The sequence below is a fragment of the Macrosteles quadrilineatus genome, unplaced genomic scaffold (assembly GCF_028750875.1).
Source record: "Macrosteles quadrilineatus isolate MER2022 unplaced genomic scaffold, UCM_ALF_1.0 Scaffold_3__2_contigs__length_128488019, whole genome shotgun sequence".
In the NCBI taxonomy this organism is placed as follows: domain Eukaryota; kingdom Metazoa; phylum Arthropoda; class Insecta; order Hemiptera; family Cicadellidae; genus Macrosteles; species Macrosteles quadrilineatus.
The window spans coordinates 26,841,217-26,902,164 of record NW_026542596.1 but is presented as its reverse complement, the minus strand read 5'-3'; the positions used below and the strand labels follow the sequence as shown (position 1 = coordinate 26,902,164).

General features: G+C 35.2%; 1 protein-coding gene across 1 annotated transcript; it reads left to right on the top strand.

The window, feature by feature from the left end:
* Positions 1–14,484: 14,484 nt before the first annotated feature.
* LOC128989680 (protein bowel-like) lies at positions 14,485–34,081 on the top strand. Its single transcript, XM_054411668.1, has 2 exons — positions 14,485–15,336; positions 32,010–34,081. Exons 1-2 carry the CDS (start codon positions 14,633–14,635, stop codon positions 32,383–32,385), a joined length of 1,080 nt encoding a protein of 359 aa, XP_054267643.1. The 5' UTR covers positions 14,485–14,632; the 3' UTR covers positions 32,386–34,081.
* Positions 34,082–60,948: the final 26,867 nt, after the last annotated feature.

The following is a 60,948-nucleotide window of genomic DNA, read 5'->3' as shown; positions in this document are numbered from 1 at the left end:
ATGTTAGAAACTAAGATTCTCCAGATTTTCTGGAACTTAACTTGCAAAACAGTAGAAAATTCCAAAATTTAAAAAATATAAAGACAGATTACCCAACTAGAGTGACTCACGACAGCCACATTCGGGGACATTAGACTGGACTGGGTGGAGGTGGCGAGGTGGCGTACCTCCACGGCGCGACGGGAGGCGACAAGCATTGGAATTGACAAGTGGACGTCGTCAGGACTTCGGTGACGACAACTCCATCCCCGCGTCGTGGCGGGTTTGCTCTCGCTCGTGTGGGCGTCTGCGAGTGTGTGTAAGACTCGTGGGCGGCTGTCGCCGGGACTCTGGAGGTTTATGAGAGCCTGAAGCAGTAAAACAACAATCACAGTCCTACAACTCTGATTACACACACAGTGATTCGAGCCTCCTTCCCGCTAGCTGGTCCATAGACTATGCAAGTGTGAATATGATCCTTGTATCTAATCGCGTATTATTTGGCCATTAAAAGCTTCATAGTTTCAGCATAGAGAAAAGTTTCAGTTTTTAACAAAACTTGTGAAACATATTCTTTTCTTCCCCCCTCGATGGTGCTTGGACTCCTGGTTTGTTGAATATCTGTAAAAAAGTTGCATTATAAACTTATTCCTCAAATAATCTGCACATAAGTGCACATATCATTCTACGAGAAGTATAAAAATGGTTCAGAAATGCTCTTTGGACCCCTGGTTTTTAATTGTGCTGTTGATAGATGGCCGTAGACACGACGTTGTAGCCTAATTAGCTTTTTGTTTGTTTCTGTAATTACAGTAATACGATTTTTTATCAGTGTAGAAAATTCAGTTCTGTATCCTACAAAACTAGAAAAACGCACTTTTTCATCCTTCAAGAGGCTCTTGGTCTCCTATACTATAGGACAAACAATGAACATATATTTCGATTTTTTTAAAGTTCCTCTCGGAAGAATAGATTTTACAATACTCAGATAAACTAAATATTCTACAAAACTAGTATGAAAGGAACGTCCAAACCTCACTTCTTGGAAGAGTCTGAAGACCGTCCACAACAATTTCTCTCTATACATAATTTTTTTTCTCTCTATACAATTTCGCAAAACCTAAAAAAATGATGATTTTATTCCACCATATCTCCTAAGGTACGACGTTTTCTACCATACTTTCATTCTTTCTACCTTTATGGCTACTTCCGCATTCTTTTACCTTTTGTAAGACTATAATGAATTTAATTCGCTTGTACTCTAATTCCATATAACTCATGTTAATCTAACAAAAGCATACTTGTTTATTGTTAAAAACTATCAAAATGCTGGTCAACTAATCTAGAGCAAATGATAGGTGGTAATCTCACATTCAAGTAGTAAACCACAGTGAAGAACATAGCCAGGTGTGCAGCATTGACACACCTGCACAGCTCGGCCCGCAGACAGAAGTATACATGATGAACACGTGTTCCTTGATGAATTCCTCTCATTAGAGATCGCGTGCGGAGGCGAGGTGCATGTTGTAATTAGACCTCAGTAGGGGCTCTAGCCGCTACATATCGCGAGTGTATGGACAAAGGAATACCGGACTATGAAACATTAGGGATCAGAAGTTCTGCAGTTGCATGTTACTGGCTGTGTACAACATTGCATTATAAACTAAAAACCGAAGGAACGATGGACTATGGGCATCATGATGAACTACAGGTACAGCTATGTTAAGAGACTGTATAATGACACTACCAGACTACAAGAGTAATTGAGGTACCCTTCCACGGAACCTGACATGCTACTAACATACTACAGCATACTAATGCAGACAAATGTACCTGGAATAGAGTAAATAGAGGTAAGAAGATTATAATATGCTGAATGAGTCCTTACATTGCTTTTTCTAATAGAACAAATAAAGAAGAAAAATGCCTGGCTATATCAAACCATCGTTTTCCAGCACTTAACTGCGGACTGAGGCTGTTTTAGGGCTTTGTCCTCTTCAGCCAAACCTAGGTATAAACTTAACAAGGTATAAACTCTATAGCAACCGCAAGTTCACTTTGGTATTAGAAGAAACCCAGGCAATTAACTTTCTGGATATTTCAATTAAGAAATCAAAATCAAACAACAACTTTGAGTTTGAAACTTACCGAAAGCCAACTGCAACGGACCACACAACTCATAAAACATCAAACCACCCTTGGTGCTTAAAACTCCGTGGTTCACAGACTATAATCGTACCATTTGAGCCAAGAAGCTTATAATAACGAATACTTAACAATCAAAAATATCACCAGAGTAAACGGTTACAAACCTCAAATGATTGATTCTACAATACAAAAGAAAAAACGGAATACGAACATTAACAAAGAAAAGTAAGAGAAGAAATACATGAAAATACAGTACTATTGAAAAATAAACAACTACATTACCAAAATATTTAATAGAAGCAATACGACGGTCACACATTCTGTAAACAACACACTTCAAAAAATGTTTCACACCTAACCCGTCGCCACAAACAAATATGAAAAATCAGGTATCTATAGAATTAACTGCGACGACTGTCCAAAGTACTACATCGGCCAAACTAGAAGATCTCTCAAACAAAGAACATATACCTAAAAGATCACAACATCAGAAATCCAGTTATGTCGAACTTTTAATATCGGAATCGCACAACTACACATCTATTGATAAGAACATGGAAATAGTTGAAGTATTACCAACAAGATTTTTCACTATCTACACAGCAAAAAAAAAACTCAACCTATGAAATGTTTTGAATGATCAGACCTCTTTTCAGTCAAATATTATATTTGACACATATAATGACAAAAGAAGTATAAAATAAGAAGAACAAAACAAACTGAAATACATGAGGCAATGGAGAGAAGAAGAAACATCATGATTCAGTCAGTTTTCTTTAGCCAGTGGCAGTGATAAGACAGTGCTGGCCAGCCTATCAGTTTTAATCAATTTATCATTTTTATTCCATTTTAATTATTTTTCAACATGACAAGTTTTAATTATTGTGACTGTGACTGTCTTTTAAATAATCTATTGACATACCGCAATGTATTGATACATTGATGATTTTGTTGCATACTAATGACCTGATTATGTTCTAAAGAACGAAACTAGTCGTCATATGAACAACTGTGGTTGGATAAGGTAATAATTTTATGATATCAATAATATATTCCAAGGGTGACAATAAATAATATATAAACTTAAGTCTAACAATTGTATTTGTCTTGCAATTTTTGTTTTTGTCTTCTCCAAAGTTATGTTTCCATAAATCGGGAGACATTAGGTGAATACCAATTACAGGATTAGTGTCTGCATGCAGCACAGTTGCAGGTTCTGGCAGCAAACTTGTGAATGCCGATGGACTGCAATGCTTATTCATTCTATGTTTATAGTGCCTCAAATCTAGCTCACAGACCAGTTTTAACTATGTATATTTATTAGTCCTTTTATGAAGCTGGTAGTGCTAATTAATAATGGCATCATACAAAGCGAACCAATCTATATAGTTTAAATCCCGTGGTGAAGATGGGTAGCCGTATGATGACTGTTTATTATTGGCCAAATTTAAAATGTCCCTCGAGTCAAGGAAAGTATGAATTGAAAGAGGAGATAAAGTATGAAAACAGGATCTTTTAAAATTTCAATATGGTAGTCTTACTTCAGAAATTCAAATCTTTAATAACTAAACTGAAACAGTGATAGACAGTCGCATGGATTCGATAGTTAACACATATATCCACAATCCAGAAGCTGAGCACCGCTTCTTCCCACGATGGTCGACAACAACATCTATATCTCGGTGGTTTATAGCCTTGCGGAGCAAAGTGTATACATTAAAGTAAATGTTGTATAAATATTAAGGTGGCACCATATCGGAAGTCTGAACCAATCTTGTTATTCATATTGGTCAGATAAATCTCCCAGCGGTAGGGGGCAGTCGCACGGCTAGCTGCAATCTTATTGGTAATTTTATTGGTAGAATTATTTTATTTGACCACGCGAGCGAGATGGAAGTAGCATTCAGCTCACGCGGCTAGCAGGACGACACGTTGTTTATTGCTAATAATTATAACAAATGCAGCACGCCTGCAGTAAATACTGGCTAGAGCACTGAACAGACGAAGGGAGATGAAGACAAAAGGCAATCCAAGGCGGGATAGGATGAAAGGAAAAGTAAATATGTTGGCTTTGGTATCCCAAATATGAGAAAGTAGTGCAACAGTTTGCGACATAGTAAGTTTGAATTTACATAATATTGGGAGTTTCGAAATCTATGATAAATTTACACGTTTAGTTTCAAGTTTTTGCGTTAAACGTTAGCGGATTTTTTATAAAAGTGTATGCGGAACATTTTAAATATAAATTTCATACTAACAATGATAGTAACACTGTTGGTACAAAATATTACATGTTCTACATTTTGCTACTATTAACACTTATTAAAAATGAAATTAAATGAAAAATTATTTATTTTCAAAGGTTATTGTTCAAGAGCCACGCTCTTCCAACATTTACTTAAATACGATACAAACATTTTAACAATTAAATCCATTTACAATAAAACAAAACAGAAATGATAGGTAGAAAACATATATTTTCCTTTTAACAAAAAATACACACATTTTAAATTTTACAAATAATACTCATTGCAGTGACATATAACGTGGTAGTGCAAACGTCAATTGATGTTAAAATAAACCATCAATATTTTTTCTTATTTCTTTCAAATCAAACTACTTCCGGCTGAATTTTTAGGCGACAAATGTTTAGAATCAAGATTACAAAATAATTAACTTTTGACACCAAATTGAAAAAAGTAGGACCTCCAGCCTGGATTTTAACATTACTGGTACAAACCAATACAGCCCCCTACTTTTGTACCCCTATAGCCATTAATACTCAAGGAGGTATTCTCCCATTCTGAATTTTATCCTTGTTTTTTTATAATAGAACTTAAAACATGCATTCATCATTACTATTAAAAGAAAAGAATAATAATATTGTCTTACAGAGTCATTTGATGAATAGATCCGAAACAAAATAATTTAATTACGGATTTTGATCTTTACCACTTTTAAGTCCAGTTTTAAAACCCACCTACTCTATCCAACGATTTGCATAAACTGAACTAGGTTGGTCAAAGCTCTTGTATCAAAATGAATGAACATCCTTTCAAGGAACTACAAGTCGTGTCTCCAATTCGGTAGACGGGGGCAAGGCAGTATTTCCAAGTTTGTGTCAAACTCAACGCGAGCCACCCAATAAATTGCGATCTTTACTCTCGCCCGATGAGTGACCCCGGCTGTCCTGTTGAGGTAATGGAATTTAATAGGCTGTAAAGTTTTACGGCAGGATAGATCTTCTATATTTACAGCCTCCTCTGCGTAGTGCGAGGTCAGATGTGTCACTGAAGACTACTGGCCTAACGGGAGATCTGCGGAGATTTGTTGTATAATTGTGGCCGATCGGAGAGAACGATAGTTGATTTTACAAACCAGTCGTTACAATCCCTTACAAGATAATAGCTCTGTAGTTAAGCTTTTGCCTTGTTTTTGTCTAAGGGTTTGCGATTTTACTAAGGGGTCAGAGGTATATTGAATTGAAAAATACAGTTCAAGGTGGAGCCCGATAAGTCGTTTTTGTTTAGGATTCTCGCTGTAGTGTTTTAAAAAGAAGGGAGTGTCTCCAAGGTTTATGTTTGTAGTAAGTGACAGGAAGTTTGCATTATATTAATCAGCGATGATTAGGTAAACATAAGAGGACGTTTAATTGTATAACGAAGAGTGTTTGTATGCTTCCAAGTCAAGATCTGTAGATTTCTTTCAATTCGCGCTGTTCCATGTCGACACGTGTCTTGATGGCAATAAATTTTAAATCGGGAAATTTAACCCAAACAATATAGTATATTTCGTACCTAGAGCCGAAAATGAGGTTTTGCCGGCTCGAGATAGTTTTTACGTCGAGAACTTAAATCGATTGAGAGCTGCAAAACCATTTCGGTCCGTTCCGTGGTTTGAACGCTATTTTTCACCACACTATACCATACAACTATTCACCACAATAATAATGCACACTGGTAATCAACGCAACTACAACTTCAAGGTTATATGAAGAAATAATTTGAGGAATCATCAAAGATAATGATAAATTGTTGCTAGGCAGCGGTGACGGTAAAACAATTCTATTCCAATGTTATGGATACTGATTGTGTTTATGCATTCATGTTTTAAGAAAGTAAGCGGGCAGCTGATTTTGCGGCCCTAGGGATGTAAAACCATGCTCGGTCCCCAAATGACGATGACAGCTGGCATGGACTGCAAAACATAACTTACAGCCACCAATTAACGTATGTAAAACAGCTAAAAAAAATCATAGTGGGGTGAAAAAGAATATTATTTTGTATGTAGGTTTATGACCTAAGAAGTGTTGAAACACCACCTTATTTTGAACAGTTGGAACATTGATAGGCTACCACATTACTTTCAAACGCTCTGTTAATTACTTTCTGATAACAAGCACACTTGAACTTTGCCCGTCTATTCTCTATGCCAAGCTACTTATAATGAAGTTAATTTTCACCCTTGTACAATTAGCGTGAACCACTGTAGTAACCAATTACCAGAACGAATCAGCCAATCGCCTGTTGTGAAGAGAACAGTTAAAAAATGTCCAATGAATTACTGCCTGGGAATATGTATACGAGGAAAACTGCAAATTACAATCAAAAAGCATACTCCCAAGGATTAAGCTAAAAAATATATCTTATCAAAAACCGGCTCCTTATGTGACAACTTCGTGATGACAGCTAAACAGAAGATGGATACAAATCTCCCCAAGTTCACTATAAGCCACACCTAAGCTTAATTTTAAAAATGTGGGAATCCCTAATGAATTTCGGGTACTTACGAATTAAACGGAAGCCACATTTTGTCAGCGCGCTGCGGCGGTTATGTTAGGTTGGGTTATCGTAAATATTATGTGTGTAGGACTTTCCTCGCTTCGTTATGAATCGATACCAGACGAGTTATACTTTCTATTATGATAACCCAACCTAACATAACCGCCGCAGCGCGCTGACAAAATGTGGCCTCCGTTTAATACGTAAGTACCGAATTTCGTATCCAACTTCACCACAGTCAATAGACCATTTAATAACTGGTTCCTAAGTCTATGCTTAGACCAAAGAGAGCAACAGGGATCAACGTGCGGTTGCAGAGAAAGCAAGACTTTCATTGAATGCTATTTTCAGGAAAAACCCGGAAGAGATTTCATTAATTTTCATAGCCAATATCTTAAATTAATATATGAGTAAATTTTATCAAATAATTTTTATCCTCCCATAAGGAAGAAAATGTTTACCGTATGGCATGATTATCTACTTGTTGAATATAAAATTATTATTTTTTTTTAGATCAACCTGTTTACTGATAAGCTTTTAAAACATGAGAATCAACTAAGACTATTTACAGAAACATAGATGCTCTGATGCCGTTAAAAAGGCCAAATTTACCCTTCTAATCCAAGACAGTGCTATGCTATGCTTCTTCACCTGGATTTTGGAGATGAGGTAATTTAAACCTGCCATTTCTAGTAAGGACCAAAAAGAACAATCATTTGGCACTACTATATGGCTCATCTCATTATTTTATTATTTCTAAATTATTTCTTATTTTCTTAGTTTAAGCCTTATATTTAGATGGTTAATACGGGATCCATCCCGATCTACCTGTATAGATCTGAAACCCATTCCTCAAGGAAGTACTGCGTACCACCTGCTGCCTTTGTTGGATTGGAGGTTAAGAAACCGATTCCATTGATGACCCTATCCCATTTAATTGGTTTCGCTGGTCATATTGGGGGGGGGGGGTGATTTTTCCTCTTAAATTTTATGTGTAGGTGTATGCCAGAAAATAAAATGTCATAATAATTATTGCGAAATGGTTAGGTCTGGGATGTTCAAGATTTTCCTACTTGTTCTAAAAAGTCCTCAGAGATTCTTTTAGAATAAATCACGATTATACTCAAGTTCATGTTTACTGCTGCGGCTACCAAATATAGATTAACGTGACGATACTGCAAACTACATCTAGCTCCACTTTCAAACTGTAATTTTTCAAGGGACAGGATTGCTTTAACGCCCCCTAACACTGAGTCACTGTATCACCCCCAAAACTAGATGTTGTTAGTAACTACCCCTGGTGCTAATTGTCTTGTGAGCTAAACCGCGTCGCTGTATCACCCCCAAAACTAGATGTTGTTAGTAACTACCCCTGGTGCTAATTGTCTTGTGAGCTAAACCGCGTCGCTGTATCACCCCCAAAACCACACGTTGTTAGTAACTACCCCTGGTGCTAATTGTCTTGTGAGCTAAACCGCGTCGCTGTATCACCCCAATCACACGTTGTTAGTAACTACTCCTGGTGCTAATTGTCTTGTGAGCTAAACCGCGTCGCTGTATCACCCCAATCACACGTTGTTAGTAACTACCCCTGGTGCTAATTGTCTTGTGAGCTAAACCGCGTCGCTGTATCACCCCAATACCACACGTTGTTAGTAACTACCCCTGGTGCTAATTGTCTTGTGAGCTAAACCGCGTCGCTGTATCACCCCCAAAACCACACGTTGTTAGTAACTACCCCTGGTGCTAATTGCCTTGTGAGCTAAACCGCGTCGCTGTATCACCCCAATCACACGTTGTTAGTAACTACCCCTGGTGCTAATTGTCTTGTGAGCTAAACCGCGTCGCTGTATCACCCCAATACCACACGTTGTTAGTAACTACCCCTGGTGCTAATTGTCTTGTGAGCTAAACCGCGTCGCTGTATCACCTCAAAACCACACGTTGTTAGTAACTACCCCTGGTGCTAATTGTCTTGTGAGCTAAACCTCGTCGCTGTATCACCCCAAAACCACACGTTGTTAGTAACTACCCCTGGTGCTAATTGTCTTGTGAGCTAAACCGCGTCGCTGTATCACCTCAAAACCACACGTTGTTAGTAACTACCCAAAAATCAGGGGTCATTTTGAACTAACTACAAAATCAGGGGTTAGTAACTACCCCTGGTGCTAATTGTCTTGTGAGCTAAACCTCGTCGCTGTATCACCCCAAAACCACACGTTGTTAGTAACTACCCCTGGTGCTAATTGTCTTGTGAGCTAAACCGCGTCGCTGTATCACCCCCAAAACTAGATGTTGTTAGTAACTACCCCTAGTGCTAATTGTCTTGTGAGCTAACCGCGTCGCTGTTGACATTTAGCACCGCACTTTCACCTCTGTTATATTTCCCTGGTCCCACGGACCAACTCGCCCTCGTCTAACCTCTCACATCTGACCTCATTACTCGCCATTGTGCTGCAGCTGCTTTGTTTCCGATCTTAATGGACAACTTTTTCGGCGGCGTTATTGTAGATAAATCTCTGTGACAGTGGTTAATCCAGCGCCTGACTCTCCCATTACCTCCCCTCTCCTTCTCTAGGCCCTCGGGATGGGGGAGGGGCGGTTCTGATTAGTCATTCCGAAACAAGAAGACATCAACGCATCAAATGAATGCTGCTGCCAAAACGCGTTTAATACCCTGTAATTAATTTCTTTTTTGAACGTGCCCGCAGATGAGGCTCGTTGTTAAGGTTCAAAGACTTGTTTGGTGGTGATATCATCCCTGGATTGTTATTTATAGATCATATTGTTCATGGTTTACAGTTGATCATAAAAACTACTTTTTGTACTTTGTAAATGGGTATTTATAAGTAATATTCACCTGAATGTCTAAATATCAATTTTCAGATCATATCGATCATTCTTGTTACTTCCTAACGGTCTTCACCACTACCGACAACGCGTCCTCCTCATTCACACCACTCCCTACAAGCTCATACCGATTACTTTTAGTTTTCTCTAAACACTTGCTGATCACATCCTAGTTCTTTAAACCAATCATGCCATATAGTACTCACCTCTACTCAGTTATCCATACTCAGCCTTAACACCTAATAACAGCATAAACCTTGCCAGTTTTCTCTTAGCACCTGCATATCCCGCCTCCGTATTTTCTGCTTACTCTCCTTTGATAATTCATAGCACCTACCGATTCCTCCTCAATACCCTTTGATCAACCTCTGCACCGTGCGACAGCCAGCGGGGGCGATCCAGCTGCATTCCTACGGTCAGCAATCGTTTAATTTTCAGTTAATTTATTTTTTACCGGTGATGAATGTGTCAGCCAACACAAATTGTTCCGGACGCCCCTGTTTGGCATCGCTCTCGTCATCGATCACGGAGCACAATTAACCCCGGGCCGAGGTTCTCACAAGACGCTGTGTTTGAGTTGGCGGGGTCACCGCAGCCGCAGCGTCGCCGCAAGCCTTGTCTACTTGTGGGACTGTTATACCTAAGGTAAGGATGTGATGAACTGGGCTAGTTTTTAATAATGGAAGAAGCCAAAACAATAAAAACAGATCCATTGTGGATTAGGTTTTGTTTGGTGTAGACTTGAGGTAAAAAAGTATTTCAAGTCGTGCAGCATTTTAGAGTTCAGGTAATACTATTTTCACACGTCTAGCGGAAAGGTATCTCAAAATGAATTAATCAAAGGTAAAGTGTAGTAATCGTTACGTGAGGGGCATACATGAGGACAAATTTATATGTTTTTGAAAATAAATATGTACATATATCTTCAAAATTTCTTTGAATGCTGTTGAGTATTCAGTAATTTTTTACCAACAATGAGTCAGCCAACAAAAATTGTCCCGGATGCCCCTGGTTGGCCATTGGTGAATACTCAACAGCATGGACGTTGAAAAAGATACTTTAAGTCACAAGCACCCAGCTACAACATCAGTAATTTATCCGTTCGCCTCTCAGCAATCCACCTTCGCCAGGTTCTAAATAATTTCATACCATAAACAAATCACCAGATATCCTGTGGACGGATTAAAGGACTTTCGCAAGACAAACAGGCAAGCATCAATCTGCCGCCCGGTGGTTACCCAAACTACGTGAAAGGCTTGCACCAATTCACCGGGGATATATATGTTTAAGTTGAGCGTTGCAGACAATGGTGTGGGAGCGTTAGTTGATTTAAACGGCGATCTTTGCACGGCTGGACACGCCGCCCGGCGGCCATCACGTGAGAAAGCTGCAACACTAGGAAGTGTACCAACTCATTATATTAGCCACTCTGGACTAACCACCTGATTTATACCTCGGCACTCCTGTGTCCACTTTCGTAATTCGTCTCCGATTTGCTCTTGAAGATGAAGTGCTATAGCATTACTTCTTGGACGAGAACGTCTGCTCCAATTTGAATTCTCCTACACAGATCCAGAAAAAGAAGAGAATGATCCAGTGTTTCAGCATTTATTTGGCATAAAAACGTCTACTCCAATGCCAGTTCTTCCACAGATGAGATGAGCTTTTTAACCTAATTTATTTTTCACGTGATGCCTTCAAATTCTTTCGCGTACGTTCACTCACAGCTTCCGTCGAATTTTCCTTGGATAATAATCTTGTTTTGCTTAGCTTTCTAAATGAGGATTCATATTAATACAGTGGGACCTCGATAAGAAGACCCTCAACAACAAGTCACCCTTGATAACAAGTGTCATTTTCAAATCCTCTTGAACTTATTTTACCCCAAATCACATGTTATTGCAAACCTCAATAAGGAGTCACCCTTGATAACAAGTCTTATTTAATAATCCCCTCGAGAGTCTTGTTATCAAGGTTCTACTGTATATAAATTTCTTACAGCCGAGTGTGAGATTTTACAAGGCATTTCCGGTTTTTTGGACGGATCGTCTACTCTAATTTAAGTTATATACAGATGAACGTGTACCCCTTATGAGGAGTAATAGTTTTATCGTGGCGGACAGGCTTTCATAAACGTTATGCCTTGACAATAATGTGCCTACATTTGATACGTCCGTAAATTATTCCTTGGATGGTCAAGCTTGTAGCTTTGTTTCCATTACGAAGACGCCTACTTTTTCATATGCTATTTTGCAGACGAGCACTTGAGCACCCTTCGGTACGGATTAACAAATATCATCCTTTGATGAGTTTGCCTTCAATGCAGTTGAACTCTCTCGATTTCAACCTCATATTATATAAGTATGTTCGGAACAGCTTTATCTGTGAAAGTGCGCGTAAACCGTTGGTTTTTGTCAAAGAGCTTGCAGCGTGTAGTAGGCCTATAAACAAATGAGGAAAAAATCTTTCCATTGGCATTATTTTTAAACAATTTTGTCTGCTATGCTAGGAAAGTAATCTTCTAGAATCATCTTATACTGTATATTAAAAACTTTTGCAAAACTTATGACAGCTAGCCTGACCATACTACTGGACCGAATCAAACGCGGGTTGTACAAAAAGAAAGGTTATCATTCCTATATGTGCAGGTTTTATTTGTATTTTCAGAATATTTATGTTAGTTGGGTAAAAAAATTGAAATTCAACTTTTCTTATGAAGATTTAATATGGGGCTAATTTTATATATTAATAGACAAGCATGTTTATTGAAAATCTTTTTTTCTCAACTCCTATGCATCGCAGGGAAAGCTACGCATACCGTTAGAAGGATATTTTCCTATAGATCTGCAGAATCCCTTTATAAATTAAAATAGGCTCAAAAATAAGCACAAAAAAACTATTAAAAAAATTAACATGGGCCTTATAGGTTTTCATGTTAGTGACAAAATAACAACAAAATATAAACACAAAATCCAAACAAATGGAAGAAATTCCAATCACATGTTTACATTTACAGCGTGGGGTGAAAATAGAGAAGTTTGCACAATACATACTTTTCGTCGAGTTTTCGACCACGGGGCGAGCTCTAGTTCTTGCTAATATGATTATATTTTCTAAATGGTTATTTTCAAACCAGCGAATTATGTTTAATTGTTTTACTTCTATAAATTATGTTGACAGTTGCCTCTGGTGCAATTCTTTATGTATTGCAGTCTTTTTTCTCCTGCTCTAAGGCAATGTCATTGATTATACATTTCCCCCTAGCGAAGATGAATTATCAATGGTAAAACCAGGTTTACCCATCGGAGATATAATACTACTGTTATGAAAGTACTGCAGTCCTTTAGTCTAAATGGAACTCTAACGGTTCGGTTGAAGGAAACCTTCTTGAATCCTCCTTGTTGCTTAGCTCCTTTTAAGCTATTCTTGGAGTATGGCTTCATCTTTAAAAAAAAAAAAAAAACAGTCTTCAGATATATACTGAGACGAGACATACAATAGCACTTGGTTCCGCTACTTTGATCGTCTAGTAACTACTATGTTTTCAATATGGTTTTAGGATACCAAATCCCATTTCTGTCTTTGTTCATTAATTCTAGAATCTCCTCACTTAAAGTGAAAATATCAAAGATTTTTGGGACGAACATGGCCTGATTGTCAGAACAGCACTAAACCCTTGCAGTTATTTAAAACTAATGATGGAGATTGCTTTATTCACACACGTTTTAATGCCTGGCGGAATTTCAATTGAGGATTCAATATTTCTTATTATGCAAATCGATAATTCGTTTTTAAAGTCCCAAGACCGTTTTACAAATTATTGGGAAAGGGGTGCTCTCCTTTTTTCAAACATGATATTTAAATATTAAAACAGCTGTCAATGAAAAGTGACAGTATCTAATTATTGATAATTTATTCCCAAAAATAAATAACCATTTCGGTAGATTCTCCAGTCGTCTAAATGTTCTATATTTAACTACTTTTTGTAAATTGCAATATTAATAATATTATCCTATATATTAATAGGCAAGCAAGTTTATTAAAAACCATGTTTCTCAGCTCGTGTGTATCGCAACGAAATCTACGCATACGTATAGGACGCAAAGAGTCTAGGAAATGTGCAGAATCCCTTTATAAATTAAAATAGGCTCAACATTTAAAAGCCAACATATGAATTTAAAATTAATAAAAAAATAACATGGGCCTTATGAGTATTCATCCTGAATACAAACAGAAAATCAAAACAAAAATTGAAGAAATTTCAATCACATGTTCTATTTACAGCGTCGGGTGAAAATAGAGGAGTCTGTACATTACATATTTATGGCCAAGTTTTCGACTACTGGACGATATCTTTAGTTATTATTCAAATGCATATACAATAGAGAAAACCATTTAAGATGATTCTCTTGTATTCGCCCGATCATATAGTTTTCCATCTTTTATCTACATATATGCCATAATTTTTAATGGAGGTTTACAGTAATCGCTTTGTATACTTGTACACTCCACGTTTCTATCGCCTCCACCAAACCCCTCATCTACCGCAACGCGATCCTGTGTGCCACGACCGTTCAGCCGGCATGGCTGCAAATTCCTTCACGCGTTCTTATGAAGTGTGACCGATTATGTTAGGGTTAAATTAGTGCTGTCATCGCAGCGGCGTCGACGGCTGGTTCTGGCTCGGACTGTACCTCGGCGATGGTGGGGAGCTGCGGCGCGCGGCCAGTACAGCTCTCACAGCGTCCCGGGACACAAGCCCCCCACCCTAGTCATAATAGTGCGCTTGTTTACTTTTGTCGTTTTTCGCGGTCGCGTAGGCGTACATAGTGATTCGACACACTAGTGTGCGATCGGTATGAACAAAGTGTGAAATGGTGTTGGACTCTGGCGTCGGGGATGTGCTCGAGATGCAGCAGGAGAAGACCAAAACGGAGGAAGAGCGGACAGAGGAAGCGGCCACGGAGGTCGGGGTGAGTGAGGAATTGCTGCAGAGATCGCTGCAGAGTATGGCGCTGACGCTGCAGACCGCCATGATGTCGTCGCTGCAGCAAGCTGCACTGTTGCCCCCCAACTCACCCGCGGCTGCAGCGCTGAACCTACAAGCCTTCGAGTCCTACCTGACGCTACATCGCCTCAGCACGACCGTCCAGAGGCCGTCCAGTCCCGCGGCTTCGCTACCGGACGATCTACCCTCTGAGGAGCTCGAGGACGACCCTAGCCTCCTAGAGGACGAGGGTGATGACGACCCCCCTCCCCCCACCGCCACCTCCCCCAACCCCCAGTTCCCGGCGTTCCCCGGGGAGTCTTTCTACCCTTCGCTGCTTCTTTTTCAGCCCGAGGGTTCTAATACGTCAAAAACGGCGACAAAACAAAAAGCGTCTGCACCATCCTCCTCCTCCTCGACATCCACGACTTCGCGACCAAAGAAGCAGTTCATCTGCAAGTTCTGCAATAGACAGTTCACCAAGTCGTACAACCTGCTGATCCACGAGCGCACTCACACGGACGAGCGACCTTACTCGTGTGACATCTGCGGCAAGGCGTTCCGTCGTCAGGACCATCTCAGAGACCACAGGTGAGAACTCTACACCTTATGGGTTTTATAATTCATGCTGCATGATGAACTGTAAATTACCATATCACTTATAAACTAAAAGATAACTCCAGTAGTCTGTATTTGTATAACCTATAGAGATTCTCAGGTTTAACAAAAGACAAATATTGCATAATGGTAGAAAGGAAACATGTACCTACACACACACCCGATAAATCCCTTCACTATCTTCTAGCCATAACCATAAAATCTTTTACTTTGCACGCAGTTACTATAGTTAATGCTCAGAAAAGGTTTTCTAAAACTTAGACAAGATTACGCTTTCTGACAACGTAATTGCCTCAGATAATGAGTGGATGTTATCAAATATGAAAGCCATTTCTGAGCGAGTTCAAACTGCCAACACCACACCAGTTAATACCATCAATGATGCTTTTTGATATAAAGGCTGCTTTTTTATATTAGTTGGCATTTTATTACGGAATTATAAATGTACTAAAGTCATAAAGTAGTATTCATGCTAAATGATAACTTCTACATCTTAACTTCAATTGCACTTTTATAATATTGCATCAGATTTTATACCAAAATAGATAGATTTAGAAACCTAAATAAATCAATTTGATTTCATACCATACGTTTCTAAGAACGTTTTGATGTACGTTAGCTAAATATAGGACATAATTTCGCAATAAGTACTTATTACATTGTTTACAACACACACAGATCATTAACCTTAAAAGTTGTCCTACGGCTACGGTATGTACTAAAACGCTTATGTACATTGATTTGATAATTTACAGTAAAACAAAACTAACACACACACACCAACACATACACATACACAAAATAAAGCACAGTGCAATTATTGTCCCTACATGTCTAGCTATTAAAGTGACTGTAAAATGGCGGTCTCAATAGTAAAGAGGTTACAGCTTCATTCCTCTCGGCCGTTCAAGTCTCTTTCAGCCAACTCCGACGCAAATAACAATGCACTCTTCTAATTTGTCGTGTTACTTCGTATTTCCCGCGAGTTCAAAGTATTCTGAAAGGTACATTCTATGTCATTTTGTTGTTTTTAAGCAAACGCAGTAGGTAGTTTGTGGTTGAGGGCCGATTACACTAAACCTTCCGAAATCGAGGTGAGAGTTGATAGTGGATACAACATGCTTCTTCAATCTCTAGCTAAAACAGCTGATCTTCGATCTTGACAAATTTTATTGTCTTTACTTTATCTTTGCATACATTCGAACTTTAAACATTTGGCGATCAAATTTTCCTTTGTGTTGCTACTTAAGGTTTTTTGTTGTTTTTATCTGTTACCTTTTCATGCAGCATCACAAGATTGCATATAACATTTTGTATCCATGTAACTTATTGTTTTAACTAATTTACATTTCAATCGGTATTTAGCTTAAAACATAGTGCAGAAAATATTGTTTTGTAAGTTTAGTTTTGTTTACGTCAGAACAACTAACACGCAATAAATGCTTCATTTGTGTATGCCACAAGCTTCCCTTGCAGCATAAGCTTTGTGCGTTAATACCTTGTATTTGTAATACGTCTTTACACTTTTCTATATAATACGCATATTTAATATTGACTTACGGTTTTTGTTCATTTAATTTAAATCGGTAAATTAGCCAACAGTTAACAATATTAGGTTTAACCACGACAGTTTTTTTAAGTAGCCGTTTCTGTTCAGTTCTTACAATTGAAAAGTTTCACATAACAGCATTGTTTACTTTCATAACATCATAGCTTTACTTAACAACACGGGTAACAGACCAATGAGGTTTTAGGATTGAGAGAGAAGAAGTAAAATTTTAATGCTTCGAACTTCAACTTATCAGCTGTTTACCAATTTAATTGTTAACGATTGGTGCAATTAGTAATTGGTACAATGAGGTTATAAACGAAAAGATAACCTCTCTAAGAAGTTTTGAGTAGTGATTATTAGTAATTAAAAACCGGTCGTAGGTAAAGTAGTGGACGCAACTCGAGTAAATAGTGTAAGCAACTAACCACTGACATTTGATTTGAGTGGTACACGTATCCTGATGTAAAATCAGAAGCTTATTTTTATGTCCCTTTTATGTTGGTGACGCTTGAGTGCGCTGGTATCCAATACATGCTTTCTCATTATTTACTGTATATTTCACGATTATGTCTTTACCCTTTCGTTATAATACCAGAGCACAAGCGGTAGTTTTTAAGTGGACCATCTTATTTTCTTTGAGCAGTAATAGGTTGGTAAAATAATAATTATAAAAGAAAAGAAGAGAACCAAGAAGAAAAAGAAGAAGAAGAAGAGAAGAGGCTGCCAACCTCTTAAAAAAATAAAAATGATAAAGAAAAGGACTAACCTAAAGACATAAGCACAAACCACATACATAAAAACCCCTATTTTACTTTTTATAAATCGTTAAACTTAATTAAGAAAATTATGGGTGTGTACAAAGTGAAACATACAGCATAAAGGTTAGGTGAAATTCTATCAAAAGATATACGACATTTCTATTAGAAAACAAACAGAATTAATGTGACTATAATTAACGTGGACGTGGGGTAATGCAAGGGTCCTATCTTGGTCCTATCACTGTATAAAACCAACACTTGGCCCTATCTGATCCAGCTGGTGATGGTTGGTCCTAACAGTAGATCACCTTCACAACATTCCAACGGAGCCGGTCCGATGTTTTAGGCTTACGGATTTACAATTTAATTCCGACTTTGTTTTAGAATTGTTACTGTATAACAAATGTATAGGTGTTTTTTTAAGAATACGTTTTTGATATTGCAATGTGCATTAATAAAATCTTTAGAGCGTTTTTGTTTTTCGAGTATGTTTACACGAATCCGTTTTCTTTTTATGAACGGAACAGTTAACTGGTATTTTTACTTGTTTACTTTGACCTGTTGTTAGGCTGCATAATTAATTGATAGCGGTTAATTATCCAGGTCAACAATCAACCCCACTTGGAATCCAATATGTTTTAAGGACTTAACGTTAATTGGCCATTGACTATCAGAATTTTGGTAAATTTAAGAAAGTTGTGTTTTGAGTGATTTTAGAATACGTTAAACAAATATGGTATATTTTTCTGTTCGTATAGTAACATTGCTGTAAACAGTAACCAACTTTTAATTTGATTCCAATTCTAAAGTTAAATCGCTCAAATTTGTATACCACTGGGATAAAACAATCGTTCAATACCTAAAAATGTAAAATTATGTGAAAATGCTTTTTCAATACACTATTATGTTTTTAGCCGTTTTACATACGTCAATAATTGGTGGCTCCAAGTTACGTTTTGCTGACCATGCCAGCTATCATCGTTATTTGGGGGACGAGCAGGTTTTTAAATCCCTAGAGCCGCAAAATCAGCTGAACACTTACTTTCTTAAAACATGAATGCATATTAAATACACAATCATTGTCCATAGAATTGTAATACAATTGTTTTACTGTCACCGCTGCCTAGCAACTGTTTATTATTATTTTTGCTGGTTCCTCAAATTATTTCTTCACATAACCTTAAAGTTGTAGTTGGCTTGACTATCAGTGTGTACTATTATTGTGGTGAAATGTGGTAATAGGGTATAGTTTGTTGAAAAATAGCGTTCCTACCACGGACCGAAATGGCTTTGCAGCTCTCGATCGTTTCAAATTCTCGACTTCATCTCGAACTGAAAAACTATCTCGAGCCCGCAAAACCTTATTTTCGGCCCTAGGTACGAAATATTCTATTGTCAAATGGGTAAATCCTATAAATGTGTGAAGACAAACTTTGTTAGATTTGTTGTTGATTGAATCTCAGAGAGCATTTTTCTGGACGGTCCATTCTGGAATTAGTGTTGCACGTGTCCTAAGTGAGTTTTAATGTATTTTTCCAAAGTATATGTGTAAAATGTATTCCGTTTTGTTTCACGACCCAGTGTAACTACTGCGCCGCCGTTGTATCGCACGCTGCGCAGACCTGAGTCAACTACGCCCAGTCAATACCGGCGCATTAGCACCTAACCTATTATTTGGCCGTGGCAGGAAGCCATTTTTTGCCGCCTTGTTTCCGGGTTCTTAGAACCCAGAACACCAGATTGATTTTTAATAGCTAACTTTGTTGAGTTTTCCAATATGATATAGGCCTACTTGCAGTTGTATTTTAACTGCCTGTCTTTCACAATAGAATTGGGAATACGGTTCAGGATACAAGAAATCAACAGATCTTTGAACAACTTACAATTTGTATCAGCTCCGTTCTACACTTATCCTCACTTATATTTGTATAGTTTAAAGTGCACTGTATGACCGTTTTATTACAAGAACCAAACTATCGTATTATTGTTTTATTTTTATTTTTAATATTTTAAATATTATTATACTCTTGTATCATATTTATTTACCTAAAACGCAAAGCTAACAGCTGTATCGATGGTAATTTCTATTTTGCAACAACCTGGTTTGTAGGTGAGGTCCATTAATTAATACAGTTGAATAATTAGGGTATCCAGGACAGAGAATGTAGCCCTTGTTTCCACAAGACCATTTCACACTTTAAAAAATAAAATAAAAATATACAAAACATCGTACTAAAGTTTTCTATTTACAATGCTTCGCCACGTTTATTATTAACGTGCGGTGTTTTCGATGTTCAATAATAATCTGTAAATTATAAATAAAAAGTAAAAAATACCCCCAGTTTAAACACTATTAATAAGTGTACAGTCACTTAGTTGAACTTAAACTACTCTAAAAATAACAACGTTGGATTCATCTGTTAAAACGAATTAATAATTTCGATTTAAGGACAAGTTCAAATGAAAATTTGCAGTGGAAGTTTGCACATATCCGTACTTGATTTGGCATGTTATAGTATAAATATATGGCCCTACGTATAATACACAAATATGGACTCTAATAGGGCAAATGGTCAATTGTCATGTTATAAAGCAAACCTTACATAGAATAGATTGGGCAGGTTTTCAGCTAGAATTGCTGCAACAACGGTACCTGCTTTGTCTTTACAAAATCTATATGAATAATTTTCAAACACTTAATGGGGAACATTAAACTTAATAACAGCAAAGTGTTTAAGTTTAGAAAAAGGCTATTCAGCACAGAAGAGAGAGTATTTGGTGTGCTTATAGTATAACTTTTAGAAATTTGTATTTAATTCGATCAATGAAACATTCATTGTAGCATAAATCATTTTAGGCTAACATTATTTTGCCATTACTTAAACTAGATTTCTTGAAGAAACCTCTCATTTACACATCGCTGTGTATACAAATTAAGGGGGTTTTTGTTCATTACAAAACTTGAGTTTTTGGAACCTGATATAGGAGGTTTGTTCTGAGGAATGATATTTGCTAACACACTAAATTGCATATACAGTAAGAGTGTTGTGAATTGTAAATAAAAACATGTTTGTTTTAAGTTTTACAGAGACGGTACTTTAAAAAAATCAATAATTAAGTAGTTTTATTTTGTTTAAATAATGATTTTCATTTGTCTTATATAAGCGAATGAAGATATTTTGTAACACCTAAAATCACACTGGTGTCATTGCACTATCGAGCACTTTACTAAACAATTAATTTGTTTCTTAAGGGAATTGAACATTTAAAGTAGTTAAAAGTCTAAATAATTTGTGGGCACTTTCATGTAGGAATGCTGTTGTAAAAGTCCCAAAGTATCGGTATTCTATTATATTATATATATTGAAGAACTCTGCGCCTTAGTTTCTAATACCGCGTGACCTATTGATGCTTCTATCTAATTCTTCTATAAGGTTTAGTTGGACTAATTTTACTGCAATGGGCAATTAATTACATAGACAGTTATAGGGCTAAAAAATCATAGTAAATGTAAGATTATACAGGGTGTTTCACGTGAACCCTGACAAACTTCTGGAAATGGTTCAATGGATCAAAATAGGAAAAATGTCCAATAACCATAGTTTCTAAAGTCACTAGTTTTCTATCAATTTACGTATTAATACGCATTGTTATTTTATGTTTTCAGCGTATCTGTTAAACATTTGACCTCTAGTTGGCATAGATTGAAAAGTTGGCAAGGTATTTAAAAAAAAACTGGCATTGATAGATAGAATAATAAATTTGAAAGAGATGTCGTTACTATTTTATGCAAACGTGTTAGGTGTGACTGAGAAAAATTTATTAAAAAATCAAATATTTTCGAAAACATAAAACCAAAAAAATATATTTTTTTACAGCTCTTCATATTGAAATCAAACAAGCTTCTGGCCTGCAACTTTACCAAAAGTTGTAGAATTTAATGGAGAACAAGGACATATGAATTTATGTATTCCTTTTATGGGGATTATTTTTGTTGATGTCTAAAATATTGTAAAGTATCAAAAAATGTTTAACCTAAGTGATAAAGAAATCAAAAATATATATTTAGCTTATTTTTAAACAAATCTTAATGAAAGTTATATGGGTAGGGTATAAGTTATAAGGTATATGGGTCCTCCTGGTAGAGCACTTTTGTATAATTGCGTAAAATTTCCTTCTTTTTCATTTTTAATGGTAGAAAACAACCATACTAACTTTCCTATGTAAGGATAAAATAAAATACGATAGCTCGCATAATTTGAACATATATTATTACAACTTTGTATATGACTTCTTTTAGTTGAGGACTACAGGATTATGGTCTAAAATCTCCAGTTTTACACTTTTGTTGCATTAAACATGCTTACTCCCATCCTCTTCTAGGGTAAATAATTAGTTTTTCCTACTTTTATTTGGTGTAACCCCTAGATAAGAAAATAAAAAATTATATTTCAAAAAGCTTTTTATGATTAGATAGAATAATAAATTTCAAAGAGATTTCATTACTACTTTGTACAGAAATAAAGAGAGCGGAAAAGAATTAACAGATACACTGAAAAGCTAAAAAAAATAAGTATTAAAGAAAACGATTGATTTTAGAAACTAAGCTTACAGGACATTTGTTCTGGTTTTTACCCAAGGAACCATTTCCCGAAGTTTGTCAGGGTTCCCGTGAAACAACCTGTATACATCGATGGAAAATACTTATACGATTTATGGATGCTGTTGATGTTAAATTCCAAAACATTTTAACTCACAATTAAATAATTATTTTCAACCCATTAAATTCACCACCCCAGGTCGTATTTTTACCTAACACCCATTACAATAAACTACCAGTTCCGTGCGTTACAATACAGTTAATAAACTGTTTGTGTCTGTTTCTACTCCAGTGCTATCTATGCATGAATCTATAATTATAAAAGAGGAAGTTTGTATATATATTTGAACGTTATGGACTCCAAACCCGCTTGACAGATTGTAAAGAAACTTTCAGGCATTATTAAGCATTATTCAAGGATGGTTTGTGTGAAGTTTGGTGCAGATCCGTCAAAAGGGCTCCGCCCCAGTGGTTCTGGAGTTTCCCATGTTAACCTTATGAGTATTCATATTTAAATTGAATTAAAGAATCTTAACAGCTGTTTCAACTAAACAATTTGATTCAGTGATGATCAATAGCATTAAAAGGTAACAAAATGTACAAATAGGGTGCAGCACTATTAATTGTCTAAATTTATGACAACAGTTGCTAATTTCAACCAAGCAGCTTTGATACAAAATTAGAACTTTCAAATTAGGATTGTTTACAGTTATGTTTATGTTTTCAATTTAATAAATAATTGTTGATAGTGTGTGAATAAGAAGTTTAATTTTTTAAGGTTGTAATTCATTAACTTATTGACTTTCTTGGTTCCAAAATCAAACGGGGTGAAGCCCGTGGGTAACAGCTAGTTAATCATAAACTTAGTATAGGGAAAGCTGTCTCAAATCTTTATTGATATAAGCTACCCTTCCCTTTCGCACCAAAGTTGAAGCTAACTACAGTACATACTAGCCTAGTCCCAAACTTCTGGCTCAATCACGTAGGAACTGTATTCTTGATATCGCTTAGAAAGACTTGTACAATCTTCAGCAGAAACGTATCAGCGCGGGACACAGCTGTTAACAGATACGCAGGCCAGATAAGGCGAGGCAGATGTAACAGTATACAGCTGTTACAGCGCATGCCTGCGCACCTATAACCCGCGCCTGCGCCACGTTCCAGGCGAGTTCCCCATTCCACACTCGCCGTATAATATTTCCCGAGTTTACTGGTCGTGACATCAAGTAGATGATTTACACGGTTTGGCGACGGTGTGACAGTCGGGTCGGGTTACTCCCTTGAGGTTTATTTTGTGGGTTCTGTTGAAGCTTGTTCACCGAGGTAAAGATCTCAGGGATTCTGGAAAGTTAAATTTGGAAGTTATCTAACTTAAAAGTTTATGTTATTTGTGCTACCCTCCGAAAGTTCTTTTATTTTATCAACTACAGCTCTTTCGTGCTGCTGAAAGTGGAGCACATCACATCCTTAGGCTAGAAGGCTTTCCTCAGAATAAAACCATTTTGGTTTACTTATAGTACAACAACCGAGTTACAAAATGCAGCTAGATGTATCAATGACACGGAAACGAATAGGAAATCGAGACGCTGTAAAGTTGTTATGTTGTTACCAACTAAGGGAATCAGTTCATAAACATATGGCTGAATGTATGTATAATCCCAATATCCCCTATTCCTCTAGTTCTAATATACTTTGTACAATGTCAATCCATAAAGCATCCCATCTTGATTAAATTAGATTCAATATCAACTTTCCATAGTGATGATGTTCGTGAAGAAGACAATGAGATTTATTTTGCTGATTCTGTAACTATCGATGTTCATATAAGATTCTCCAATATTCTAAAGATATTGGGGATTGAAGGTTCAAATGTATGTAGTTTTTCTTCATAGATTCTAAAAGATTTTATCCTGATGAAATTTTGATGTCGTCTACGTTTAATGTTCCTGCAGCAGTAATCCGTAGAGAAGACTGGTTATAAAGATTCTGTATATGGTGTTATTCACCAAGGTAAAAATGTTAGAATGTCTGTAAAGCCAAAACTGGAATCGATTAAATTTATATATACGTTATTCTTTTCCTACTGAGGATGTTCGTAAATTAGACAGTTAATTTCAATTTACAGATTACCCGGATCCCGATAGCTTCCCCAGATACCCTGGAAGCTTTTTTTGGGTTTGGAAGGTTTCAAGGGATTTTGTGACTAAAATCCTGTAAACAGTGTGATTTGTATAACTTTAAATGTTCAATGTCCATCCCAATGATAACGGTATAAGGCTTGTTCGGGGCGTTTAGTTAACAATGTCTAGGTGTCTAAAAACCCAACATTGGAGATGTACACGTGGATATGTCGTTTAGTGTGATTGAGGACCTTAAATCGTCCACCCAGGGAAATATTTATTAGCTTTTGCAGGTTGAATCTTACCGAAGTAACAAATGTAGTTTACAAATGTCAGGTCGGATTGACGCCATACTCCTCTAAGCTAACTTGAAAATAAAAATTCTGTGCAAATCCTTATATTACCACCAACTAAAGGACTAACAATCACTACTCAAAACCTCTAGGAGAGTTTGGTTTTGTTTATAATCACTCATTGCCAAATGTAATAAGCTGGTAGGCGTCCGGTAAAAACTCATTACAGTATTACAGTAGTACGTAATGAAACCCCATTTGACTAAACTCGAGGTCCATATGTTTTCCGTGCTAAATCCTTGCGTGGGAAGTTCGTTAAAACATTAACGATAATAGTAATTAAATCGCATTAGTAGCGATTAATAGTAATCTAATTTACTTCAATATGGCTATTTGAAGTAAGCACTCTACAAAATAACGGTTTTGCCTTCAATATTTTGTCCTACAACCTGAAGATGTGTGACAGCGGCATGAAACAGCTGTTGTGGTTTCTAACATGTCGGCCTTAGTCACTAACAAGACTACAAGATCGCGCCACTCATCCTACACTCATCCTTCACTCATATTTGGGTTAAAATACGCACATAGTGGCGTCCCCATCTTAAATAATTGATAATTGATAATTGATAAAAAAAACTACAGTACATCACGGATCTATTTACGCTAAACGTTACATAAACCATTTTATATTACAATATAAAGATGGCTAAGGCCCAATAGAAATATTTTCGATACGTGAGACTAAATCAGTGTTCACTTCATCGTAACTGTTTTACTAGTGTTTTCTTAGTCCTATAATGGTCAGCGTTTTGAACTGTTCCAATTATAAGAGAAACACATTTTTACTTACACGGGTAGTCATGATGGTTGTATAGACGAGCGTGTTTTTTTTTTCTTCATTTAATGATCCCGCTGTTCGGATCAGTAAATGGGCGTTATTGTGTCGCAGCTCGCAGCGGTTCACCCTTTCTTTGCTTGATAGTTAATTCAACCATTGACTTTATCAACTCGCCTTGAGGGTAGGTGGATGAGCAAATTCAAGATTAAAAGAGGCCGTCAAAATACTGTACCGTAAAAATACTGCTCAAACAATAATAAAAATAAATAGAGAATCTGTCTAGGGTTTAGCAATACCATAAACTCCCTGGTACCTCGACGGCCGCTCCCTCTAGCAGGATATCCACACCGGAGGTCCGTGTAAGACAACTCACCCGTCGAGACATCAACGTGTTCCGATTTACGGGTCTCCGAGTCTTTCCAATAAAACCCAAGTTAATGCGCAATAACGCCGCGGGTCGCGCTCTAATCGCAACATGGCGGCGACAGCTTCATCCTCACTTCCTTCCATATTAATTTGTTAAATTAGTAAGAGCATCTTCGAATGATAAGAATAATTTGTTTGAATTAATTGATTAATTTGACAACATAAACCACTGTTCATATGTTTTGATTGGTAACAATCTTCCTCATAAATTTTCATTGATGCCGGTTGTTGGAAAGTATTTTAAATTCAAATACCAACAAAGGAACCAAAAATATATCTGAACACTCATTAGCTTCACCAAGGTGCAAAGCCAAACCGTACCATTTTATTGATGAACTGTTTAAGAAAGTTACACGTGCAATAAACAGCTGTTAAAGATATTCCTTCCTCAGACACTCATGAAATGGTTCGTGTCCTACAATAGTCCTACATGTACTTGGAGGACCAGCGGAATTTGCTTGTTGTACAGATTTTATACTGCTGTAGTTCAAACAATAATAGTTCTCTAACGATTGTTCCTTTTGATATTTTCAATAGTTTAGAATCTTGTTTTGAATCTTCGTGAGATAGCCTGATTGTTGAACTTGTGAAAATGTAGGCAGAAGGTGCGCATGTGCTGCAACAATCTGGACAAGCAATGGTTCTATTTTAGCTTGTCTCGTAAATAGATGGCTGCAAATGCTGTAACACACATTCGAAACATAGGTCAGTATTTTCGCCAGTTCCTCCCGAAGCCCCCCGAAGACTAAGATTTGATAGTCTACTTTCACCGTGGAAGCCTCATTTCTAGTTTTGTTGCAATATTGATATGAATATTACATTGATCTACTGACCAACCAAGTAGTTTTAAACGCCGTACAAATTTAAAAACTTTTCAGTAGGTGCAGCAAAGTTAATTCGTTATCGGCTATCTATCGACGCGCATTTATTAGACTGAACATATTTTATTTGGTATATTTAATAAGTATTAGGAGTATATTAGGTATATTACTATATTAGTAGTATAAGGACCAACAGCGTCTAGAAATGTTACCTAGCTATAGTTCGGCCGCTTAGAAAGCGACCTCCTCCAGTATTGGTTTAGCATTAGCGCGCAGGTCGTTTTCTAAGCGGTCGAACTATAGTGTTACTAAGCATCTACAAATGGGATTCGATTATAACATTTGGATTGTACCAGAGTAACTCACATCAGTGATCATCCTTAAAAAGGGGATCGTATTTTATGACAATCAGTTGTAACTGGATTTGCGTAGATTCTTTGAGTTGTGTTGTAATTATGTCATGTTGGATTACTTCCTACAGATTACTACCCAATGTTAATGTTATTTAGAGACAGAAAGTGCCCCACACATAGTCAGATTAAATAAGTAGTTGATCATGTTTTGTTTGACTTTATTTTGAGTGATTTTAACTGACATATCTGCAAGTGTGCAGGTTTTACGCTATACACAGACATGCACAAATGCTTCTACTTTGCGCCAATGAGTAACCACAGATAATCGCACAGTTCTAAATCGTTCCGGGCCAAGATAGCGTTTTCCTTCTATAGTTTCTGCTCTTCTCCTCTTTTTACCACGAAAATATATACCCTTCTTGCTTAAATCGAGGGATATAGACATTTTTCAGAATCGATAAATTTAATTGCCCTCACATTCGAAAGTAAAAAAACTCCTATAATTTAATTGGAAAATGTAACCAGCTTAAGCCTGATGCGACTCGTGTCGGTTAAGTTGAAGAGTGAACAACCTCCGATCCAAATTTTGAACGAGATAAAGCAGGTGAACGATTATATAGCACATTACTGGTTTTAGCTGAAATTACTAGCACACATTTTGTACGTACTGTTTTGTGTATAAGCAGTTAACCCAAGTAATGTCAGAGTTCAATTAATCCGCTGATATCTGAATAATGCTCATATTAACCATTCCTATAATGCATTATACAGTAAGGTCCTTTGAACTGGATAGATACTGTATCACTTTTGCTGTCTCACTAAAACATTTGTTAAAAACTGCATACATTTGTCCATACTATACTTTTGTGGTTCCAAACTTTAGTCCTTCGAGCCACATACGATACATACATGATAGCTGACGCCATATGCTTTTCATACGTACGTACTTTTAGTTTAAACCATCACAGTGTATTTATTGTAGTTGTACACCGGTACGGCACAGCCACAGGTCCCGAGCAGTGCAGATGTTGAGGCTAATGAAGATGGCGGTGGGGTCACAGGTTACGCCGCGCCGGTTCACACACATGGCCCCCCGGCTACTCACGATAATTACATTTTATGCGCTTATAAATCAACACGTTATGATTCGGAGCCGAGACTCTAAAGCGCATGATTGTTTCTGGCCCGACTTGTACAAAATGCTCACTATATTTACTCTCTGTGTACCTCGAGGCCCGTAACTGTGGACAGTCCGGTTAAATTACAATGCATCACTGCGATGCCCTTTCGGCCAACTTTCTACATTCCTGAAGGATGAGTGTGCGATGCAGTTTGTGTAGGGATTTATCGATCAATTTACTTTGGCCTTTCGTTTTCTTCAGTGTGTAGAGTTGCTTGTTAAACTGATTCAGATAATTCTGCGTTGTTCAAAATATTTCAGCTACAGAACTGAATGTAGAGTACTGTAATGCAGGAGAACGCTCTCTTAGTTAGATAAACACATAACTACACATTTATCCATATTGCAGGAAAAAAACCTAACTCCATACATGCCAGAAGTGAACCAAATATCATCAAGGTCAGTCGTTTACCTTTAAGAAACCCCTTCGGCTAAGAACAACAAACTAATAGATGTTGAATCCCGGAGGTAACGAATATGCCGTTCTGGGTAAATAGCATTTGCTTTGCAGTATTAAAATTTAAAATTTTGTATACAGATATAAAATTTATCTCTGAGATCAGAAATTTACAAACAGTTAGAGCAAGGCCTTTCAGTTGAGAACAGCTCGATAGTTTATTATTGCATGCCACTAAAATTTAAAGCCGCACAAACAATGTTAAATCTCTGAGGTGAAAAAGTACAATAAATATCTAGGAAGAAAACTGTAAAATAGCTTTGGTTTAAAAAGACATAATGTTAATTCCTCAGTAAGTTCAATTCAGAATCGCAAAAATCACCCAAAACATCATGTCATGTTAACCCGAACAAAATTTAGCTAACGACGGCTCAACAGATTCAGTAAGTTCGGCGATGGAAGCATCGTTAGCAGGAAAGGTTCGATTGTAATTGCTGCGGCGTTGAACTGATTCGAATTTTCGGGTTTATTGGGCAATTGACGGGTAAACAAAGGGTATAAACAGCGGGTATAAACAAGTTTTATTGGGCGAGGCGCAGGCGGTAGGTAGGGCCATATAACCGCGCCGTACCGGGAACTGTTTAACACCCGCTATCAGCTGATGTGCCGCCCGCGCCTCTACCTCATTGGTGAGGTTGTGAGGTTGTTGTAGAAGTGACTAGACTTTATCACTTTATTATCTTCATTAGTCCATGAAACTCCTAACTTGGTTATCTGGTTTTCTTAAGGCTGTGGAAGGACGTGTTCATATTAATCTAAAGAGTTTTTTACCATACTTACCATTGTTAGTTTATTGTCCCTTTGTATACTGAAGCGCCTCCATGTATACAACAACAAGATGTAGACAATTTTTGTATTTAAATAAAACATAGTTGAATGAGCCATCCACAGAGTACTTCTGTCAAAATTATATTTTCTCCCTAAAGTTTTGACATAGTTGATGTGACGTAAAATATACTGTGGTTTACAATAAGTTTTAGTTTCAATTATTTGGCTTCGTTAAAAAAATTTTATTTCCTACAGAAATCGTTAATAGACAGCTACGAGCTCTGTTGTTGGTTTTTATTGTAACAAGTATCATCAATAAACATTGAATGGGATGAGTAACGCGAATAGAATAAAGATACAACAAGAAGAGTATTCACTATCAATAGTCAAGAGCCTTACTTACTTTATATTAATCGTAAATAGCTCTGTCTGTTAGTTAAACTTTCAATCTAAATACCGCTACTTATCCATTTATAAGACCTTATGACTCTGACAAGCAAGAAGGCTACGCGTTCATTCTTGTTTTCTTTCAAATTTCACGACATAACAAATAAACTCTGATCATTAACCAACATACAAAGTTAATCATCATAACTCCTAGTTACAGCTAGTTATTATAACTACTTAATTGATTTACATCCAAAAATGAAAATTGTATTAATGAATGGTTACAATAAAACGGTGAACTGATGTTTACGTATAATTTAAGTGCTTTTAAAAAAAGGTCTTCTCCAGTGTTAGGTCGTGTTCGTAACTACATTAAGGGTTATTACGCTATTAAGTTATTACATAAATTTTAATTTAACACATAACCGGGGTTGTCGGTAAGTAAAGCCAAGCCCGGTATAGCTTAATACCGGGAACCAAATTTTTAATTTCATGAAATATTTGAAAGCATGAGTGTAAGTAATATGTATGTAAGTGAATGTTGAAGACTATAATAAAACATCAAGGAGGAGTCAGAGTATTTGATGTTCGGTATCAAGTGTATTTGGTTTATACGACCAAGCCCCAAACAAGGCTAGAAATAAACCGATAAACATTGGTTTTGGAAATGGTTTCAATCAAGATTTCCTCTGGATCGTAAACCTCTAGATTTAGACATACAAGAGGCGACAACAGGCGGCGGCGGTCTCCCGTGGTCCGCGATATATAGTTGATTGTAACTTATTATATACGTACGCAGAACGTATCACTAATGTCGACTGCTGATTTTGGCAGCGCTCGTAAAGAAACCTGACCTGAGTACAAGGACTCAAACCTATATTACATCCCGTCTACATAAATGTGATTTTATTTTGTCTTAAAACAGTCTCGTCTACTTACAAACACTAAAGGAAGGGCTGAAAAGCTATAGGATTGATTTGCATTGTACGTGGTAAATTATAGCAAAAGAACCATCGGTCGCCACACAGACCAAGATTCTGAGTTCAATCGTATGTTTAAAAATATGTTATCCAAAACCAAGCCTTGATCCTAATAAGAATAGGTTCAGTTTAAATTTAAAAATAGCAATCTAAAATAAAACTTCAAAGATTATTTAATCTATACATACGTAACAGTAAAATTATATTTACGATTTTTTAGTGCTTGATTCCAATTATGAATAGCTATATAATGTCTGATAAACGGTTTATGTTACCCTGCTTCGTCATGTGGTCCTTTGCAAAATTACAGTGTGACAAAATAATGAAGTTTTCTATTCGCTTAGGGTAGATCAGTCGTTATCATTGTAGAACACATACACAAACACACGACAAAAATACGATAAACGAATATAATACTGAAAAACTGAAGAAAGCTTCATGGCACATCTTCCGGCGTTGCCGCACGTGTCTCCCATGATAACACTGGCCAGTGTCATGCTCGATGATGGAGTCGGGAAATCCATAAACTATAGTCGCGAGTGTACTCTTGCCAAGGACCACTTGACAAAGAAAGGTAAAATAAACTATGTAGGTTAAATTTAGAGATCCAGGGGCTACTACAACTACACCATGAAATTTAATTTTCGTTTCATTTTCTCACTCGTCATTAGCCCCAATGCTTGAGAGTAATAATGATTGGAATGTTCTATTTGGATATTAGTGAAGTGTTAAAATAGAACAATATCCAATTTAGTTTGATTAGGTGTTTTTAGTTTATTGAATAAGATATTTCTCGGAAAAAGAAGTTATTTCCCAAAATAATTACATCGTAGGCTCTCACGGCCGGTATCATTGGAGCCAATGGTAGTTTTTGTAGACCACGTCGTAATTGGAAATTGCTGATGGACGTTTCTATCTTACTAAAGAGACATTCTCAGAGGCTAGACTGACCTGAGGTTTTCTCTTGAAAAGTCTGGTAGCAATCTATGATGAAGAGGTTGACACTGGAAATCACCGTGGATTCTAATTCTTCAATTTGTTTAATACCAAATCAGGAATATTCTTTACTCTGTTGATTGTTCTTAACATCTAACCTCTAATTGTCTTGTGCAGGTACATCCACAGCAAGGAGAAGCCGTTCAAGTGCGGAGAGTGCGGCAAGGGGTTCTGTCAGTCGCGTACTCTGGCGGTACACAAGATCCTCCACCTGGAGGAGTCTCCTCACAAGTGTCCTGTCTGTAGCCGCAGCTTCAATCAGCGGTCCAACCTCAAGACCCACCTGCTCACCCACACCGACATCAAGCCCTACAACTGCTCCGCCTGCGGGAAGGTGTTCCGACGTAACTGTGACCTCCGGAGGCACAGTCTGACCCACAACCTCGGAGCTGTTGCGGAGGCTGCCCCGCTCAGTCTGGAGGCGGCGGCGGCGAGGGACAAGGCGGAGGCTACTCAGTCGGAGTCCACGGTGGCGACTCAAGAGTTGACTTAGAAGTGTCTTGAGTCTATCAATATTTCCAAGGTGATCAATGCCATCATGCAGCTCTCAGAGTCGCCAAGTGACTTGTGAGTTTCCATAAACTCTTGTTGGTTTGGTTAATTTGAGCATTTTAGGGAATTATTTTTATGTAGAATCGTGGGACGAATGTCGTGCTGAGAAAAGTCTTGAGTTCATCATAATTCCTTTCATCATATTAACGGAATGTCGTTGTCACCAAACACCTTTCAGAGTTTTAAGAAGACTTATACCTTAACAAGGACTCTTAAATGAAGTATAATGTTGAACTTATTGAGAGAATTTGCTTGATGAAGAATTGTGTTAAAAAGCATTATATGTCATAGAAGACTTGAGATACAGGAAGGTTCATGACATGTCTCTTTTATATTTTTCTGACATATCATTAACAACCTCTTCCTGAAACAGTATGATTGAACGAAGACATTCGGATGAAATAGAGTACGCCACTGAAGAACACTTCTGGCTGAAACTACGTCATATTTCTCGTTGCTAACTCATTCCCATTTAAGGGTTTATACGTTTGTAAGGTAAAATAAATGGGGCTTCTTTACTTATTTCGTGATGTCTTAATATGAGTGAAAAAATTATACTTACTTCATTAACTAACTGGTTATAGTAGTTCCGTGGGAGTGATAATGACTGCATATATATATACATAAGCTGTAAGGTTTATTCAATATAATACCTTATTGTGTAAAGTTGTTGATTGCAAAGTTTTACTAAAATATCTCTTATATTTAAGTTGTACTTCTTTCTCACTTAAATAGTATATTTTCTGATTTTAATAGTACTAGGAAACACTAGCTATGGAAAATGTTGTAAATGATTGCCAATTATTCTCACAACGTCTCTAAACATAAGACTTTGATTATAATGCTGTGATATTTGGGGCAATCTTTTTATAATTTTGTTTTCATTTTCACCAATGTTTATGTAATTATATTCTGTGTGTTTACTGTGCAGTGGTTAAAAGGTTATTACTGCTTACATGATAAAGTCTTTGTAAAGACATGAGCATGTTACAGTCATAATTTCTGCACAAAGATGTGCTTTTTTTAAGAAAGTGTTGTTTTCTTAATACTAATGAAATTTTCTGAGCTACTTACGAATTTGAGTAAGATGTTGCTTTGAAATTGCCAGGATTTTTCATGTCTGATTACATTTATGCTCTTTAATTGTAGTGGAAAATACCTGTGGCAAGAATACATAGGCGCCCTTCTAACCTTGAACAAAACCAGGTTCTTAGTTAATAATTTAACAATTCTCACATAGATTGTGTTTATATTCATGTCGTTCTCTTAGTTGTATTGTTAGTTAAATAGGTCTGTAAATTATAGCATTTCTAAATATTGTAATAAATATTTGTTTTTGTGCAATCACTTTTTTACGTAAGACTAGAGAGTTTAATAATGTTTTTGCGTAGTTTTAACATGTATTTGACCTTTTTGACTGATCTTTCTGATCTTTTAGATACGTGTAATGTATATATGAAAGGTATCGTTATTAGTTTTAAGTTTGCTGATTCCTTCAATTATGTCACATATGTTCGACACTCGATTGTACAAAAGCTGAATAGTTTAAACTGTAAATGCAGTTTTTATAGTGCCTTTTCTTGTTCAGTATTTTTATACAGGGTGTTCATTTGAAAACTTTCCATATCTGTTGTGTGCAAAGGTAAGGCTTTTAACACTTGTTTGTTCTATTTTCCCCCTAATTTGGACGTGCCAAATCCAATAAAATTATTTTCAATTTTGAAAAATGCCCCAAAAGGGCCCAATTAGGGGGGTAGGGGTGCTTTTTGAGAAATTTTCAAATGTAAACATGGGTTGTGTGATACATCCATTTAAAGGTCTAATGATCCCGATCATTTTGGTACAAAAAAAGTTTAATTATCTTTAACCGTATTTACAGGGTGGGTCAAAACGTTTTAAAAAAGGACTTTGAAGTTAAGTACCGTATTACCCTAACTACTGAACGGAACAGCGCCAAATTTCTTTCCAAGCTTATTCTTGAGCTATTCTTTAAGATAACTTGTAGTAAGGGCATTTTCCAAGTTATTTTCTAATTTTTAAAAAATCTCAAATTTTAAGAATAAAAGACACCTGAAAACTCAAAATTCTTAAATAGCAAGGTATAACAAATTTCATACCACGTGAAAGGTCCTTTTTTAACAAACATTTTACGTATTTAAGTTTTCTTTCTATCTCTTACCGTTTAAAAATTGCAGTAGAAAAACCTAATTTTCTATGGAAAAATTGTAACTAGTTTTCTAATAAAACAGCCAAAATTCGTCTCTAGACACATTAAATAATGCAATAACTGAAGGAAACAATTCATAATTATTTTTAGGCAGATAGGCAAACAAGTCATTACGTTTTACTTTGTGAAAAACAAGTTTTATAGCTGATGAGAAAAACCCAAGCGTGGGCCGCTTTCTGTAGTACCATTGACTGTACTAATTTCAAAAGTACCATTTCCTGTAGTACCTAATCAAATATGGTGTAAACTTAAGAAAATAGACTTTATTTTACTTATTGGTCATAACAAAAGTGTTCCAGGATAACTGCAAAGTGTTTAACAATAGATATCCAGGTATAACCTTGAGTCATATGGCTGTAAATGATTTAGTTAGGAAGTTTTCTGAAACTGGCTCAGTTACCAATGAGAAAAGAACAGGATGATGGGTCCAAGATGAATTCTGACACACGTAAAAGTAGTCGATCAATTTGTTATGAATCCTACTACATCGTTGAACAAAGTGCAATGTGTTTTATTAGAAAACTAGTTATAATTTTACCATGGAAAATTATGTTTTTCCACTGCAATTTTTAAACGGTAAGAGATATAAAGAAAACTTAAATACGTAAAATGTTTGTTAAAAAAGGACCTTTCACGTGGTATGAAATTTGTTATACCTTGCTATTTAAGAATTTTGAGTTTTCAGCTTTCTTTTATTCTTAAAATTTGAGATTTTTTAAAAATTAGAAAATAACTTGGAAAATGCCCTTACTACAAGTTATCTTAAAGAATAGCTCAAGAATAAGCTTGGAAAGAAATTTTGGCGCTGTTCCGTTCAGTAGTTAGGGTAATACGGTACTTAACTTCAAAGTCCTTTTTTAAAACGTTTTGACCCACCCTGTAAATACGGTTAAAGATAATTAAACTTTTTTTGCACCAAAATGATCGGGATGATTAGACCTTTAAATTGATGTATCACACAACCCATGTTTACATTTGAAAATTTCTCAAAAAGCACCCCTACCCCCCAAATTGGGCCCTTTTGGGGCATTTTTCAAAATTGAAAATAATTTTATTGGATTTGGCATGACCAAATTAGGGGGAAATGAGAACAAACAAGTGTTAAAAGCCTTACCTTTGCACACAACAGATATGGAAAGTTTTCAAATGAACACCCTGTATAATACTTCTGCCAATCTATACTCACAAATAATACACCTTACTGCTTTCAACAACTGTATTTCATATTTTCAGTAAAACCACAATTCTACCTATATTTTAAGTTAGGTAAAAACATGCTTTCAAAATAAGAATTCAAATTACAATTTCTGGACACTTTCACTTGACGTGAATTATAAATAATCTTTAGTATCGTAAGTATTTCATTCATAAGTTTTATGTACATATTCAAACTATTTATCTGTATCTCATCATCTGCATTTAGTTGCACAATTCATTAGTTTAACCGACTGATGTGTATTCAACATTTACGCCATATTTAAGTTACAGTTTTATTAACGTTGTTAAGTATTGTTCAATCTGTTGTAACTGATGGAAATGTTTAATATATTTTATAATTCTGTGCTTGTGTGTTTTTATACCCAAAAATGAGCGTAATTAATTGTTGATAGTTTGTGGTATGATGGGTAAAGTCAGTAATTTAAATAATTTAAATTCAGTAATGGAGAGTTTTAATTTTTTTTCTAAATTTAATAGTTTAAAAATTACTATTTACACATTTCTATCTACTTCATTATTATATTTTAACTCGGAAACAAATAAATTAAATGTTGTAGTAGGTCATAAAAAAGACATACATTTACATCAAAGCTCATATTTTAATTTGTGATTTTCCAAAAACCTTTACTAAAGTACTTTAGGTACTAGAAGTTAAAAATTCGTGTTTGTTCACTTACAAAATACGCGTATCTCTCAAGAATTTATAGAAATGAAATTAGTACATTAGAACAAAAAAATGTCTTAAACAAACATTTCAAAGGTCTGTTTTAAGGACTCTTTCATACACCAAGCTCCAAAGCTGTAAAAGTGTTGAGATATATGCAAATACCATTAAATCAACACATGTTATTAAATGTCACCTATATACTGGTTGTGTTGTTAAAATAAACACATAACCGGTAGAACAATACATTAATAAGACATTAACACTAAAATATCACAAGGTCTTTCCAGGCATATAAAATGAATCTACACCGTATACAGATGGATCAATCCTGGTAAGAGAAATATGTTTAATAAAAGTGATATTGAAAGGTTCTGCTTTGGCGAGTCGTGTTAGATAATGAGAAAAACTGAATTATTGCCAATAAGTTTGCAATCGTAAAAAATAAATATATTTCAGTACAAATTCAAATCAAATCAAAAATTACTTTATTTAGCTTGAAGTATATAGGAATACATGATGGTTGGTAAGAATAGTATTCCCCTGAATGGACTTCCAAGTCCGTGCTCGAGGGAAGAGCTCATAACAGCAGGAAACATGTACTGTTTATTGTATAAATGATGTGTACATCTAAACTTTTAAATACATATCAGGAGCTCAAAAAAATATATATGGATATATGTATACTAGAATATTATTAAACAATTAAACAACCTTAAGCAACGATAAAAATACATTTATATTATTCAATATATGAAGAAAGGTGTATATAGATAGCTTTTATGGTGGTGTTTGAGGTAAGAGGTAAATTTAAATGTAAGGCGAGCGAATTATAGCCTCTGCAGCCTCTCGTCCCAGTCATCAGCCACTCACAGACGTTGCTTTTATACACAGCGACACTGCTTGATTCAGCATCAGTTATGTTGAGCGGTAAGTTGCGGTGTAAAATACGCTATTTATCAACGAACTATAAGCTAGTTGTGGAATGCGGTATCCAAAGTTATGTCTGTGTCTAGTGTGATAATTGTGTTGTAAGCTAGAAACATAATTTCCTTATCCTAAAACATAAAATTCTAGTGTTTTCATGAACAATTGTCTAATATTTAAAACTGGGAATTCGGGAAAAAGTAAATTCGTTGAATAATGTTTCGGCCTTTTAAGAATAATTTTGATTTAAAGTTTTCTGGGTTACGTGGCAACCCAGCCACGCCAACGTGGCAGCAGATACACCGCCCCACACCAGTATGCTATACTGCAACACAGACTGCACGTATGCATAATAAACATATCTGCAGTGATCAACCGTTAACACACGGCTTAATTGATAAAAGGCGTGGACCAGTTTCCTCAATCTTTGCTTTACAAAAATAATATGAGGAGACCATGTCATCCTTTGATCAATTACCTCAATGTACTTGTATTGGTCCACACGATCGATTGTGTCATATCCGCAGGTATTAGACCACAGATCACCACATGAATGAAGATAGATTTTTCTAGGGCTAGGGTCACGAGTTCGAGATAAGAAAACTGGCATGCACTTGGTTTTTGATACGTTTAATGTTAATGTGTTATGATCCAGCCAACTCTTTATTTTAAGTAAGTCAGATGCAGCTTGATGGTAAACATAGTCATTCATGTTACCCGAGGACACTACAGCTGTGTCGTCAGCAAACAGAAACAATTTACCATCGACTCTTAATTTAGTAATGTTATTAATATATATGTATATTAAAAAGAGAAGAGGGCCTAGGTTACTTCCTTGAACGACACCATAGTCAATGTTAGTGATATCACTATTTTTGTCATTGATAGTAACGAATCGTGATCTTCCAGTCAAATAGCTGCGGAACCAGTCAAGTGATGGGTTGTCAACGCCAATCAACTTCAGTTTTGTAATTAATTTATGCCTATCAATAGAATCGAATTGCCTAAATTTCAGTCTCGTGCATTTTATTTTCGTGGTAACAAACTCTGGGTAATCACCCAAACCCCCAAAGCCATGGACGTTACGGGATACAACGGAAAAAAATGTCCTATGACATTCCCTTGTAGAAAAGTTGCGAACAAAGTCCAATAGTATCTAGTAATAACTCTTAAGAACATTTATCATGGCTCACTATCAGGTTTGTGTGAATTATCCAATGGTGACTAGGTACAGAACAATTATTTTTATAAAACCCAAATCTTGAAACCAGAAGCTAAGTTTACTCCACAAGGTATTCTACACTTAAGTACGAGATTACGTATTATACAGAAAACCTTAAGCAGAACACTTTTTTCGTTTTATAACAAACATCAACGTTTGTCTACATCAACCCAACAAGGGTTCTGGTAGTTTTGTGAGCAAAGATAAAAATGTATATCAATTTTTTAACTTTCGTGGTGTTTGTCAGAAGTTTTTAACATAATCAACTGCTGGAATAAATATTCAAGCATTGTAATCTAGAAACAAGGATTTCTCGAGATGATACAGGGAAAAAAGACTTAGGCACTTATACTTACTTATAATTTACCCATAGTTTTATTATGTACCTATACTTATGCTTAGTATATTCATCTACACTTTTCAATTACCATCCTTATTACCCTTTGGGTTGGGTTAATAAAATAGAGTAAATTTTATGTCAGTTTTCAAAGAGAATTATTGCTGATATCAGCAGAGTGGTATTACTGTTACTGATATTTACTCACTACAGTACTGTAAAATGTTGTTAACTGGTAAACATTATAGTTTTTACATACAGTTTTGTTTGTATCTATACATTAGCAATATTTCCCCTCTACTTGCGTAGAAATTAACGAAATTGTGTTTATCATATTTGAATATGCTGCATAAGCTATTTTAATTATTAAAAGTATGTGTTTTAAGTTTTCAATAGATAATGTTTCTTAAAAATCAAACTAAAATGTCTTCATTTAAAATTTAACGTTCAAATTTTAGTTTCTTAACCATGTTTTCTGACCAAAACTTTGGTTTTTTATAATAAACTTAACTTTGTTCCAATCAGTCAAATTATCTGATGATTATGTGATTTTTTCAGGCCGCAATTTAAAAAAATTTCTAATCTACTTTTAAGAACAAAAACCTCAATTTCCAGGAATAGTAAATTAACGATTTCATATCACGTAAAGTATTCTAATGCATATGTTGTTATGGCCTTATATTCAATGCATATTGATGGCAAAAAGGTATATTCCCTTGTCCGGACAGTGAAATTTGCTGTAATGCTGTAGTAAACCTTAAATCATTATACTGGATTCCTCAGAGTCATGGGGGTACATACTGCTAGAACGAATCCACAATATGGAATGTAAATCATAAAACACCGGTTTACAACAAACTACTCTAGAAACAAACACTGTAAGCTAGCAACGTTATTCTCAAATAATAACAGATAAACTTGCAATATAACCCTGCGTCATCCTTCGTAAATACAACGATCGTTGTAAATCTTAAACATACTTCTGCAAAAATCACTGTTATCTTTTGACTGTACGGTGGAACTTCCACCGCAAATACATTCTGTAACGCAGGCATTGTGGACTGTACGGTGGAACTTCCACCGCAAATACATTCTGTAACGCAGGCATTGTGGACTGTACGGTGGAACTTCCACCGCAAATACATTCTGTAACACAGGCATTGTGGACTGTACGGTGGAACTACAACCGCGAATACATTCTGTAACGCAGGCATTGTGGACTGTACGGTGGAACTACAACCGCGAATACATTCTGTAACACATGCATTGTATACTGTACGGTGGAACTCCCATCACAAATACATTCTGTAACGTAGGCATTGTAGACTGTTCGGTGGAACTCTCCAAACAGATACATTCTGTAACACATGCATTGTATACTGTACGGTGGAACTCCCATCACAAATACATTCTGTAACACAGGCATTGTAGACTGTTCGGTGGAACTCTCCAAACAGATACATTCTGTAACACATGCATTGTATACTGTACGTTGGAACTCCCATCACAAATACATTCTGTAACGCAGGCATTGTAGACTGTACGGTGAAACTACCAACGCAAATACATTCTGTAACACAGGCATTGTGGACTGTACGGTGGAACTCCCAATGTAAATACATTCTGTAACACAGGCATTGTATACTGTATGGTGGAACTTCCATCACAAATACATTCTGTAACGCAGGCATTGTAGACTGTATGGTAAAACTCCCAACGCAAATACATTCTGTAACACAGGCATTGTGGACTGTACGGTGGAACTTCCATCACAAATACATTCTGTAACGCAGGAATCGGAGAACCATCAATAGTATATACCTTGTAGAAAACGTCCAGTGACGTTTTACTCGTAGAACGCCCAATACTCAAACATTATATTCGGCAGAAACATTTACCAACATTTATTTTACTTACTGTGTAGCGTTTTTAAAGCAGGATGGATCATAGATATACAGATGCTTTTTGGAAAACGCTTAAAAATATGTACTAAAATAAGAACCTTTTGAATTCAAAAAAACATTCTCATTGCAACAACCATTTTGAATATCTATATGTAATACCTTAGTCAACCTTAGTCAAGCCATTATCTAACACCAACTATTGTGAATCTACAGGGTGAATAAAAAGTCAAGACCCCCCCCTCTAATATTTTTCCAAGTAAATATACAGAGATATCCTTTTGGTGGTCGAGCAATCTTAGCAGGAAGTTTCATTTTATCATTTTGAAATTTTTGAGTGTCCGGAAAAGGGGGGATTTGGGGGGCAACTAAAATATTTTAAATGTAAACCCCCTTCAAGTGACACCTCATTTTGAAGTGTTTACAAAAACTTAAAGAATGGTGAAAACTAGAGGTCTCTATCTCTTCTCTATCTAAAATGGTAGCCCGTAAAATGTTGTGGAAAATCAATGGTAAAATTGTTAATATTGGCTGCCATTTTGGATAGAGAAGAGATAGTGAGCTCTGGTTTTCACCATTCTTTAAGTTTTTGTAAACACTTCAAAATGAGGTGTCACTTGAAGGGGAATTACATTTAAAATTTTTGAGTCTCCCCCAAAAGGGGGGATTCAGGGGATAACTAAAAATGTTTCAATAGAAACCCCTATCAAGTGACACCTCATTTTGAAGTGCTTAAACAAACTTAAAGAATGGTGATAACCAGAGCTCGCTATCTCTTCTCTATCCAAAATGACAACCAATATTAACAATTTTACCATTGATTTTCCACAACATTTGACGGGCTACCATTTTGGATAGAGAAGAGATAGAGACCTCTAGTTTTCACCATTCTTTGAGTTTTTGTATATATATTATAAATATTTTAGTTGCCCCCCAAATCCCCCCTTTTGGGGGACACTCAAAAATTTCAAAATGATAAAATGAAACTTCCTGCTAAGATTGCTCGACCACCAAAATGATATCTCTGTATATTTACTTGGAAAAATATTAGAGGGGGGGGGGGTCTTGACTTTTTATTCACCCTGTATAATTCTCTATTACAATAACTAATGTTGTGAAATTATAAATCAACATAGCTTGAATAACATTTTTGGATTTGTTAAATTTAGTATCGTCTGTCAAAACTTTTAACTCAAAACTGAATCAACCGTTGTGGATCCTCAAGCAATCATTTTGCATTTGTTTATCAAGTATCGTGAGTACGCTAGACTCGGTAACAATCACCTCCAAACTTTACAGCAACCACTGTGAATCGCCGGGCCCGGTGATGTAGTCATCTACAGGTGATGAATGAACGTGTAAACAGCCGTATGAGATGCGAGGACTCACAAACACTTCATTTCGTCATTCGTCAAGCCGCCTTTTTACATTTGACCGGACGCTTTGTCCGGACGCGTCCGTCGCCGCGCAGCATCCAACGCGTACATTCGTTCCGAATTTTCTGCCGGATCGGTTGACAAAAAACGGATAACAAAGGTGGCGGTATCAGGGCGTGAGTGGAAACAAATTATACTTGTTTGTTGACAAGTATAAAGGGTGGGATTTGAGAGGCCCGTGCCCCCCGGGGAACCCCTTCCTAATGGTGCTCTCATGGCCCTGGGATTGATGTGGGGATGAAACATTGTGACAACACATTACCACCTTCTACACGATGATGGGGCGGGGGTTGTATAAAAGAATTGGAGTTTAAAAAAAATGTTAGTAACAGTAACTGTCTTAATTGTTCATAATTTACTTTAGAGAAGTGGTCTTGGTACAGGATTAGTAGTGGTGGACTTATGAATATTTGTTATGTATGTCAATTTAATCTTTTTATTTCAACTACTATTGAGTGCAATGATGAGGTGTAACTGTAATATGAAGACGATTATGAGTGGTAGTGTCTGACTGGCATCCTAAGTGTAAGTTGATTAAGCACAATCAACTACTTCAACAATGTTAAAAATACTCATTTTTGTTAAGCTAAAACGACAAAAACTGCCTGTAATGAATGGTCAACAAAGAATAAGTATTCTTAACAAATTTGTATAATATTTTATTTGAATAAGTTTAGTAATATCTTCTAAAATTAAAACATAAAAAAAACATTGTTTTGTTTTAATTTTGAGAGAAACCAACCTGTGTTTGATTATTTATTTTTAATGATTAACAAGCACGTAAATTTGTACTATTAGTCAAAACCTTTTGGTTAGCCAGTAAACATATATACCTATAACAATAACTGTATAACTAAGAAGATAAAAGCAACTGTATGCGGTAATGCAGAAATCAAGATTGCTTTTTTGTTCTTAATTAAGTAACACATTGAAATCTTGAAAAATAATTTATGTTTTTACGATGAGTTCAAACATGATAACATTCTTTTGTTTACATCAGTTGTAATGATTTGGTGAACCCCATTGTTTTATCCCGTCCCGACAAGACCGAAATGTTGGATAGAATAATAATACCTGAGGTTTTTACAAAGCAAGCATAATGTGACGAACAATTCGTACGAATGACTTTGCCAGATTACTCGATCAAAAATACAAATTCTGGACAAATTCTTGTTTATATTAGAAAAATGACAACCATACTAACAGATATTTATGGGTTTTCATTAATCTGAATATGTCGTGAAAATTTTCTCCTAGAGAATCATTTGAAAGCGAAGCACTTTACCATACGACACCTAAAAATAATGTAATTGCCAGTTACTTTTCTTGAGGGCATTGCCAGCATAAAATTATATTCAGTAGTGCTGATTTATTACATAACCTGAGGCAAAATTTCACTGCCACGATATTTTTTAGTACTCCACAAAACTGTAAGTAACATCTTGTATTTTTTTTACAAGTTACTTAGAGAATAAATTAATTCACCCAACAGTCTGTTGCAACCACTGTATTTGCCACCTATTGGTGTTTGTCTGTGTAACACATCAGCACTAGGTTCCTTCCATTCAACAGCGAGGAAGACACCCCAACAGCTATGAAAGGGCGCGGTGTCTCAGCGATTAGTGTAATCCCGCCGAAAGAGGACCAGCTGACTGTTGCAGTACCCGCCAAAAGTTGCCCCTGTCCTCAGCTGACAGGGATAACTAGATCAACCGAGCCCCTGCCCCCTACTGGCCACCCCGAGCTGATAATTGCCCAGATCAATCATTTTGTAACAACCCTCTCATTATCAACCCTTAAAAGAGTTTCAATTTCAATCCACTGCTAAAAGGGAGCGTTGGCAATGGGGTGCTTCTGAATACTTTTTTCATAATGGGAAAGTTACCGTTGGATTTTAAGTACTTTAAAAAGGCCAAAGAGTAATAATATGTTGTTAGTTTCGGATTGGGTGGAAAAAGAATTGTGATATATATAAATTGAATATTGTAAGAAATGCTGACTAAAGCAAATTTAGACATGATTAATTCAGCGCATTCCTAAGTTATTTGAGTATGCGTATCATGAGAAAAATTACGCACTAAGTAGTAGATTAAAATTTTAGTTTTAAGTATACAAATCACTTTCTAGCTTAAACTTTTATTAACCAGGGTAAGGATGTGTAATGTTGGATTTGATGTAAGGGCTCTGAATACATATTCAAACCAAATCAAAACTTCAAAAATATTCATTGCACCGTTTTTATTTTAGTTGTACATAGTATGTTTCGTTATTTACTCAATAATATCATTTGAGTCGCATTACAAATCAAAACCAAAATGTTCCCTCTGCAAACATAGTCTCAGAGTTTTCCAAGACGCATAAAACATTGTCACGCATACAATATAACAGTCAAAATATGAATTTTCCTGAAGTTTGGGTGGTCAAAATTAACCTTGGTGTGAAAGCAATTGAGCAATAGCCACTGCTTGCAGGGAAGATTTGCTCCATTTACTCCTGAAGTAGGATCCGGTACCTAGAAGCGTTTTAAACTATGAAAAGACATTCATAAGAAACGTCCAGAGAATACCTTTAGAGAGACTTTAATCAAACTTGGAGTACGTCTGCGATGGTGGTTTTGAAACTTGTATACACATTCTCTCTAATGGAGATAGTTATACATGTGCACCTTAAGATTTTTCGTTTGCAGCATTAAAGCTCTACAAAATTTAGCCTCTGTGTTGGTGCAACTCTGCTATAATTCCACAGCCTATCTTTCTATCATGGCCCACTTGAAGAAAACTTTCTCACCCAGGACGAAAGTCTTGCATTGCCTCCAAGTTAGTGCAAATCCACTATAAAGCCATGACCCACTCGAAGGAAGCATCTACCCACAGGACGAAGGATCAGGATGACTCACAACTCCTTGACAGGCGAGCATTAGCCTTGGCTCCCAGGAGCACAATGCCGCTGTCAAATACCGCGGAAGGATCAAGAAAATTGGAGGTTGGGTAATTCGTAAACAGAGTCGGGACAGACAGTCCATTAGAGGGTACACGCCCCTCGGTAGCCGATGAGGAGAGCCGTCAGGAGATGACAATCACTGCATTAGTAGGGTAGAGGATCGACGGGAGCATGAGGTCGGGCAGGAGTGTAAGAACTTTAAAGGGACGTTGTACTTGCTGCCTTATTTTTCAGTATTATAAAGGCCTGAAAGTATGAGTAATGATTGAATAAGTAACTGGCCAAACGGACTTTTTAAGTAAGACATTAACAACACTTTATTGAAGTGTTCAGACTTCAATACAAGGTAAAGAAAGCAATCATTTTAAACAATTGTATAAGACTTCAAACAGATACTACATTAAAAAGATTCCGTTATTCCATTTTCGCTGATGTTTATTTTTATTATCTTGTATTTTGAATAGATTAGTTAGGGGTAACTTATCCTTTAAAAGTTTTTTTTTTCAAGAAAACTCTCAGTGACAGGCTTCAACATTCACACAACTTTACAATGTTTAAACAAACAAAAAACTTTGAAATTTGGTGTAAACTCAAGTGTTATAAATTCCCCAATGATTTTCATTTTACAGGATCAGGTTTTATGTACAACTATCTCCGTTTTTCGTTAACAAGTCGGTTGTATCAACAAATATCAAGATGGCTTACTTCTAGTCCCAATAACATACTTTTTTACATAAATCATAAATAAGATATAGATGAAGAATACGGTTAAGTAAATTGTTTAACCATACATGCAAGCATCTTGCAAAAACATAATTCGATAACCCATTTAGAGTTAAGGATAAAGCTACTGTTGATACGTCTAGTTAGTACTGTATTAGCATTTAAAATATTTAAACATTCAAAATGGTAGGTCCCCTTTCAAACACGTTTCAATAAAAAAAACTCAATCAACTGGAATTGCGGTTTTTCTGTGACAAGACATTTCACCGTACCAGCTGTTCTCTCAATAGCAGAAGGTGGCAGTTGGCACACTATGCTGTGTGCTCCAGACGAGGTTTGTATACACTCTCGAGTGGGTGACCGGATGAAGCCTATCCGACAACACTGTATCCGACACCTCTGGGTGGTCCAGTGGTGCCAATTTCACGCCAAATTGTCACCCAAAGCCAGCATTGTGCGACTGCCAACTCCACAACGCCACTTCACTTTCAGTTAATCGACGATGCACACCTGGCCACATTCACAGTTGTGCCAACCTTAATGCTGTTTTGGTGGCCACACTGACGCGATCATCACACCTCTTATCCCGTCCTCGAGATTGGAGTGAATGGATGAAATAAATTAGACCTCTCACAACCACTCGGAGCTGAATGGAGGTGGTCCCGGGTCCTGGTGTTGGTGTTGAACTCAACCGGAGCGCGTACACGATCAGGTGTGACTGGGACCACTCAAGTAGTTTTAATTATGTCTTGTTATGATTATCTTTATTTATTTCTAAGGACTGTTTTGCTTAAAGTCCGAACTTGTTCATCCTAAAAGAATGGAATAAATAACTTATACAGCTTATATTCTTGAAATTTCCGTGATTCCTAGATAAAAAACACGATGTACAAACTCTAATTATCAATATAACACTCGGCATATGAATTATCTCATTATATGCATACCCAAAGCATTAAATTTCAAAAAGACCCAAGTAATTATTTCCTAGACAAATTCATAAGCCCCCGGATTTTACAGAACATTTAATTGAGCTCGTAAGACTTTGGTGGGCTTTTGTGTCAATGATATTACATAGTTTTTAATATTTTGAATAAGTACCAAAGTCTTGCTTGGAGCTTACTGCGTTGCTTGAATCTGCGAAGGTCAAATCTTGAAAATAAAAACATAATCTACTTAAACAATCAGTCAATGCACCTGTATCGTTCTGCATAGATTTCCTCGTACCTTTCAAGTCACGATTTTCGAATACGTCCTGCTTCGTTTTGTTGAGAAAATGTAAATTTTCAATGAAATGCCAGTCGCAGGCCTTCAAATACCAGTTGGTGTCTCTCTCGCTCTCTGTTTGGGTATTCATAAGATGATCGGCATTGGACAATTATCCAATGTCGGTTAGTTCACATGTGTGGTCTCTCTCCACCCACTCATCGTCTCCTCTTTGTCTACTTCTCTCCTCTCTATGTTCCACGTCGACAATAAATATTTATGTGTTTCCAGTAAATCTTCTGAACAATTGTGGTAATGTCCAGTTCCATTAGTGCATGCTCATGAAACAGTATTATTGGAAAGGGGAAATGTTAATTTAGTACACAAATGTTGAAAGTATTTAATAAAAATGAATTATTTTACGATCAGATTCCTGTTTTAACATATATATATGTATAAATATGCAAAAACTATCAGACATGTTTACTACACAGTGATAGAAAAGGTGGAATTTTCAAATATATGGCATTTGAGTAAATCATAAATAGAAAATATAGAATTGATAACAACTATTCATAAAGTTTTATGATTTTTCTGTTTGTGTTATAGTAAAGAGTATGGGATCTGGACTGTAGTTTAGATATTCATTGCGAAAAAGAAACACATTTACTTGACCTTTCCATTACTATCTTCAATCGGTTTAGTCTATTTGTAAGATTAAAAATACGTTAAAATTGTAAACTTACTATTTAAATTGATCAAAATGTATGAAAATGAACAAAAGATTCATCTTTCATCTATGTCCTTGAGTATTCGGATTGTAAAAAGTTAAGTTAATCATGTGGAAATGTTTTAGAGTGAAAAACATTTTTGAGATAATGGTGTCCCAATTTTAAAATATTGCGTATAGCACACCATTTATCGGTTTAAAAGGGGGCTTTATTTAGTTTTGGTTTGAAAAATGTATGTAAATCAAGAAATGTTTTTTTACCCATTATGCTGTCTACTTAACGATTTGTTTACAATTAACAGCACACCTAAACGTTCAATGGCGTCTGGAGGATGTTAATGCGACCTTTTTTTTCTAATATCTAGTTCCAAAATGCTTATTGAAAAGTTAAATTGGAACCGATAGATCCGGTTCGGTTTGCTTTTTATAACTCATTAACATATATTTACCAAAAACAGTGTAACTTATACAATTCAAAATTTTTTTACTATTTAAAACACTAAAATAATTACGAAATAAATAATTCCTTGGTGACTTTTTTTGAAAATCTTCTTCTTGATATTCTGAAGAGTGGTTGAATGACAAACATATATTTTTATTTCCAATCATAATCTACATCAAAACAAAAGTAAAAACCTAATGAAACTATATATTTGATAGCAAGGACACATGAAATTTTCAGTTTAAATTAGGAATTATTTATAACAATAGAAAATCGAATATCCATCATTTTTCATATTCATTATGAGAAGAGTATTCTTTATGGAAATAGTAAGATGTATAGTAAGATATATATAAATCTGATAATTTTAAGGGAACACTTTAGTGGAAACCCAACCAGGTAAATGGAAATTCTCTTAGTTTGCAGGTTTGCTGTGGCGGAGATGTTATACTCTTATAACCAAATTTCATATTTAAAGAAAAAACTACAAGCTAAATAAAATAACTAAACAATAAATACCCCCCGCTGCAGCAAACCTGCCGACTAAACGAATTTCCATTTGGCTGGATTGATTTTTAATTAATCTATTAAAGCAACATTTATGTTTAACTAGTACCCACAGGGAAACTAATTAAGTGTGTTTTTTATTAAAATATCAATTGCTTAGCATTAAATAAATAAATCCGCCAAGATTGATCAAAATATATCCATAAACAAGCCAACTACAACATATTACAATATTCTCCATAAGAATAACATGGGAATTTTAAATTAACAATTTTTTGAATTTTCTCCGTAAGCAATCGCCGTACAAAAACACTTTGATATACTAAATCATTTGTTTTTTTAAAACTCTTTATAAAGGTCTGGAGAAACAATTTTGTGTTTTAAGGGAAAAAATGAGAAAATCCCATTTTCATCCCATAAAACAACCCCGTAATACATATGTAAAAATTTGAACAAAGGGTGTTTTTGGCCTCTGGGGACATCAAAATGAAAAAGTAAATCGGTCCCGGGCCTAGGTCTTACCATGAGACCTACAATAGCTACTTCACTCTAAGGAAATTCGCTAAAAAGCATGTTTAAACAAAAATTTATGTCCATTTACTTTAGTTTAAAACTTTGTTGTATTTTTTTACCTTTTAGTTTAATCTATAGTATTATACCAAAATTTTAGGGCATTTTTCATGAGTAAGAAACATATCTAAATATCATATTTAAATTGTCAAGAAGTCCTTAGTTAGTCACACAGCCGCCATTTTGTTTTTTCACTTATTAATTATTTTCTAAAGAATGAGTAAACATACGAAATTTAAACTTTGCACAAACATTTATGACACATAGACAAAAATACCAAACATTTATGCAAAGTTTTAAAATTCATAAAAATTAATGACGGACATTAACAATTTTGTTTCTTAAATAACTAAAAAACAGTTGAGTTTACAAAAAATTTACAGTTTTACAGATATAGTTTTTAAGGACATTTTATTGCAAATCGGTGTACACCTTATTTTTTTAGATTGGACTAATATTAACTGAGATGTGGCAGATTTAGTGATACGTGACTGCTTCCAGCATGCGCTGCAACTAACCTCCAGCGGTTCACCTGTACTAATAGCGTAATTGCTGTAAAATCATTACTTTTGTTGTTTCTTACTAAGTAAAAATGCCCTACAATTTTGTTAATAATCGTAACTTACGTCAATCAATCCAGTTGTGTATTGGAGGGACGTACGTTTCGACCTTTAGGCCATCTTCAGCCCCGCTGTTACACTAAGTTGTTCCATCCTTAGTTGCATTGTTGGTGTAGCAACCGCGTCAAATATTTACAATGAAGAGCATAAAAAACACAAAAATACGACATTGAAATTTTGGTAGAGAGTTCCGGGACTATATTATGTTATTCATTAATGTTTATTTTTATTTAACAACACAAAATGTTTGATTTAGTTTATCAAAATATAAAAAAATACAGTAACAATAATTAAAACTAATAAACTACGTTATGCCTGTGGTACTTCATTGACATCACTTCACATCCAATCAAGACGGCAGAATCCTTCGCCCAATTAATAAAACAGCAAACATAAACAGTACAACAACAGACTTAAACAGTGCAACAACATGGCAATACGTTAAAATACAATGTTTGGAATGAGGAATAAAGTCACAGAATTGGTGGGGCTTATGTCACGAGATGTGAAAGGTCATTTAGGCAACCTCGGCAAACGGCCTAAGGCCAGTCTGTACAAGGCCTGAGCTCCACAATGTACGACAGCTCTCGCCTGCCGCAAACAGAAAATATTACAGATAATTTATTTTCTGTTAACTGAAATCTTGTCAGGGCAGAGTAAGAGTTTACCTTAAACGAACTTTTGATTTATTCGTAGCCAGCAAACGGCACGCGGATCACGTTGGCTTATTTCAGTCATTCTATAGTTATTTAAACATTGTATCAGATGTATAGGATGAACGTGGATACTCATTTTTAGTTTCGATAATCATCCATTCAATCATGATGTTAAATTAGTGTTGAGAATTGTGCTGTATATAGTACTTGTTTGTGTAATGGCAAACTTTTAAGCCTCATAAAAACTGTCATATAGTTTAATATCATATGATTTTGATTTTGTGATATGTAAATAAGATCAATAATTAAAATGGTTTGAAAAGAAATTAAGTTTGTTACAATTTTAGCTATTTCCTTATTTAAATGTTAAAATCTACAATTAAAATTAATAAAAGTACAAGTAAAATTAAATTAATAGAATAAAGAAACTTTTGTATTTTAAGTACCATTCGGTATTTGGATGATGTCGGTTTATATAAGTATTTCTAGATTAAGCTGCATTTGTACAACTATAATTTAACCAAATTAATAAACTTAATTTGTTGATTGTTCTAAGTTTTTAAATTCATTTGATAATTAATAAATCTTAAGGGGATTCGCCACTGAAAAGGGTGCATTTTTTTATTTAATGAGGTAAGTCGTTAAACTATTTTTTTTCTAGTAGGGTATAGTTTAACAAAAAATGGAAAAATTTTGGTTTACTTCTAAATATAAATTATAGGCGGTAAAAAAATAAAATAGAGGTTTTTCGATCAATTTGTAAGGGGTTTTAAAAATCGATATTCTGAAGAGAGTTCTTTATGGATTTTGATAAATTTGGTGTTTTTTTAAAGACAGTTATCTAAACTTAAAATTTAGGTAGATTCATAATAATATCTCAGATACTTTTTTTGCTGTGACACATTAAATATAATTTTTCTTCAGAAAAAAGAATTAGTTTGAAAAAAACGTTATTGTTCAGTACCTAATTAACTTAGATACCTAATTCTACCAAAATATTTTCCTAATACTGTCTAGAATAAGTAGTAAAAATTTCAACAATGTACCTTTAGTGGCTCTCAAGATATATCAAATTTTGTATTGAAAAACGTGAAATTTCAATGTTGCGGATAACCGCGTTTGAATAAGAAGGTGTCCTATGATCTTGTAGCTATCGTAAAGAGCGAAACCCCTTGGTTATAACATATAACAACATTCATACATGGATTATATCATACTTTTTGGATGTAATAGGGTCCAATGTACAAAGAAATGTAAAAAAGTATTTTTACAATTTTTCATGATTTTTACCTATTTTCAGTGGCGAATCCCCTTAAACGAATGCTTTTAGTTTTTAGCGAATTTCCCATATAGGGAATAAGCTATTGCCGTAGTATTCATGGTAAGACCTGGACCCGGGACCGATTTACTTTTTCGTTTTGAGGCCAGAAACACCATCCGTTCAAATTCATAAAATATTTAAAAAATTGTAAATTTAAAATTCCCACGATATTCTTATGGAGAATAAGTAAACTGTTGTAATTTGCTTGTTTATGAACATATTTAAATCAAATATGGAAAATGCACTTATTTCTTACTAAACTATTAACATTAAAAAACACTTGCTTACTTTTGCTGTTACAGCAAACCTAAGTACTCGTTAAACTAATTCTATTTAAATAGGGAATAAAAATGTGATATTTTTAAGGAGACATTTTAGTGTGAATGCAATCAGGTAAAATGGAAATTCCCTTAGTCTGCAGGTTTGCTGTGGTAGGGGTATTATTAATTTAGCCAGCGAAGAGCATGTGGATTGTGTTCACTGTTCCATGTTTTACTTAAATGTGCACCTTTATTCCTCGTAACATGTGTTGAAATTCATTAAATAGCTAAATTGTTAAAACATATGTTTTAAATATGTAATTAACAGCGTCTTTATCTTGAATTTACCCTCTCATTTATGCTTTCAATTTAAATATTTCAACATCTTTACATTTTACCCATCTGGTCCTTCGAACCCCCCATCATCATCATCCCCCCTCTCCTTTTATCATTACCCTTTCACAGTCTTTTCTCTTACGTAAATTTATTTTCTTTAACGAACATTTTGTTACCAATCGTCAGCCCTTATACTACAATTAATTCATCCATTGATACTTCGAGCCCATATATTGTATATTAACACTTTCTCTACAATTATTCAGAATATAGTGTTGTAGTTTTTTATTTATTTATTCTTATTTCCAAAAGAAAATCCAATTCACACTGTTTTCTTTTTAAGAACAAGTGACCAGCCTTTGTTATACGGTAAAATAAAGATGTCTTGTCGTATATAAACTATCAGGTCGAATGTTTATTATTGGCTACCAATTTCAGATCATTGCCTTAACATCCACTGACATAAATATTCAATTATTATTTTATTTATTTTCTCAATCCTGTGTAGTTTTTTATTTGGATGCTCTGAAAACCACTAGTTTTTTAAAAATATTATCTACATATTACAATTAGATATTATTAGGCTATATAATGTACTAAATTACGTAAAATAACGTAAATAACGTAATGTAGTATAACGTAAAATACATCGCCGTCCCTAGGTCAATCAGACGATTTCCTGAGTATAAGTATTTCTGTCATATAATTAGAGAGTAATTAGGCTCAAGTTTGAACAATCAAATACATAAACCATGCTCAGCACGTAGATGTAATATTAACTGTTATTTTCAAACAAACACTTTTATAGTCCTATTATATTGTATCCGTCCCATTTTAGGCACCATAAACCTTTATTATATATAGAAGTAGACATTTTATTCCCATGTTAGGTCACAGCCAGCTTGAAAAATAACGTACAGCAGTTGAATTAATACATCGGTAGAGGACAGATATCTGTCAAATATGTCAGCTTAACCAAGTGAATAGCCAATAGCTGGGTAAACGACGATATAGTGCAACCTCTTGCATTCTTTATATCACACCAACTATCACAGTATCATAAACTACATGTGGATCTTCTATATATGGATCTACGATAGATGGATCTTCACTTTTGTACCCAAAAGTAAATTCAAGTTACCAGTTAGTATTGAAAAGACTGATTTCAACTAAACATTAAACTCAAAATGGAAGCTTCATACTGTGATACGCTCCCCCAAACTCCCTAACCGCACCAGCCGTCACTGTTTCGTCGCGATGCGGTCACGCATCAAACCTAGAGTGACTGTTGCGGTTAGATTCACTTTGTTCGCTAACCATTGTTACCAAGGGACTCTCTGATTGGTCGGTGGAGTTCACAAGCTCTCGTGATTGGCCAGTCCAAGCCACGCCCCTGCATGTCGAGTAATTGGGTCTCCGAACCACAAAACATGTTAATTTGCATTGCATGTGCTGTGCTCCGCGCGGTTGTTCCCACAGTGGCTAGCGCTAGCCCCCGCCGCCACCAAAGATGGCCATTTTGTAGTTTTTATATTGTAGGATTTTGTGATTAGCTTGATAAATCTGGAGAGTTATTTAATTGGTAATGAGAGTGGTCATGGCGCTCGCTTATGGTCACTGAGAAATTTCAATAGGTTTTTGTTAAATATTGGACCCAGCCAGCAATCCTTGATCATTGGGATTAAATGACCTAATACTATGGATTCTAGAACAGATACGGTATGGATTGTAAACATATTACGTCATCGGCCCTAAAATTATACTAATCAACGTAACAGCTGGTTTGTACGTGTTTTCACACTCTTTATACAATTAAATAGTTTATAAATAAAAACCTTTTTTAAAACAAAACGTTTTTAAACACACTAAAAAGTAAAAAATAATTTATAAATATGAGGAGAGTATAAATACTTGTAAGATTTAAAACGAAAAACGTGGGGTGCATGCAATTGATACATTAGTTTAATAGGTGAAGGTAATTGTAAATTATCTATTGCATGCACCCCACGTTTTTAGTTTTAAATCTTACAAGTATTTATACTCTCCACATATTTATACATTATTTTTTACTTTTTAGTGTGTTTAAAAACGTTTTGTTTTAAAAAAGGTTTTTATTTATAAATTATTTTCTACTTTTTAGTTTTTAATGTGTGTGGATGTTAAATCTATTTCAAGCATCTATATCAGATTAAGACAGAGGCATGTGGGAAGTTTAAGGTTTATTTGAGTTTCTTTTCATATAATTATGTATTAGATTGAATGTATGCCTACCTACTAACTATAAATATATCAATCTATTGAACTTATTGTTTACTTTATAGAATACTAAATAAATAACAATTGACATTATTAACAAACACTGCAATCAGATTGTTTATCTTTATTTTGAAATGTTTGTTTGTATGAAGAATTTCTTGGGAGCATAACCTGTACCTCTTAACCTCTGCTCTTCGAACTGTCAAATTTTAGTATTTACAGCTGACTTAAATTAATTGGTATACAGTATATACATTCTTTAAAAATGTAAACATAGAAAACTTGGAAGCCAATGGGGCGTAGCCCAAGAGAAATATGAAAATTAAATTATATAATATTGCATTGTCATCCATTTGTGAGCTATGTTTCAAGTTTCAAGTCTCTAGCTCATCGGGAACTTCGTTTAAAATTGATATCAAAATTTGTAGGAAAGCGAGCTAATAAAAACAAGCCCATGGGGCATAGCGCAAGGGAAATATGAAAATCAAATGATATAATATTGCATTGTCATCCATTTTGTGAGCTATGTTTCAAGTTTCAAGTCTCTAGCTCGTCGGGAAGTATCAAAATTTGCTAGAAAGCGAGTTAATAAAAACAAGCCCTTTGGGCGTAGCCCAAGGGAAATATGAAAATTAAATTATATAATATTGCATTGTCTTCCATTTGTGAGCTATGTTTCAAGTTTCAAGTCTCTAGCTCATCGGGAAGTTAGTATAAAATTGATTGCAAAATTTGTACCGGACAAGTAAGCGAGCTAATAAAAACGTTTTAAAATACAAATATGTTTACTTTCGTTAGAGTGGCGTCATTTGTTTGTATATGATCCATGCAGTTTCTGTTATAATATCTGTGCCTAGTTCTTTTAATAGGTAAATCAATGAATATTAGAACAGAAAACGGTATGAATCATAAACATAAACCAAATTTGCCACTGGCACGAAAGTGAACATGATTTTATTAATACTAGAGGACCCATGCTGCTCCACAGCGTTAAAATAAATATTATAATATCCGAGAAATAATCAAACTTATGATTTTTGATTGAGTAATAAAGTATCTAGAGCTTAACCGATTCAAACGATCAATAGCTCAAATTAAAAGGCCTATAATTTACTGATTATTTTGAGTCTAATATACAGAATCATAGAAAAAACACTATTGCAGCTATTATAGGAAAACCTTATGAAAAATAATTGTTGTGTTGGTTGTTCACCTTAAGTTTGCTTGAAACACGTCCAATTTGAATAACTAATAGCTTAAATGAAAGCCGGGTTTTAATTGAAGGTTCTTAGATCAAAATATATGGGATTATATAATTATAACTGGTGAAATACATCTTAAATTGAAGTAAGAATTTGAAAATAAATCAAATTATGTTATTTGGTCGAGTAATACAGTAGGTAAATATTTAACGATGCTTGATGTGAAAACTTGGTGTGCGTGCATGCCTCCAATTTGAGACCTCAGTCATGAAAATCGGTCGAGTAGAAGAGCCAAACGAACTCGGGAAAGAAAAACCAAATTTAACTCCCATAAGATATACATGGGGAGCAAATTTCGTTTACGTGTAAGCCGAGTGGGATAATTTATAAATATATACCGATGCTTGATGGCAAATCTGTGCGTGCATACCTTCAATTTGAGACCTCAATCATGAAAATTGGTCGGGTAGAAGAGCAAAACGAACTCGGAAAAGATGAACCAAATTTAACTCCCATAAGAAATACATGGGGAGCAAATTTAGTTAACGTATACGCCGATTTGGATTATAGATAAATATATGCCGATGCTTGATGGCAAATCTGTGCGTACATACCTTCAATTTGACACCTCAATCATGAAAATCGGTCGGCTAGAATAGCTAACCGAAGAAAAACAAAATTTTTTAAAATATATAATATTAAAATTGTATGATGGGCAAGCCTCTGGATCCCAAATTGCAATATAAAATGGTTTAAGTTACCTAACTGCATCACGGATCGTTTGACACAAAAGGTAACTTAAACCAATTTATATCAATATTTACAGTTCTATTTAAATAGAACTGTCAAAGCAGCTGTTACAGCTAGTATAGGAAGTCGGGCCAGTGACGTTATTTGATTTCTGTTAAAATATTCGTGAGTTCTAGTTTCTATTCTTTTGATTTCTAGCCATCCGTCGTATGGTATGCATTTATAGATAAGAACCCATTTCTTTAACTATTAGTTGGTAAAACCCGTTAGATTACTATTTTGAAAGGATTAATAACGTGGCTGAAAGTAATATTGTTGTACACAGTGATACTATACGTGAATTAACTTTAAGATTCTGTCTGTTTATTAAGATTTTGACACTTTTTATTGGATCAGTATTTGTTCAAATAATAATTTGATTAACCTTTCTGCTACAGGAAGTTTTATTTAAATCAATGTCTTCTGGTATTTCCTATTTGAAACATTAAAACGTGTCTCTTTCTTATGACACATAAACCTTCGTTTCCTATCACGAAGTCTCTTGAAAATTAATCATTATCTGGAGTAAGGGTAATCTAAGACACAATTTTCACAACGAAGCAAGAATCGTAGGAATTTCAAACATGTGACGACAATGAATCTCTTCTACATTTTGTGGGATATCCCATGGTGTACGTCACGGACGCGTTGCAGAAAGTCAACAGTCCCGGAAGGTCAAATAATTTATACCTGTGCCGCTAGGTCAAAAACTACAATGTTTGCAGTGTCTGTAGATCAAAAATCCCAGTAAGTCAAATAGTACAGTCCGAGCTAAAAACGTGGTCTATGTTAAAGCAATTGACTTATTGGGAATTTGACCTAGTGCAACAGCAGTTTTAATATAACGAAATAAGATAAAATATAAGTTCAGTTTCGCTGAGTCAACAGTGCCGGAAGGTCAAAAGTATAATCTGTTAAAAACAACGATAGTCCTCTCGACGCATGACTTCAATAATTTCGCGTTTTGGTGTACTTAAAGTTGTGCTAAAATTTTGAAAATTGGCACAGAGCTTCTTGGTTAGTCCTACTCGATGACTATTTTGTTGGATCTTTAAACTATTTACCGATCTAATTAATAAAAATTGATATGTATGGTGAAATAGTTTTAAATCGTGATTTCTAACATGAAAAAGTTAGCATGCGAGATTTTTTTTTGTTTTTGGGTTAGAGAGGTTTTGTCTGTGGCAAAGTTGTAGCCAAAAGTGTGATGCGTAAAATATATTTTTTTTAATTTTTTACAATCAGTGGTTCAGTAGATAACTTGGGTTGAAGAGGACGGCAAATTTAGCATTTTGCAACGCATGGAAAGAACTACATCGTACGATGCGACTGCTGAGTGGACTTTTAAATTATAGTTCTAAGGACAAGAAAAACATGAATATACAGATCACCAGTACATTCATATTATTTATAAAACATCTTTCTTTATTACCAGCTTACATTTTTCACTTATAAGAATACATCATAAACAGGGTGTTAAAATAAGCGGGGAGATACTTTACCTAGTAATTCCTTGGGTCAAAATAAACAGAAAATCAAGGCTAACGTTTTTTCCAAAATCATTTTGTTAACCAGATATCCACCATTTTGTATTTTTTACATACAAATATTTATCTTTGCACTTTTCCAACCGATGTTTATGAAACTTGGTATGTATGTTAAGGTAGGAGAGACGCATGTTATAAACAAAGATTCATCTCGATTCACACTAAAATTTCAAAATTTAACACTTAACTACATTATAATATACTTTACTACACCACAATATTTACGTATCAACATAAATCTTTAACAAAATAAAACGTTAACATTTTTAAAATCCAAAGTAAATCAATATAATATTTCTTTTTTGAAAAATATATTTAAAAAAGGCGATGGTAAAATAACAACAGGCGAGTTTCGATCTGGGTGTTTCAGGTTTGAATCTAGGAGGATTTAACATTAATTAACATTAATGTTTAATCCTCCTAGGTTTGAACTGATTGAGAGGAATACATGAAACCGAAGGGGGGAGGTAGCAACAAGTTCACTAGTATTTACTAGTGTCCAATTACAATTTGATGGATTTAACCAAAACCTTTTTTATTTCACTTATTTTCAGCGGTTAAATTTCAAACGATACGTTTTAGCGACTTATCATCATCATCGTTTGAGTTTGGGTTTGCGGCAATGTATTTTTATGAATAAAACCTTTAATTTGATACCAAACTTGACCTCTGCTGCTATTAATTGACTGTATGCACTATTAATTAACAGCTGTGTCTAAGGATTATGTCGGCCTTAGTCACAAACAGGACAACAAGATCGCTCCACTCATCCCACACTCATCTCCATTCATACTTGGCTTAAAATGCATACATTTGTATGGTCGCCATTTCAAAGCAACATGGCTACATTATCGATCATAGATATAATAACCATTATGAATTAGCATTATTCGGTGTAGAGTTTGAGACCATTGTCTTCAAATTTCAACACAAAAAAAGTTTTGTTAATAAATAGTTTAGTTTGTTCGTATTTTTCCGCCTACAGCCCACTCATCACACACTCATCTCCATTCATACTTGGCTTAAAATGCATACATTTGTATGGTCGCCATTTCAAAAACAGGTAAAATAGTATTAAAATTATATAAAAATTTTGTCTTAGTCTTTGTGGTCCACCCCCCTTAAAGGATAAAAAAGTGATAATAGCTTAAGACAGTAGATATTTATGGCTATTATTGATATACCAAGTCTCACTACTTTATCTATATTGTTAAAAAAATATAGCCAATCCAGGACTTTTCAACCATACTGTAACGCCAACACGAAATTTTTCCGTTGAACTCTTCCGCATTTCTTAGGCGATTTTGACCATTCATGTCCCATTAGAAAGAGCGTGTCACGTACATTTGCAAACCAACCTTACGTTTTAAAATCCCTTGGGCTCAGCCCCAGTGGCTCTTAAAGAACCCATGTTATGCCTATGAAGAACATATTGATTTATTTATATAAGGATCAGCTCAATTAATTGCTGTTATGCAATTCAAGGAAATAATGTAGGCTACATTATTAACATGTTACTGATTTTTTTGAAATACTATATTTACTATTTCTATTTGGGGTTGCTGGATAATTTAATCCATTTTACCAAACAATAAAAATTAATTAAGTAATATATTTCATGAGCAAAGGACCTATTGAAGTCCTCATCAACCAAAAGAATGCCTACTAAAGCAAATAAAATTGAGACGAACATGTAATGCACGAAATCAGGTGGTTCTTAAGTATGTGAAAAAATGTATCGCTATTCAAAAACAGACGGAAAACTTGTAAACATATTCGTGACAACGGGTGTAACATGTCTACATTATCATTGACAAACGTGGACAACCTTATACGAGTGTGAGTAAGTCCGAAACAACTCTAAAAAACAATAAACAATAAATTGCAAGAACCGTTGCTTATATCATTGGGTATACACGTATCTACTGACGTGTATACTCAATGCTTATATCGAACTGTTATATGTACATCGTGTGTATTTCCATTAGTTGTTCCATTTAGTTGTGTGTCCATTAGTATAATATTTTAGTTGACTCTTTTAAAGTCAGCGGAAATTGTGACTGTTATTACCCTTGAAATAATGTTTGTGTAGTACTTTGCAATCCTACCAATGCTTATAGAATCATACGATTACAATTTTCTGGTTAGAATATGTCGCATAGAGTGGTGACTACTGTATCTTTTTGGTTGTCTTGTAAAACAGGATCAACAGAGATTTTCCATCGACTTAAACAATACGATACTCCCAAATTGTTCTTTGCAATAACAAAATATCACACAGATTGATGAATATTTGTGTGTAAACTGTAAACCACATACAGTACACCTGTATTCTATCTATTTTACCTTTTATTTTCCCAAGACTTTATAGAAAATCACGCATTACGTGATCAGTGAAGAAAGGCTGTATCCCACGTGTTTTATAGGTTAAGAAGACAAGGACGGTCCTAGACATATATTTTGGGGG

Excerpts from the sequence above, each read along its gene's own strand:
- LOC128989680 (XM_054411668.1), top strand. The coding sequence starts at position 14,633 with ATGGTGTTGGACTCTGGCGTCGGGGATGTGCTCGAGATGCAGCAGGAG. Across the intron at positions 15,337-32,009 it reads GACCATCTCAGAGACCACAG|GTACATCCACAGCAAGGAGA; the intron begins GTGAGAACTCTA and ends TGTCTTGTGCAG.